Raw genomic sequence first — 72089 nt, forward strand, 5'->3', positions numbered from 1 at the left:
TTAATAAAAATGATAAATATTTAGATTTTTGAGATCAGCATGCCTCTTTATTATTCAATTTCATTTAGGCTTTGCCGAATTTCTATGCGTGTGAGATTTTTTAATGTATTTATTGTTTAATACCAAAATAAGCTTTGGTGTAATATGTTGTTGATCGTATTGTAATATTTTATTTTTCATTATTTATTCATTGAAAGGGATAATGAAATAATGAGTCAATATTATTGTTTTATTATTATTATTAACATTGCGACACATCAAATTATAGCAAACTAAAAATATTTATATTTAGTTTGCAATAAAATGAGGTTTCTCCGACTCGATTTATTTATTTAGCGGTTTGGCATCGAAATTGCATTTTGCAAGTGATAGGTCGCCCTCCATTATTAACATTAATAAAGTACTAATAATACAATTAATAAAATTGTAATTACTAATCAAAAACAAAATGAAACACATTTTTTAATATAGTAAACAAATGAGCAAAAAATGCTCAATGGTACAACATGCACACCAAACTAATTAAAGCAACCAAACACTCCTGAAAAACACGCAATTACCGACATATTTTACCGACAGAATATAAATCCATCGGTAATCACAATTAAAATACACATATATGGTAAAATTAGTCCAATTTAAGCAATTGAACTAGTTTTTAAATCATAATCAATCAAAGATTAATTAACTAATTCCCAGCTGGTGGTGGAGAAAGAAAAGGAATGGAGGGAACTGTAGTTGGAATTGAGGGCATGCTTGGCAATGGAGGCAAGGTGAACTTTGGGATTGTAGGCATGGTTGGAAAATTAGAAGGAAAAGGAGGCAAATTTGGAATTGGAAATGTGGGTATATTTGGTAGATTTGGTAAATTATTAGGTATATTTGGTACTTGAAGAAGATTTCGAGCAGCTAAGCTGACATTTATGCTTGAAAATGCTAATGCGATTAGTAAGAAAGCTAAGATGAAGAAATTTTTGGAAGAGGACATCATCATTAAGTTGATATATTTGTTGGTTCTGAATGAGTAATTAAAATTGGGCTAGTGTTTGAAATATATATAGTAGGAAATTAAGCTAGGGCATGGGATTTATTTAAAACCTTATAGTATTTTTGGTAGGTGATGTAGTTTACCTTCAAATCTAAATTTCAGCATGTTGTCAAAATTTGATGTGGTTGAGTTGAAATTGAAGAAGGTAGAAGATTTTGTTTAACTTTGGTGATCCAACCAAGTTTAATTACAACTAATAATTCATTTAGTACATTAGACCCAATAATCTATATGTAATACTGAAATCAGTGATCATCGTCTCAAAATTGTTTTTAGTTGAGTTATATATAGACCTGGTAATAAAAAAAATCAAACCTTTACTATTTGTTGCAATTTAAATTAAACTTTTCAATTTTTATAATAATAGTAAAAAAAAAATTTATATTTTTTTATAATTATAGCTAAATTGGTGGCCAAATTTGCAATAATAAAAATACAATTTGGCTATTATTACAATAAAAAAAATACAATTTGGCTATTATTGTAATAAAAAAAAGAAAATTTGGCTATTATTATAAAAAATTAAAAAATTTAGTTTAAATTGTAATAAATTATAAAGGTTTGAATTTTTTTATCACTATTAAACTTTATATATAAATATATATTAAACGAACTTCTTTTTGATACATTTTTTTTCACCAAGATTCAATTTAAATTACGACGACATTTTCTTGTTCATCAATACAACTTTCAGTAGTTCTAATAAAAAAATACAACAATTTGGAAAGAATTAATGGGCTAGTTTATCGAACTGCATCTACACAAAATTTAGGATCACCAACTCTAAATACTTTGCTCTTTCTTCTTTTTAAAAACTTATTCTTATCTTCATCTTTTAAAGGATGGGAGGAGGTGATTATTCGGTTTCGATCGAAAATCACCTCCTCTCGGATCATAAATGCTAAATAATTTTTAAATTTACTCTTTATTTCGATAATAGCTCTCCGATATGTAGTTCTCCAACATGGATCTTATCATTTTCTTGATTAAATTTTTATGATTTTATGATTTTATATTTATTTATTGTTTGTCTTTTTAGATCTATCAAGAATTTATTGTGATAGTTCGGGCTTTATTGTCAATTTCTTGTAATCTAAGATTTTAAAAGATTATCTATCTAATTTCGTAGAATCCTATTGATAAAAATGACTGGAAATATTAAACTTTAACAGATTTAGCGGATTGAAAGTGTAGTCGGAAGTGTTTTATAATAAAGGACCTCATACACAACGGGACTTTATTCATCGTTTGTGGTAAAAGTTGGGAAACTTAGGGAGATTCCACGACATAAGTTTTTTTCATTTTCGATTAATTTTGCTTGATTTTTTTAGTTATTTATTAAATCTTTGATAAAGTAGAATTAAAAAGATCATACTATTTAATTTTATTATATTACTTTTTGGATTGTACTTTAATCTTTTTTTACTAGAATCTACGTTTTGGAAGGAAAAAAGTCTATACAAAATTTATTAGGCTTAATCACCAAAAAATGCCAAACCTATACGTCTTCTGTTAATTATAGCCAAACCTTTAAAAATCAACAGATTTAGTCAAACCTTATATGTTTTGTTTCTTTTTTAGCCATTTTTGAATCGAACTAATTTTTCTGACACCGTGTCGTCCACATCACCGCCAACTAAGCAATTTGCTGGCATGGCAGCTGAAATATTTAAATAAGATTTGGCTATAACTGAAACAAAATGCATAGGTTTGATATTTTTTGGTGAATAAAACTAATTTTAAAATTAAATAATTAAATGATTAATTATATTATAATAGAATTCATATATATTTAAAAAATAATATTTTTATTAACGCTAATTAATATTAATTTATTTTTTTACTAAATTTAAATAATTCTAATAATTTTTTTTACATATTTGATGGATATATAATTAATTGAAATTCTATTAAAAATAAAAAATGTCATATTCATTTTAGATTTTTTTTTAAATTTTAGTCGTCGGTTCTTTGACACCGCCGCCGTTTGAGACCCAATTGTTCGTCTTCCGACGAACAATCTGAGAGTAATCTACACAACAAACATACGACAGTGTTCATAATTTAACTATACACACAGAAACTATAAAATATGCACTGAATAGACCGCTTATTTAAAGGACGAGTGTAATTATTTTCTCAGTTTTTTTCTTTAAAAAGTGAAGCTCATTGTGATATAATCAATATATATCATGATGTTTATAAGCATAAACGCATATGTCATTTTACTCGGCATATCCAAAAACTTACCTTAATTTACACATAATATTTTATTTATTACCTAAACCCAGTCATAACAAGATCTCAACAACATTAAAAATAATAAATCAAGTTCAAAATCATCATTTTTATTAAACCCTTTCACCAAATTTAATTTAACATTAATTCCTAAGTAATACATTAATTCATTTTTTAATTACATAAAATTAATTAGGTTTAATAAAAAATTAAAATTAATTTTAATTAGTTTTAAATAGGAAATATTAATTATTTTTAAATATATATAAATTTCATAAATTTCATAAATGATATAATTAATTTATTAATTATTAAATTAAAAATTGGCTTGAATTTAGAATAAGATTTATTCATCCAAAAAATACCAAACCTATTTTTTTGTCAATTATAGCCAAATCTTATTTAAATATTTCAGCTGTCATGCCAGCCAATTGCTTAGTTGACGGTGACGTGGACGACACGGTGTCAGAAAAACCAGTGCTATTCAAAAATGGCTAAAAGAAACAGAACATATAAGATTTGGCTAAATCTGGTGATTTTTAAAGGTTTGGCTATGATTGACATAAAACGTATAGATTTGGCATTTTTTGGTCATTAAGCCAATTTATTGCCCTTAAAGAACTACATTTTTCTGCAACTATTTATATGCGTGTCAACTGTAGAACATTCTATAGGTGTAACCAGAATTTGATAATAAAACAGATTTAATCCTCATATTTTATTGCAAGTTCTATTTTACTTATTTAGATAGTTTTTTTTTTACCTTTTTAAATGATATAGTATATTAATACTTCATTATGAGTGGACAATTAAAGTGATAAAACGTAACTCAGATCACTAATAAAAATAAATATGTATTATTTAATAATTTAAAATTATTATTGTAGCAATCACATCAAAAAAACTTATAATCCTAAGATTCCTTAAATGTCGATTATCAGAGAAACAATGAATGGATATGCGGATATGCAAAACTATGATTGTGCCTATTGGCTATTGCAGGTAGGAAAAATTATATTAGTGGTATGCGAAAAATATTTTATTTTAATGTTTGAAATTTATTTATTTTATATTAGTATTTTAATTCTTTAAAAGTGTATCAAAATAACACTTATGTATAACTATTTTTTGATAACAGGACTAGTAATGAAATGAATAATAATTTTTAAATTTATTATTATAATATGTTATTTCAATTTTATATAGATAATTGTATCATTTGCATAAAATATCGTAACTTTTTTATTAAAATAACAAAAAGAACTAAGTGAAATTGAAATTTACTTTTATTTATTTAGTTCACTAGTGATTAGCAAAATGCTAAAATTACTCGTTTGATATATTTTTGGATCATAAGAGTTAATAATCACTACAACAAAAATGATCTACTGTGACATCAAAAAAATATAACTTAATGTTAAAAAAACGTCATTAAAAGTTTATACCAATATTTTTCACAAACGTCATTAAAGTGTTACATTAGCCGGTGTCGTTAGGTGTTTAAGTGACATTTAAGCTAAATGTTTGTAGCCATTTATAGTAACATTTTAATATATTTATTGTGACATATATTGAACATTGTTATAATACATAATATAGCAATATTTATAAAGTGTTGCCATATTAATTCATTGGTATTTTTTTTTGCCAATTGGTATGTGCTATAATAGTTTTTGCAACATTTAACATTATTTTTAAAATATATTTGATCACTATATTATCATACAATTTTTCACTTCTTAATTTATTATAATAATTATTGATCACACAAAAAAATAAAACCAATTAATTGGTTAAATATTTGAAATAAAAAATGAACAATGTTTTATTTATTTTTAATATACATACATTTCCAAAAAAATTAAAAAAAAAACTACAACGAAAAGGCAAATAAAATATACATCAAATCAAACTCTAAATTCAATAGGAGTTGTTTATCTCCACTATCTTCCTCCCTTAAAACATGGACCACTCTCGATTGCAGTTTAATTACAGTTATTCTTCAGTTGTTTTCTTATCAACTTCTTCATCTCTTCAATCTTAATATCCAAAAAAGAAAATACAAAGTAATAAAAGTAAAAAAAAAATACATTTCGTCATTTCAATAGAACTAAATTTCTAGAAAACAAAAATATTAAACTCAGATATGCTTATTACCTGACAAAAAAAATAAAAGAAACTCTAAGAAATGATGAATGCTCGTCGTACATTATCAAATTGATTGTTGTTGTAATGTTCATTACTCCAATAACACTAAACCGTGTTATCAAAATCGCCGCCCACAAGAAAATTTAAAAAAATTGATTGATAAACCAAAGAAATAAGATAACCTAATATGCAGCACTAATTTAAAGAAGTACCCACCTGACTCATCTGCCAATTCATACATTATGCTTTCAATTCACATAACCCAGAAAAAAAATGCTTACCTTCATATACTTTTGCACAATCTGAAGCCCTTTTTAAGGATTTGAATTCGAAAAAATAAAATAAAATAGAGCTGATAAAAATCAAAATAAAAACAACAAAAAGATGGAATCAAATAAACAACATAAAAGAGAAACAATATACAATGTAAAAATTTATAGATGGTGATGAGTTTTATTGATAAAAAATTGTGATAATATATAGAGATTATTTAAAGATAAAGGAAGTGGCGAAAAATTAGGATGTAAATTCAGTTAAAATTTTCAAATTTCAAATTAAAGTTGAAAGTGATAAGTTTTTCAACTTTAAAATCTAAAGAAGTTATCAGAATAATTACATATTTTTAGTGTCAATTATTAGAATATTACTTTAACTATATTTTATTATTTAAAGCAATGTTTGTCAAATATGTTACTGTAATAGTGTCGTAATAGATTGTTTTTGTTGTAGTGAATACACTGAAATAGTAGATTTTAAGATTGATTAGACAATACTAATTTAATTTTTCCTTAATTATATCCATCCAGCAGCCAAAAGAAATCATTGAACTTCAATAATTTTAGGAGCTTGAGATACATTTGAAGGAAATGCATAAAATGCGAACCACTTGCCGTTCAAACATAGAAATTCTCAAAAATTTACTAATTCTCAAGTTATAAAGTCCGTATCTAGCAACAAAATCACATTTTTTCAGCACTGAAATTTAACAATGACACACCATAGCAAATATTTAGTCATAGCTTTTATTTGTACTTTGTCAATTTCAAACATTAATGTCAGTTTAGCCGCTCGTTCTCTTTCGCAGTTTTCGTACTCCGCTTCGTTTGCTTTTCCAGCCACGCCTGGTGTCGCTTCCTTGCCTACGGCGCCCGCCGTTCCTTCAACTCCTACGCTCCCCGTATACACCATCCCGCCGCCTTCAAATGTTCCTGGCGTTCCATTCCCTCCTCCACCACCTTTAGAAGTTCGCGGCATCCCTTCAACACCCAACGGCTTAACTACCACTTTACCTCCGCCTTTAATTGTGCCCCGCGTCGCATCTCCTCCACCACCTTTAGAATTTCCTGGCATCCCTTCAACACCTGGCGGCTTAATTAATACCTTACCTCCGCCTTTAAATTGGCCCGGCATCCCATCTCCTCCACCACCTTTAGAAGTTCTCGGCATTCCTTCAGCACCCAACGGGTTAACTACCACTTTACCTCCGCCTTTAAATTGGCCCGGCATCCCATCTCCTCCACCACCTTTAGAAGTTCTTGGCATCCCTTCAACACCCGGCAGCTTAATTAACACCCCGCCTATATATGTGCCCGGCCTCTCACCCCCTCCACCACCTTTACAAGTTCCCGGCATTCCTTTAACACCCAACAGCTTGATTAACTTGCGTCCTCCTTCAAGTGTGCCCGACGTCTCTATAAATACCTTCCCACCACCATCAAATGTGCAGGGCGTCCCGTCAAGTCCCCTTGGCCCCGTGCCTGCAGCGTCAACTGTGCCCGCCTTTCCGACAATATCAGATGTCCCAAGTACCCCGTCGACCTCCTATAATTCCCCACCTACGACTCCTTAAAACCGAACCAATATTTTTTTTACTATTAGCCAAGTATGGTGGTGTTTGTTTTTCAAAAAAAGGAACTTTTAGGATGAGTTGCTCGATAAATGTATAGGAATATTATTATTTTTAGACTTATGTTCCATGATTTTCTTGATCAAATAGAAAACATATGTATATAGAAGGAAGTTTGCTTGTTGTAGGTGCTTGTTATAGGATTTTTATTTTCATGTGTATTTTTCAAATAAATATACTATTATGTCTCCTAGTCCTAGCGGTGGAATCATAATTTTTTTCCAGCACTGATTAAATGTTACTTACGTGAACTATTTAGTCCATTTTTGACTTTCTAAAAGTGGATTTCTCTTTAACACTGATTTTACTATAAATCTTAATCTTAAAAAAAAATCAAATTTAACTATAGCTCGAATAAAAATCTATCTCAGATTGTGAATGGTTCCGCCACTAATCTCTCCCCAATCTCAACTGGGTGATACCCAATAAGGTAAAATATTTTTATTTAATGAATAAATTTGTATTAAAAAGCCACAAAAAATAAAAAAACCGCTACTAAGCTTTCACATAAAATGTGACACACGAGGCGGTACACTAAAGATTAGGCTATGACCAACAAAACAAGCAACGAGTCACTGGTTTGCAAATAAAATACCGTGTAAATATTAGTTAGCTAGATATTTTAGAGCTAATCAAACTCTAACTTTTGTACTTGTATTATATACACACTAATACATGATATTAAACTCTTAAAGTACTGAATTATAGAGCTAATCTTTTTTTTAGTTCCGGAACTTATTATTTTGTCTACCCATTCGTAACTAAGAGGCCGTTTGGTTCGCCACAAAAAGGGGAAAATGGGAATGAGAATGATTCTCATTGTCTGTGTTTATTTTGTCAAATTATACTAGAGAATGGGAATGTGACTACCTCTTTAATGGGAATCACCCATTCCCCCCTACCCAATGAAAATGGACTTTTGAGAATGGAAATCAAAATGTAACAAAATATTTTAATAATAAATAATAAATATATAATTATTAAAAAACTAGTTTTAAATATTTATTTTAAAAAATATACTTAAAATAATAAAAAAAAAAAATTTTAATATTTTTTCTAAAAATAAATTTTTTAATTTTTTTAAAATAAGTTTTTTTACTTTTTTTAATTTTTTTCAAAATAGTTTTTTAAATTTTTTTAAAATATTTTTTTAATTTTTTAAAATAAATTTTTAAATTTTTAAATTTTTTATATATAAAAATATTTAAAATATTAAACTTTACCCATTCCCATTCCCATTCCCACACTAATTTTGAACCAAACAAAAAATGAAAACAATCATTCCCATTCCTTCTCATTCCCATTCCCATCTCGATTTCGATTCCCAACCTTGAACCAAACGGTCCCTAAGTGAAAGTTCAATATTGCGATCGCGATACGATGGTAAACAAGCTGTTCTATAAAATCTGCTCTCTACATTTTCCGCCTTTTGCGATTGATTTAAGCAAGAGCGCTAATACTGTAATCCTAATTTTTTCTTTCACAGCATGTGCCAAGACACTTTTTGAAGAGGTATCTTAGAGGAGCTCGTGGGTATGTTAAAGTGGCAATGTCTGACGGACGAGTTTGGACAATCTGCCTCCGTAAAATTAGTCACAAACGTGCAGCATTTGGGAAGGGATGGCAAGCATTTTGCAGAGAAAACAATCTGAAGGCAGAAGATGTTTGTGTTTTTGAGCTGATAACAGAAAAATGTGATGCTGAAAGCTTCTATTTCTCGTGCAGTTTGTTGAAGGAATGAAATCTCTCAGAGTTTAATATTCCACTAATGCACTCTTCAATATCAAAATTATCAGTTATATTTTTATTAAGGCTTAATGCCTTAAATAAACTTCGACCTTTTATCTCCTCTTCAATCCTACTCCACCGTTGAAAATTTGTCAATTTTATCCCATTTTGCATTTTTTCATGTCAATTGTACCCTAAACATAAAATTAACCTTTATTTACTTGACAAAAGTTCAAAATAATTCTTCAAAAATGGTCAATTTAATATAAAAAATTAATCTAATGCAGAAATGATCAATTTAGAGAATTTTTGCTAAATAAAAAATGTGTCAATTTTATGCTTTAGGGGACAATTGAAATGAAAAAATATAAAATAGAGTAAAATTGACTGAGTTGCAACGTCGGAGTAGGATTGAAAAGGGATGAAAGGTCAGGTGTTTTTTTAAGACATTGGCGTTTTATTAATTATATCCAAAACATAAAATAAAAATCGTAATTATTTTGAGTAAAATATAATTTCGAATAATTATATCCTAAGTATTTGGTCACAATACTTTTAGACATGCAAACTCAATGGAATAAATTCATCCATTGGCAAATTTTCATCATTAGTCTGTTTTCCATAATAATCAAGAGCTTCATGAACAAAATGACCTAACAAGATATATAACAAGTTTGAATTGTATTAATCTAGAAAACTTATGACCAAATTCAACCATTTTAATTTGATGGAGGAAGAGTGTAGTCAAACAAAATTTCCAGTATTATAGAAACAAAATTTCCCTTAACAATTTTTTTATAGCTATAAAAGGTAAACACCAAGCAATTGTTTAACTCACCAATATTCACATTGAATAACTTTTCAATTTTTGTATCTTGTTCAAAATATCATCTAATTAAGCAATTACTTGACAATTTATATGATGGGTTCTTGCAAGTATTTCCTCTTAACATTATTTTGTATAATGTCATTTTCAAAACTGAACCCTAGCTCGGCAGCTAGAAATCTCTTCCAATTTCCATCCCCCACTTTTAACACATTTTTTCCAAAGCCGATCGGAATGTCATCACCGCCAATATCTTTCTTAGATCCCGGGCTGCCTACGACACCATATGTGCCGTCCGTAGGCAGCAACTCGAACCCTTTCGGATCCATGCCAACCATGCCTATGGGATCCTTCGTGCAAGGCGATCCCTCAACGCCCGGAAAGAATACTGCTGCCTCTCAATCTCAACCCATAAAATCCTCTCGTAATTAATCAGCTTTCTCATTGCTACCTCAATTAATAATTTATATAGAAAATAATAAAATTTCTTATAGCCTAAAGTGTAACAGCCTTTTAGGCTGTAACGGCATACTACTTTTTTATCCATTAAATTGATTGATTGATTAATTATTTTTAATTAATTAATCAATTTAGTTTTTATTAATTATTATTTTATTTTATTATTATATAATTTAAATGTTATAAAAATTGAGCAAACTTATTATTATTTTTATTGTTAAATGTTAGTTAAACTGAGTAATAAATAAAATATAACATCAAAATGAAGATATTGTTATTATTTATCATAAAGTGTAAAAAGTAATGATCTATTACTTAATAAAAAAACTAAAGTTTCAAAAATAAAATGATATCTTTTGATACTTTGATAACTATAGATATATTTTCAAATTTTAATTTTAATAAAACAATACAAATGATAGTTTTATTGTTTATATAGTATAAGTTTTACTCTTATAAACTATTAACACAATATGATAAAAATTAAATTATAAATTAAAAGTATCCTTTATGTTTTTAAATTTATTTATTAATAAAAAAAGAATTATAAATAAATAACTAAATTGACGAGTAATTTATTGACCATTGGACTGGTTAATTAATCAAGTAGAGAAGACGTCCAGCGTGGATGCTTAAGAAGCTACCACAACCTATATTTTAAGAAATGTGTGTTTTTAAATTTGTGTTGTATAAAAAATACTCTATATTTCCACTTATCATAATTTAATTTAATGTTAGTAGTGAATTTATATTTATTTTAATTCAACAACTAAATGTAGAATGAATTGTTTTTGTATAATGATAAGTTTAGGTCTACTAATTTTAGAAACAATTATTAATGTTTTATGTAGTGGAATATCCATGCCATGCACTGATTCATGAGTTATACAATAGAGGATAACTAGATGGACGAAAATAATGTATCACAAATAACTCAAAAGTCTGATTAAAATGAAAATAAAGAAAAACAAACAAAATAAAAATAAAACCACTCATATGTTTTCTCTATAGAGAAAATACAAAAAAACATAATAATTAGTAAATATGAAACATATTGAAACTGGAGGATTTGACTTAGTTCCCAGCTGGTGGTGGGGAGAGCGAAGGAAGAGTAGGAATGGTAGTTGGGATAGTGGGGATTGAAGGCATGCTTGGCAATGGAGGCAAGCTGAACCTCGGAAGAGTCGGCATGGTCGGAATAGGAAGGGGCGGAAGTGTCGTGGGCAATGTCGGCAGTGTAGGCATCGGAAGATTTGGAATACTTGGCAAGGACGGCAACGCATTAGGGTTTGGCAAATTTGGCAACGAGGGCAAATTCGGCATTTGTAGAAGATTACGAGCAGCTAGTCCGACGTCTATGCCGGAAAATGCCAAAGCGATGAAGAAAAAGAAAGCCATATTCCTGAATGAAGGCATGTTGTATTTTTGAACTATGAATAGAAAAAAGTATGTATTGTTGTTAACTTGGTGTGTTTGGAATGAGAAAAACTACGAATAGGGTTGGGATTATATAGTGGATTTTGGGTAGATTATGTAGGTGGGGAAAATAGAGAAATAAAATTAGATATCTATTTATGTTTAGTTTACCTTCACATCTAATTTCTTAGAGTCATTATTTGTCAAAGATGTAGTTGTGGTTTAGCTAACATAATAAATGAAGTCACTTTTTTCTGATATGTTTTCAAATAAATTACTAATCTTTCTTTTTTTTGGATGAATTTTTAATCGTCTCATTCCATCTCATTCTCAATTATTTTAATATGTAGATATTGACTAAATATTCTATACCCGAAACTGACCATTCACATAAAGAGTAAAGCAAAATTTTAAAGACACAATTACGATCAAATTTACAAAAGAAAATATTGAATAAAAAAAATTAACAGTTTACAAGCAATTTAATATTTTTACTTAACTACCAATTAAAAAAATTAAAATGATATATATTCTAAATAATAATTATATAATAAAATTTATTATTTTATGCGGAATCGAAATTTTTAGAAATTGGATACAAAAACTGGATAGTGGTATTTTTGTAATTTTATCTGAATTTGAAGTGTGCGATTTAGGCAATTTATGGACCTAGTTTCATTAGTAGCATGCCAAAATTGCTATTTTTATTTTTAATTAATTATTTTTAATTTTAATTATGCCTAGGATTTTTTTAATTCCATATTAGGATGCCATTGTTTTTTTATATTTATATGTAGGTTGAAGATTCAGATTTTGAATGTCAAAGAACGGCTAATGCTTTTTCTTTTTTAATTTTAAAATTCACTTGAATGAACGATTATTTGGATCTCTAATTCTTAAAATCCATTCGAATCAATAGATGAGAAAGCTACAGTTTGGTATTAATTTTTCAATCAGCATATATATAAATCTCTCTTTTTTTTATAAGTCCATCCGGTTTTCAGGGCTTTGTCCTGACTAATCTGGATCCGACCCGCATCGTGAACCTGGCATGATGACTGAGTCTTCCAGCGGGGATTTTCTGCATTCACAAAACTCGAATCCGAGATCTTATTTAAGCGATACCAAACCGCTTAGCACTTGAACCAACTCCTATTGGTTAAAAATCTCTTGTTTACGCAGCGTCAAACTCTATCTAATACCATCATTTGAAAAGGGCAAAATGAGTTTAATTATATAACAATAATCAGAGATAATCGTTGATCTAACATAAATTAAACTCATTTTGATCTAACATAAATCTCTATCTAACATAAATCTTCAGAGATATCGAAAGTCCAATAAAAAATACTAATATATATCCAACCTCAACTAATATGCCACTACAAGAAACTTGATTTTTGAAAACGTGAGTTGTCGTTGTGAAAACCTAAAATATGGTTGTTAAATTTTTTTAACAATGACAAACGTGGTTGTGCGTGTTAGCGTAATGTAATGTTTTTTATAACGACTTTTTTAAATAATGGTCGTTGCTATAGGTTTTACAAAATCTATAAGATTGGTTGTTAAAAGTTATTAATAACTATAAAACGTCGTTATCAAAACATTATAATATTAATTATTATTTTAATATGTTATATAATTTTATAATTTTATAATTTTTATATTTTAAAATACAATTATTATTAAAATTTAATATTTTTTATTTTTTGATTGATATATTACAACAAAAGTAAAAATTATTTTTATAGTGAAGGGTGGGTTTCTTTTATAGTGAGAATGCGTCATTCTCATTTCACTTATTTTCAATGTGGGATTTTAACTATTCCTTCTTTCTTTTAACAACGAAATTATTTGTCGTTATGAAATGCTAATATTTAAAAACGACACATATTAAATCGTTGGTAAAGCAAATAATTTACAATGACATGATTAGTCGTTGTAAAATAATTATCTTTAAAAAACGATATAAATTAAGTCGTTGCTAAAAGTATAATTTTTAATAACGATTTTATTAGGCGTTGTAAAATAATTATATTTAGAAACGGCATTAAAATAATCGTTATAAAAGGTATATGTATTGTAACTATTTTAATAGTCGTTGTAATGGACCGTTGCTAAAACTCACTTTTCTTGTAGTGTGCTGTCGACTTTAAGTTGAAACAGATAAGAAGGTGAACTAACAAGGAATTAACTAATTAAACTTATGAGATTCTATTAATTTTTTTCATCATCAGAATCTCTAAACATACTCATCAATGGCATCATTCATCTCCTTCATTCTTGCTATCTTTGTATTCTCATTTGCAAGCATGCATGTAACTTTAGCTGCACGCAATCTTCTGCAAATGCCAACATTGCCAAATTTACCAAACCCTACTGCATTTCCACCATTACCAAGTTTTCCAAATCTTCCACAGCCCACTTTGCCAAACTTGCATCATGACTTTGCTTGAGGGATTTGTTTTATGTGTTTCACTTGTTTTAGAATTTTTATCTTTTTTTTTTAATTTTGATGTTTTATTTTGTGATTGTGTTATTGTATTATTTATATCAATATCGATGATGTCATGTAAGATGACTTGATTTAAACTGAAATAATATTATAGATGTTTATATATTTGTTTTTCCATGTACTCTGATAAAATAAATTTACAGAGCCACAACTATGAGAAATTGATAAATCTATCAAGTGGAGAAATTTGATAGTTTGGCCGACAATTTCTTATTTGGAGTCAAATATTATATCTAAAAAAGTACATAAAAAGATATAGATTTTAATTAATAACAATAGTATACAATTCAAAATCAAGTTATTTATTGATTAATTAATCCATTTTTGGAGGAATTGTTTTTTGAAAACATCATTCAATTTTGATTTTTATTTTTTTGATAAAACATATTTGTATTAGCACTTGGCCTAATGTTAAAATTTGATAGATAATTTAAGACAAACAAATGTATTAAAAAGATTAATTTCCATACACTATAAATAATAAGTGCAAAAATGATAATTAATTATACAAATAATAATTAACTCTAGATAATTTAAAACAAGAAAGTAAAAATGATGCCTATAAATTTGGACGGATGGTTCAAATTATAAGAGTTTTTACATAATTTCTTATCTAGCTGTGGAATGATTTATCATAAAATAAATTAAAATATTAAATCTACTTGATTTTTTTTTCTGCTTTATATATATAATTGACTCAAATAAAAATTACCGAACGAAACTAGCATACATATGTGTATATATACACACTCGTGGTTTTGGCAATTTAATTTTTATCTCCTTTATGTAAAATGATGATACAGGACAACACATATTTTGATAAATTTCTTAATTAGTAAGAAATTGCAATAAATTAATGAATCTTATTTTATTCTTATCATTTCATGTTTAGATGGTTTTATTTTTAGTCAATGAGAACAAATTACATCTTTAATCAGTTACAATATTAATATACATTAGTATAAATTAAGTTTTACAAATAAATTATAAGAAAAAGTAAAATATAAAAGTCATAAGGACATGAAAATCATACAAAACATAAAATTACATATAAGAAACAGAATAATTAACTTTAAACAATGAAAGTTTATTACAAATGAAAAGATAAATTTGTTGCAATAACATAGAAACTAAAAAACGGAAAATAAAAAAATGGCAAAACAATAATTTTACAACAATAAATCATAAATGTAACGAGAACATATGACTCAAAACAATTACTACAAATAAAATAAAATAAAAATACACACACAAACGCAAACACTCTCTCTATAGAGATGTGACGAAGGATCGAACCATCAAGGCCGACATTTAGTTCCCGGCTGGTGGTGGAGAGAGGAAAGGAATGGAAGGAATGGTAGTTGGGATCGAAGGCATGTTTGGCAATGGAGGCAAAGTGAACTTGGGAAGAGTCGGCATGGCCGGAAAATTACTCGGAAGGGGCGGAAGTGTCGTCGGCAATGTTGGCAATGTAGGTTGTGGAAGATTTGGAATACTTGGCAATGACGGCAATGCATTAGGGTTTGGCAAATTTGGTATCGAGGGTAAATTCGGCATTTGAAGAAGATTACGAGCAGCTAGTCCAATGTCTATGCTGGAAAATGCCAAAGCCATGAAGAAAACAAATACTAGATTCTTGAAAAAAGCCATGTTTTCAGAATTCTGATAGATATATATGTTTAAGCAAGAAGGGTATATATGTCTTTTGGTAATTGTTTTGGGAATGCGATGAGAATAACAAAAACTGGAGTTGAGGTTATATAGGAGATGAAATTTTATGTTAGGTGTGATCTAGGTGAGGATATTGGAGAAATTCCACGATAATTAGTTTAACTGAACATCTAAAATTTTTAGTTATTATATAAGCAAGATAAATTTATGTATTTAGAAATTTTTAATCAAAATAATGAATATAGTTAAAGAAAGTTATGACAATTTGATCCATACATTTTGTAATTTGTGATGAATATTTCTAATCCTCAATTTACATTTATATTTGAAATTTTTTACAGTCGATGATTTTGATATTGATTTCATGAATGATTATATTACACAATCGATATTTTAATTTAGTTTAAAAACAGTTATTATGAAAACAAGGTGAATTTAAAATAGGTTATCAGTCAAAAAAATTAATTTAAAATTGAATATATTTATTATAAATCGTTAAGTTAGCAAATTAAACGATCACAAGTTTTTTTAAATGTATTAATTATAATAAAAATAGTTAGCAAAAATAAAAATGCAGGTACTCAATTTAATAAAATTTAAGCTAACCGTAGCAACTGCGCGTGTGAAATACACACACTTTCTGGCATGACATATGGACCTAACGTACAAAATAAGAAACGTAGGAATTCAATGTCGAAAAGTAAAGTACTTAAATTTAAAATTTCCTAAAAATTACTATATGGATTTCAAAAAAAGAAATTAAAAATTAAATCAATGTCACTAAGTTGGATTGTTTAAATTACTAAATTAATCTCAGGCAGCAATTTTTTTTTTTTATGAATAAAAATCATAATCCTAAAAAATTAACTATTCGATAACCCACCAACTAGAACACATATCTGATCTAACATCAATCTTCAAACTTTCAGAGTTGTACACAACTATACAACATTTCTCCCCTTTAGTTGAAGATTGATATAAGAAGATGACCTAACAAATATGAGTTCAGAACACACAATATTATATAGTTAGTTGCAACTCAACTGATATTATATCGCATATAATTACATCATATCCAAGCTTATTGTTGATATATTTGACAAAAGTTGAAAAATTAATGATAAATATAGTAAGATTTTTAAAATTATGGTATATTTGGCAAGATTTGGAAAAATAAAAAAATCATTTAGGCTATAATTTATGACGGTTCTAAATTATAAAAATTAGATAAGTTTTAGATTTAATACTCCAAAAATCTAAAAAAAAATCCAAATTCTTCCAATTTTAAATAAAATATGGGATTGGGATTCCCTCAAATTTATTACTTGAGGGGTCATGTTCATGATTTACACCGTTCATTATAAAATGAACAGTGTAGATTAATTTAATTAAAATTATACTTTTTTGATTTACACCGTTCATTTTGAAATGAACGGTGTAGATCGTAGATATGATCCCCTCAAGTTCAAGAACTTGAGGGAATCTCAATCCTAAAATATGTATTCTCGTCCATTTAGCTACGGTCAACAATAATTTAAGCGTAAAATCATTATCACTAGTTATTAAATTTAAATTAAGAAATAAAGTTCTTAAAATTTCACTTTATTTTTATAGTTTTACATGTATGACTTTTAAAATTTTGTTCTCCAATATTGCATCTCGCATACCAGTTAAGTGATTTTTGAATTAAAACTGACCTAGCAAAATTTAAGTTACATTTATAAAAGTCATTTTTAATTCTTCAACAATAAAAGATCCCTGACCCATCAAATAAAACAGAAAATTGGAACCATAGGGTAGTCATTTCAACCTTAAATACTCAACCATATAGTTTGAATAGGAAATTACTAACTAAAAACGACATGACATTGATTTAGACGACATAACAAAACTCAAATTGTTTAAATTTAATTAAATTTTAAGAAAGACAACCATGCTAATTTGTTGCTCTTAACAAAAAATGGGTAATGAAACTATTTTTTTACTTATGTCGTCAGACAATTGACTATATATATGACTCAAGTTATCAAAGCTAAGCATCGAATAATTAATTATTTCACTTTTTAATTACAAATCTTCAACGATAATCGTATAAAAAAACAGTCAAATTGTGACGGAAATGGCTCGTTGCAATAATTTTCTCTTAGCAATCTTGATTGCTTTGTCATTATCAAGCTTGGATGTTAGTTCAGCTGCTCGTAACATTTTGCAAATTCCTTTTATGCCTACTCTACCAACATTGCCTATCTCACAACCATCTTTGCCGGATATCGGAATTCCTAGCCTCGAATCATTGCTTAACGGAAAGGTACCCGCGATCCCAATATTCCAAACCGGCTTACCTACATTCGGTGTGCCCTCACTTCCGACTATCCCCACCCTATTCCCTGTATTATCAAATAAACCCGGAGTGCCCTCTTTCTCTACAACCCTACCTCCCATTCCCTCTCGCTCTTGAATTACTTAGTAATTAATTGCTTTCATTCATATTCATATACCTAGATTTATGTTCCTTATTTATTTTTAATAGATGGTGATGTTTATCTTCATATAGAAAATTCATTTGTTGGTGATTTACTAGCTATACAAGCTCCATGTTGTTATAAAATGTGTTGGGAAGATTAAGAGGTTTATTTTAATATTTGACTTTTTCGGATCAATAAAATTTCGTGTTATTTTTATTTTGGTTATAAAATTGTCTGTGTGGTCTGGATTTAATTTTAAAAGGGTTATTTTTCTATCTTTATGGAATATAAAAAGTAGTATCATTTTTTCTACCTTTGTGTAACAAAAATAGTATTTGTATAATAGCAATTTCAATAAGGAACAAAAAAAAAGGAAATCTTACAAACATGAAATTAATCAGACAAACGTAAAATTACAAGCATGAAACAAATAAAATAAATAAAAACAAACCAATTTTATTACAACTCAAAGAGAAAAATATAACAATAAATGATAACAAAGAAAAAAAAAGACACAAACTCTCTCAGGATCGAATATTTTTAGTTCCCAGCTGGTGGTGGGGAGACCAAAGGAATTGAAGGAATAGTAGTGGGGATTGAAGGCATGCTTGGCAATGGAGGCAGAGTGAACCTCGGAAGAGTCGGCATGGCCGGAAAATTACTAGGAAGTGGCGGCAGTGTCGTCGGCAATGTTGGCAATGTAGGCTGGGGAAGATTTGGAATACTTGGCAAAGTAGGGATTGGCAAATTTGGCATCGAGGGTAAATTCGGCATTTGTAAAAGATTACGAGCAGCTAGTCCGACGTCTATGTTTACAAATGCCAGAGCCATGAAGAAAACAAATACTAGATTCTTGAAAAAAATCATGTTTTAAGAATTTTGATAAGGGTATATATGTCTTTTGGTAATTGTTAAACGTTTGGAATGTGATGATAATAACAAAACATTTAACAGGTTATATGGGAGCTGAAATTTTATGGTGGGTCTGTGTAGGTGGGAATGGAGAAAATTCCAAAATAATTAGCTGAACAAATCATCTAATTTCTAATTGTTATTATTATAAGTTGTCAATCATGCATTTTGCGTTATTATTATGATTATTTATAAATTCTTTTTAAACCTTTATACAGCTTATTTAGTGTTATTTACCATTTTAACCCTATATCTATTTATACAGATATAATTTCTTAATATCAATAATATTATAATTATTAGGTAATAATTTTAATTATACAAATTTGAACGATTGAAAAAAATTATATTAAAATGTATTTAATAAAACAATTAAAATTTGACCGGTTAAAATTATCAAAGGAAATTTCAAATTCACTGTTTATAAATTTTAATAATTATTATGTTTAATGATTAATGTTTAATTTTTGCTTTTATCAGCACCTCTGGTTGTTGATCTAACCCTCAAAAATTCAATATTAGATAACCCACAAACCAGATCTCACATCAATCTTCATACTTTCACAGTTATCAAAACACAACTATATATACGAACATTCTCCACTTTTTTTAGTTAAACATTAATAAGAAGTTGACCTAACAAGTACTTAATTAACTCAAATATGAATTCCTTTCAAAAAAAGAACTCAAATATGAATTGAGAACACATTATTATTGTTAATCGCAAGTCAATTAGTCCTAAAACAAATTACGCTTCTAAACTTTAAAATATAGATAATATATCCAAAAAAATCTAAATATGCTCACATTCTTCCATTGTTAATCCGAAATTTAAATTTAGAAGGTCAGATAGTAATTTTATTTTAGGCAAGATATTTCAGTACCGATCTTTTAACTCTTTATTTTGCATTTTTTATTTTCAGTTGTATCTATAATTTTTAATTTAGAACGATTTTCTTATTCAACAGATGAAATAATTGGAAAATACTAAATTTGAAGAGAAACTCGTATTCTTTTTTATTTTAAAAAAAGGCATAATCACTCAAAAGCCTCTCACCTTTAGCCTCTTTTGCAAATATTATCCAGACGTAAGAATTTTTTCAATTTTACCATAATTTGCCCTTTTATGTTTCAATTGTATCATAAAACATTAAGTTGACCTCTTTTCACTTGAAAATAAGTTAAATATAATCCTCCATTTTTAGCCTATATTTCAATTAGACTCTAATATTATTAATAATATAAAAAATAAAAGATTATTTTAAACTTTATACAAGTGAAAATAGGTCAGTTTAATGTTTTGGGGTACAATTGAAATATAAAATGGCAAATTAAGGTAAAATTGGAAAAATTCTTATATCAGGATATATTTGCAAAAAGAGCTAAAGATAGGGGAGTTTTGAATGATTAAATTCTCAAAAAATTCAAATAAGCTGGTCATAATAACTTTTCCTTTTGTCTGGTCTGTTAAAAATGATGTGTTGTTCACTAAACATCCAGGTTCATCAACAAATCACTAATTTTTTTGGAACAAAAAAGAAAATAGAGAAACTTTTTCAACAACAAAAATTATTAAATCATGACATGAAAAAAAGGTTAAAACTAGAACAATAATAGAATAGAAACTTCCTTTTATATCCTCCGTCTAGCAGTTGACCTCCTTCAAAGAATGGGCGAAGTACGAAAAAGTTGGGAGAGCAACATTGCCATGCTCTCCCGCATAAAGAAATTAACAGTCTTTGTGCTTTTGGAGAAGAAATTTAGTTTTACATCTAACTTACTTGTCAATTCCTTAATTTTTTAATATATGAGATAAACTGGTTTTTGTCAAATGTATCAACAACTTTAACAGCTTAGCCATCCACGCCCTCATAATTACCTCTACCTTCTACATATGAATTTGCATTAATGTTTACATTAGAGGCTATTTGAACAACTCACTCCCCCTCTACTTCCTATAGAACGACATTCTCAGTTTCCTTATAAGAGAAGGAATCCGAGAGAAATTCATCACCAGTGAATAAATCCTGATAAATCGACATGGTTGTGGTTTCATCTCGAATTGGAGCAGAAGCAAAAAGAAAACAGGAGCAGAAAATTACGTAGAGCAGAAGGAGATATATAGAAAGAGAGCAAACCACCATTTCATATGAGTCGTTTTGCTTGAGTTAATAAAAAACTAACAAGTTATGAACTTAGCAACAAACAATGATATTTTATATTGTAAACATTATATACATTTCGATTCATTTAAGTAAAACATTTAATTTCCTCCAATATTTGTTATTTAGTTGGAAAAAACTGAAATTTTTATTTATTAAAAGATCTGGTGGAAATTTTATTGACAAATGCCACAACATAAATTTGCACTTATACAAGAGACAGAAGATAAAGTTATATAGTAGGAGGCATTATTGCTTTATGAAAAAATGTTAATAATATGACTAGGTAGTTTGCAATATGAAAATAATAGTGTAGTTATTTGTGTGATGCCTTATCATTCATATCTACACACACTCAAGTTTTTCATTTGCATGCATTTTCTACTTGGTTTTTGTTTAAATAGTTTTTTTTTTCTATTAGCTTTAATTTTTTATTAATTTCTTTCAATCAATAAGCTCTCATTACTTGCTCACCAATCAATATACCATTAAATATTAGTGATTAATTAAATATTAGCATGAAATTAATAATAAAAAGTATATGAACAATAAAAGATTGTTAACTAAAATTTATTTGAATTATTTATACATATTACTCGCAATATTTTAGATTCAAAACTTAGTTAAACATGATAAATTTAAAAAAAAAACAAAAAATAAAGAATTGCATAATAAAAAAAATGGAGAAGAAATCAAACTTGATTTTTACTTGAACAACTCGCTTCAATAAATTATTTAAAATTAAAATTGTACTTGTATAAATTATAAATTAAGCTAAAAATTACTAAAATAAAACGCATAACTAAACTAATAAATAAAAGAATAAGATTAATTAATTTAATATTATGAACTGAATGACCGAATAGTTTTGACTTAAACTCTATTTAACGAGGTTTGAGAAGTTTGATTTTTTTTAATCAAAATTAAATTTAAATTGGAATCGATTTTCTTAAAATCTTGTTCATTGCTAAAAAGATTTATCTTATTTAAAAAAAACAAAATCAAGAATTTTAAAAACAAATTAACTTTAAATTTCTTAGAATGTACCTTATTAGAGAATTTCTTTTTCAAAATAAATAGGATAATTCATAATTTAATTAGAGTAGAACCCCCATGATTTTAACACACTTTGGAGGCATATCCTTTTTCAGACAATCAATTCGATGAACTGACGACTGCACAACCATCAACTTTAAAAATTTATAATGTTTTATAAAATTTTCAAATGACTTGATTTTTTATTTCATTGAAAAGTTTAACATATCTATTTTAATTTTTATGCAGAACATAAATTTACTAGAATTTTATAAGAATTAAAAAAAAAATCACATAATAAAAAAAGATTAAATATGTTAGTAAGCAAATGCATGTGTGCAAATTGACAATCTCCAAAATATTATAAATTGAGTTTAGACACTTTTAAATAATTTGATTCTTAATACATGGGAAAGATGAGTATGTTTAGTTTTAAGATAAAAAACACTTTTTTATTTGAGGTTTTTGAGAGCGATAAAAATATTAATTAATGAAAGATCAAATCTTAATAACCTACAAAAAAAACTAATTAAAATAATACACACTTCTCGGTCTATGCATTTTTTGCACAAATAACCTACAAAACGTTTTCAAGTATATTATCTCAATAAACAATAAAATAAGTCACAATAATATTTGAAAGGCCAAATGATCAAAAAATACCAAATCTTTTATGAAAGTTTCATAAAAGTTCAAACCTTTCAATTTTATCCAATTTGTCCTAATACACATGATTTCGTTTAAATTATATCCAACTACACAATTTTACTTATGTGGCGCTGATGTGTGGCATGCTACATCAATGCCACGTAAGCGTCACATGAGTAAAATTACATAACTAGACATAATTGAAACAAAATAATGTGTTTCGGGACAAATTGGATAAACTTCAAATGTTTGGACTTTTATGAAACTTTTATAAAAAATTTGGCTTTTTTTTTGTCATTTAGCCTATTTAGAATTATTTATACAAATTCCATTTATCAACCACCCACCATGATGTAGGGATCCTTCATCTTTAAAGTCCAATTTATAATTTTAATCAATTTAAAAAGTTAATAAAATTTTAGTAACTTTACTTTTATATCCTCACATTACATTAAATGCATCACAACTTTTTAAAAATATGCTTTCTAAATGCATTAATTGAAGAGGGTAAAAAAAATAGTGTGAAAAGTATTCTATAAATAAAATTTGTCAATTATAATGAGACGTCTAAAATAGAAAATGTGCCCAATTAGAATAGGAAGGAGGGAGTATAAGAGAAACCATAATATCACAAGTTACACTTTTACAATTAATCCAAAAAAATTATATAATATTTTAATTTTTTTAATTTTTTAGTATACAAATTGATTCCACTACATAAAATTTATTGATCCGCTTATGCTCATTTCGTCCTTAAAGATTTCAATTTTACACTTTCACTAGGACTAATAAAATAGTTAATTATAGTTATAAGTTATCATAGTATTCTTAAAATGTACTTAAATCTTTTGAAAATGTACGATTATGTGTTAATGATTTAAAAAATAAAAAGTCGCTATATTTATGTAAATGATATAAGAGTATAAAAGTATATAAATAATCTTGTCAAGAACTAATTTTAAAGGCTTAATTTCTTAAAAAACCCCCACCTTGCATTTTTTTTCCGTTTATACCCTGACCTTGTAAAAACACCATTTGTACCCAATTTTGAGTTTTTATGTTTAATCTCTACCCAAAAGCATTAAATTGTACTCTTTTCATTTGAAAAAAAGTTTAAAACAGTCCTTCATTTTTAACTTATATACAAATTAGATACTAATGTTATTAATAGTACAAATATACCATCTTTTTCAAAAAAAATTAAAAATAATAATAATTTTTTTTAATTTTTTTAAAAAATATTTCGAATTTTTTTAAATTTTTTTTAATTTTTTTAAAAATATTTCTGACAAAAAAAATTAAAAATAATCATAATTTTTTTTAATTTTTTATTATTTTATCAAATTAAAAAAATTAATTAATTATTTGGATGTATTTGATTATTTTTTAAGTTTAAGGATTTATTTGTATATTTTAAAATAGAAAAAAGTATATTTTAAACTCTTTTCAAAATGAAAAAAGTACAATTTAATACTTTTGGGTAGAGATGAAACATAAAAACCCAAAATTGGGTACAAATGGTGTTTTTACAAGGTCAGGGTATAAACGAAGAAAAAGTGCAAGGTGGAGGTTTTTTAAGGAATTAAGCCAATTTTAAAAGGTTTGTATTTTATCTTTATGGGATACAAAAAGCATGAACTTTTTCTATCTTTAAGTAACAAAGAGAGTACTTGTATATATTAGCAATTTCAATATGGAACAAAGAAAAGAAAATCTTACAAACATGAAATTAATCATACAAACTAAAATTACAAACCTGAACCAAGTAACATAAATGAAAACAAACCAACTTTAGTACAACTCAAAGAGAAAAATATAACTATAAATCATATCAAATAAAAAAAAGAAACACAAATATTATAAACATTCAATCATATTTAGTTCCCAGCTGGTGGTGGGGAGAGCAAAGGAATGGAAGGAATAGTAGTGGGGATTGAAGGCATGCTTGGCAACGGAGGCAGAGTGAACTTCGGAAGAGTCGGCATGGCCGGAAAATTACTAGGAAGTGGCGGCAATGTTGGCAATGTAGGCTGTGGAAGATTTGGAAAACTTGGCAAAGTAGGGATTGGCAAATTTGGCACCGAGGGCAAATTCGGCATTTGTAAAAGATTACGAGCAGCTAGTCCAACGTCTATGCTTACAAATGCCAAAGCCATGAAGAAAATAAATACTAGATTCTTGGAAAAAGCCATGTTTTCAGAATTCTGATAGAAATGTTTAAGTAAGAAGGATATATATGTCTTTTGGTAATTGTTAAATGTTTGGAATGTGATAATAATAACAAAACGTTTAACAGGTTATATAGGAGCTGAAATTTTATGGTGGGTCTGTGTAGGTGGGGAAATTGGAAAAAATTCCACAATAATTAGTTGAACTGAACATCTAATTTAATTGTTATTATTATAAATTGTCAATCATGCATTTTGCGGTAATATTATGATTATTTATAAATTCTTTTTAACCTTTATACAGCTTATTGTTATTTACCATTTTAACCCTATATCTATTTATGCAGATATAATAACTTAATATCAATAATATTATAATTATTAGGCAATAATTTAATTATACAGATTTTAAGGATTGAAAAAATTACATTAAAATGTATTTGATGAAAAAGTTTAAATTTGATCGGTTAAAATTATCAAAGGATATTTTAAATTCATTGTTTATAAATTTTAATAATTATTATATTTAGCATTTAATTTTGTCATTTTTTTTTTGGATAAATAATTTTGTCATTTTTAATATTTGCTTTTATCAACACCTCTGGTTGTTGCTTTAACCCTAAAAAATTCAATATTAGATAACCCTCAAACTAGGTCTCACATCAATCTTCAGACTTTCACTGTTATCAAACCACAACTATACGAACCTTCTCCACTTTTTTAGTCAAAGATATATAGGAAGTTAACCTAATAAGTACTTTACTCAAATATGAATTGAGAACATATTATTATTGTTAATTGCAACTCAATTAGTATTAAAATATAGATAATAGGTCCAAAAAAAATCTAAATATGGTTACATTTTTCCACTTCAATCCGAAATTTAAACTTTAAATTTTATTCTAGGCAAGATATTTCAAAAATCGGTACCGATTTTTTAGACCTTTATTAATTATCTTAGCCTTGTAAAATAGCTAATTTTGCTCTAAGCGTAATTTTTAATTTGAGACGATTTTCTTACTCAACGGAAGAAATCATTTTAAAATACTAAATTTGAAGGTAAACTTATATTCTTTTTCACACAAAGTTTTTTAAATAAATTGGTCGCAATAACATTTTCTTTGTCTGGTTTGTTAAAAAAGATTGGTTGTTCACTAAACATCCAGTTCATAAGCAAACCACTAATTTTCTGGAAAAAGAAAAGTTAAAAGTGCCATAAAAATGGAAAACCACATATAAAGAATAAACTAGAACAATATTAGAATATAAACTCTTTTTCCTATCCTCTCCTTTCTAGCACTTGACCTCCTTCAAAGCATGGCCGAAGTACAAAAATGTTGGGTGAGCAACATTGGCCATGTAGTAAACAAGAACTAGAGATCCACCATAAGCCATGCTCTCCCCGTATAAAAATAATTGGCAGTCTTAGAGCTTTGAGAGAAGAAACTTTTACATCTTGCTTGCTTGTCAATAATGAACTTTTTGATATATCAGATTAACTGCTTTTTGTCAAATGTGTCGACAACTCTAACAGCTTAGCCATGAATGCGCTCATAATTATAACCTCCGCCTTCTACATATGGATTGCACCTTGAAAACCCTAACAGAGTGTATGCTTCCAGCTCCATCAAGACTGCTCTGTGTGTGCATATCTACTGCTACATCCTGCTATTGTGCAATTGCCTTGTCATCATTTCCAGTTGTATTACAGTTGTATTACAGCTGTGTTCAGCTGGATAATAGCTGGATTGGAGATATGTTGTCTATAAATAGAGTACTAGTTTTAGCTTTATTTTTCTAGTTTTTGTAATCACAAAACTCATCAATATAATCAAAGTTTCTGTTCTCTGATTTCTGTTATGGTATCAAAGCGGGTCCGAGCCCAGGGCCGCCGGAGTTGCCGCCGCGTTATTAGTTGCAGTTTGTGAGCATCGCTATCGGTGACTCAGTTGAAGTTTGTGAGCATTATCGGTGACTCGTTTTATGTTTGTGAGCATCACTATCGGTGACTCAATCTCGATTTCAGCCTATGTTCAATTTCAGTTCATCGCTATCGGTGCTGAAAAATTTCAATCTCTGTTTCGGTTGTTGATCATCGCTATCGATGTGTCAACTTTTATCTCTGTGTTGAATCGTTGCTATCAACGTTTTCAATTTCAACTTCAGGTTCCTATTCTATTATTCAGTTTACTGCTATCGATTACTCTCAATTTCAGGTTCTTATCATTGTTATCAATGATTTTCTTTCAATTTCAAGTTTTTTTTATCAATTCTGATAAGCTTCCGTTCGTCATTATCGCTTCAATTTCAATTAATTCCTCATCTGTTCTCTAGTAACATATTTGTTATATGTTCTTCTACTAAATGCCTCTCAAAAGGTTTCAATTCCTCTTAATTTCTCACATTAATCCATGTGTTTTACAAATTCGTGGTGTTGATTTCAATTCAAAACAGTTGTGACCATCATTCTTCTATCTTAGCAAATTTCTCAAGATTTCATTGAGTTCTATATCATAACGGTAGCTGTATTGATTTTATTTGTGAGGAGTTTTTTTGTGAATAATTGAGGTTTGGCTGAATATATGTTTGAGTGGATCTGTTCTTTCATTTCTGGAGACAAATATATTTGTCAATTATGCTCATCACATGTTCGACAATATGCCTCAACCAAAATCAGATTCACTCGAGTGGAGTAACATGATTTTGTTTATGTTCATTGGTGATTTCAAGCTTCAAATGTCAGATTTCAGTTCAGAGAGTCTTTGACCACAGGATTTCACAAAGTAATCAGACTCGGATGATATGAATCATTATTGTTTTTGGATTAAATGTTTTGATGCTGCCTGCAATGGATCAGTTTTGTGAGGATAGAAGCCTATGGGACTGAATGCTCGTTTTTCACTTCAGATTATCACCTTGGAGTATTTGATTTGGTACATAAATTAGTACTAACAAATATGGATAATAGGTGCTTGAAGACTGATTAATGCAATGGATATAATGATGCTTTTTGCAAGTTGCTTCGTGCTGCTTGCTACTGATTCTATAGAATTGTTGCCATATCAAGCTAGACATATCAAATACATGTCTAGCTTGAGGGGGGGTAACAGAGTGTATGCTTCCAGCTCCATCAAGACTGCTCCGTGTGTGCATATCTACTGCTACATCCTGCTATTGTGCAATTGCCTTGTCATCATTTCCTGTGTTCAGCTAGATAATAGCTGGATTGGAGATATGTTGTCTATAAATAGAGTACTAGTTTTAGCTTTATTTTTTTAGTTTTTGTAATCACAAAACTCATCAATATAATCAAAGTTTTTGTTCTCTGATTTCTGTTAAACCCCACTTCACCTCTAATTCTTATAAAATGACATTCTCAATTTCCTCATAAGCGAAAGAATTTGGAAAACATTCGATCACCAGTGAATAATTAACCGTGACCGTCATAATCGCCAAGTGTTTCTCTCAAATCAGAGCCGAAGCAAAAAGTAGGCATAAATAGAAAATAGAAGCTAAAGAGAGAGCAAATCACCCTTTCATATGAGCAGTTTCGTACCAACATGTTGTTATTGCTTGAGTTGATGTAACAATTTTTAAACTTGACTACAAACTATGATATTTTACATTGTAACATGATATGCATTTCGATTTATTAAAATAAAATATTTAATTTCCTCCAATATTTTTTAATTAGTTGCAAAAAAAACTGTAATTTTTATTTATTAAAAGATTTGGTGGAAATTTTATTCACAAATGCCACAACATAAATTTGTATACAAGAGACAGAAGATAAAGTTATATAGTAGGAGGCATTATTGCTTTATGAAAAAATGTTAATAATATGACTAGGTAGTTTGCAATATGAAAATAATAGCGTGGTTATTTGTGTGATGCCTTATCATTCATATCTACACACACTCAAGTTTTTCATTTGCATGCATTTGCTACTTGGTTTTTGTTTAAATAGTTTTTTTTTTCTATTAGCTTTAATCTTCATTATTTGTTTCAATCAATAAGCTCTAATGACTTGCTCACTATATATACCATTAAATAATTAGTAACTAATTAACTATTAGCATTAAATTTTATAATAAAAATTATATGAATAATAAAAGACTGTTAATTAAAAATTTAATTTATTTTTTTATCCGCGATATGCTTAGCGGGAGTTAGCGGGGTTAAAAAAAATTTAATTATTTATACATATTACTCACAATATCTTAGATTAAAAATTTAGTTAAAGATGGTAAATTTAAACAAACAAAATAAAAAAATATATATTTTAAAAAATGGATAAGAAATCAAACTTGATTTTTACTTGAACAATTCACTTCAATAAATTCTTCAAAATTAAAATTGTACTTGTATAAATTATAAATTAAGCTAAAAACTACTAAAATAAAAGGCAAAACTAAACTAATAATTTAATGGTATATTATATATAAAATCACCACCTTTACACGAAATTGCAAAAATAACACGACCTTTAAAACGTGGCAATTCAAGGCACCACCTTTCATTTTTTTTCAAAAATAGCACGGGCACATTTTTAGTGGCGTTTTTGCTGACGTGGCATGACACGTGGCACTCTCATTAGGTGTCCAAATCAGCAAAATTTTATCTAAAAATATACCCGTGTTATATTTGAAAAGAAATACAAGGTGATGCCCTGAATTGCCACGTTTTAAAGGTCGTGTTATTTTTGCAATTTCGTGTAAAGGTGGTGATTTTATATGCAATTAACCCAAAATAGATTAATTAATTTATATTATGAATTGAATGAATGAATAGTTTTACTTGAACTTTATTTAACGAGGTTTGAGAAGTTTGATTTTTTTTATCAAAATTAAGTATGAAGTAGAATTGATTTTCTTAAAATCTTGTTTATTGATAAAAAAAATTATCTTATGTTGAAAAAAAGTATCCAAAATCATAAAAAAAAATTAACTTTAAATTTCTTAGAATGTACCTGATTAGAGAATTTCTTCTTCAAAACAATATAAGATAAATCATAATTTAATTAGAGTTGAACCCCATGATATTATTTTTCCGACAATCAATTCGATGAGCTGAAGACAAAATGTGATGTGCGCAAATTAACATTCTTCAAAATATTATAAGTTGAGTTCGACAATTCTTATTATAATTTGATTCTTAATGAGTGGAAAAGATGACTATGTTTATTTTAATTAAAATAAAAAACACTTTTTTTATTTCAGCTCTTTGAGAGTGATAAAAATATTAATTATTGAGTAAGGATCAAATTTTAATAACCTATCAAAAAATATTAATTAAAATAAAAAACACTTTCTCGGTCCATGCATTTTTTCACAAATAACCAATAAAACCTTTTTCAAGTATATTATCTCAATAAACAATAAGATAAGTCACGTTGTATTTGAAATTATGTATACAAATTCCATTTATCAACCACCCACCATGATCTAGGGATCTTTCATCTTTAAACTCTAATTTAAAATCATAATTAATTTAAAATTAATATAAAAACTTAATTTAATTTAAATAAATTAATTAGATATATAATTAATATTTTAAATTCTATTAAAAAATGAATAAACATAAAATTGTCATCCCGACATTCAACTGCAGTCTTTTTGACCCATCGCATCCCTCCGACCCGCCGCGTCTCTCCGATGAACACCAGGACTGTCGTCTTCAAGACGAATTTTGTGATCCGTCTTTCTCATGAGGAAGACAAACCAGATATGGTTAGTCATAAGAAAGACGAATGATCGGTCGTAGGGCGGCGCCGGCGGTTCGTTAGAGGCGTTCAAATGTCAGAATAAATATAAAAAATTAATACCATTAAATTTATATTAAATAAAAGAATTATTACGATTTTTGAAATTTATGAAGAAGGGGGATTTTTTGTTCTATTTATAACATCAAAGACTATTTAGAATATGAACTAAACATGAAAAGTTATTTATTAGAAAAATTGAATGAGAAAAGGTCAATTTGATATTTAAGGTCAAGGGTGTCAAAATGGATTGTCGAGTGTTGGGGATTTTACTCACCAACTTGTAATAGAGTGGACTATAAGTCCGGGTTGTCGAACCCACAGGGATGAGAGGTTTAATGAGAATGAAATATGATTTTGAACTCCAATTCGGATAGCAAACGAGTGATTGGTTTTTCGATTAACAACTACGGAAATTAAACTTAAGCAATCAACTATTCAACTATAAAAGCAAACAACAATCAACAACTAAATGATAAGAGGATTGAAGACAATAAGATTAAAGTGTTTGAGGGTTGATACTAGCTAATTAACATTGCAACAAACGGAAATGAACATCATGGCATTCAACAAGAACCGAGTTGTTTCTAAAGCATCGTTCCCGCTCTCTCGAGCCTCAAAGAACAACAAAACCACCTATCGAGCAACCAATTAAAGCTTAACTCACTCTCGTGATACTAAACCTAATCAATTAAACAACAAGCAATGATTAATCCAACTCAACGGCTACCTAATCCCTAACCCGCTCTCACGGTGTTATGACTTAGACTTCTAATCACATATGTCTATCTATTTAACCATCTCTCAATGCATTAAACAAACACTAATCATGCTTTAGGAGATCAATCTAAAACAAGCATTAAGAACAATGATTAAAACATGTTATTCAAGCCATACATACAAATCCATTCAAAGCAACATTTAAGAGTTCATATCAACCCCCAAACATGGGGGTTTAGCCAAACATGCTAAACATCACTAATAACTACTAAGCAAATGAAAATCATATTGAATAAATACTTACTTGGAAGAATTGAATCAACAATAAAGACTTGTATTAATAGATAACTCTTGTTCAACACAAATCATAAAGCTCCAACACCACAACAATGGTGGAAAAGATGGAGGCACAAAACCCTAAAACTATTCTACTCCTAACTAAAAGAGACAACTACAAAGAGAACTAAATGATGTAAAATGTTGTCTATCAATCTTCTACCTAATTTGGAGATAATGTTGTTTTTATAGTACCCACAAAAGAGGAAAGGAAAACATCAACTACAAATGTGTTGGGCCCAAAATGGCAAAGAGAATCAAGCCTTGTTGTGTTTGAAATCAGAAATCCCCCTTTTTTCAAGCCTAAGCTCGAACCAAGACACTTAGAATGGAGGAGTGTCTCGGTTCGAGACACTATAATCTGCCTCCAGACACATTTGTCTCGAATCGAGACACATATCACACTTTGGTGTCTTGGTTCGAGACACCCTTTGCTCTGCAGAACCGCGATCTTCGAAACTTCATAACTTGGTGTAAAAATGTCCGATTGAGTCGATTCTTGAACCGTTGGAAAGCTTGGGATGTCTACTTTAACTTTCATGAAGAATACAAATTCATTTGAAGCTTCTAGCGGGTTCCAATTTGCCAATTAGTGCAGCAGGGTCGGCTTTTCAGACTTGTAAATGGGCTTTCGCCTGTTTTCCGTCGACTTTTCCATCTTTTGTACCAAAATGCTTCTGCAAATCTCCCAAGTACCTGAAATACTAAAACATGTAATAAGGCACTCGGAATACTATAAAACCATGACAAATCATAATAAAAGCATACGGAAACGACACTCTAAATAGGAGTAAAATACTCCTATCAAACCTCCTCACACTAAATCCTTGCTTGTCCCCAAGCAAGAAATGAATCTTACTAAAGCTACAAGATTAGCGACCTTAACGAATTGAACAAATGTCACAACCATACTCCCGACCGATGAAAACGTGAAGGCAAAACATCCAATGCCAATAACTAAAAGGCATGCAAACAAATGATGTATTCAATTATAGCGACGTGTTCCTATGATATTGAGGCTACAACCGTGTCAATGAAGCGCTACTCAAAACAATCATGCATTACAAGCATAGGCGGGACATGTGAATTAACTCAAAACATGGCAAGCATGGCATATCAATCATAGGCATTAAGCAACCATTTTCTCACAAGGTTTCACTCTAACGCTCAAGTGTTTCGGGTATGCAAATTAAGCACAGAAACATGCGGAAATCCACCATAGGCTTGCTCTTAGTCCGCTCTCCACTACTTAGTTCGGTAATTGACTACTCATCATAGGGACTTTTGAAAGGTTGTAACTTGGTTAAGGGTTTGGGTAGGAAATTTAGATACTTGGCTAAAATTTAACTTGAACAACAAAAATGCTTCAATCACTAACAATGATCTAAACTCTGAACTTTTTATAAGTGAACTACTTCCTTTTTCCATATGCCTTTATCTTCCTTTTTCTCCCTTTTTTTTTATTTTCATTTTCTTTTTCTATTTCTCAACTTTCTTTATTCTTTCTTTCTTTTGTTTTTCTTTTTTTTTCTTCAAGGCATTAACTTATATTTTTGTCACTTGTTCACTTTTCTTTCTAATACATCGAGCTAGTATCATATTTTTCTTAATTTTAAGTTTTTCAAGTTAAATCCGGGTGTTTAAAGAGGTAAATTGTTGAAAGGTTAAGTGTGTAGTTGTGTGGTTAGTCAAGAAAAGGTTTAGGCTCAAAATTGTGCTAACTAATGGAAACGGGGTAGGCTTTTAAGTTGTCTTTTGAATTGTGTGATCCTAATGCCATAGTCATCTAAGTTGTCAACACTCAACAATATAATCTCAAACGGACATCGAGCAAGTTCTAGAAATTCCGACACTTATACACAAAAACAATAGGCTCGAATATATTAATCAAAGAAGTGTCATGCATATAGTTACTTAATTCCTATGAAATCATGCCAATTATGTCCATTTTGTTTTTTTGAATTTAACACAAATTTGCCGAATTGAAACACATATCATGCATCCGCCTCATGTTCAACAATCGTGCTAGAGTTTGTCAAAATTTAACAAATGGTAGCACCCTAATATCATCAAAACAAGTCACACAAATTGACTTTCATTAGGCAAGCATACACTATTAATTGTTGACAAAAGATGCAAACATTCAACATTTTCATTAACCGGGGAGTACATTTGTTGGCAAAACTTCAAAAACGCTAAAATCACTAATCATGTTTATCACACTACAAGCCAAAGATTTAGTGATCAAAGGGAGACAACAAAAACTACCTAACAAGGCATTCTACTCCAATAAAAATCCATCAAACCAAAATTCGTACAAAAGCATTCAACAAGCTTGGAACTCGAATTTTTGGTTTGAGGCGACACAACACAACAAAAAAAAACGACATAAAAGCATAAACACATAAAAACAACCTAAAACAATCTAAACACAAACGAGATTCAATTTTCCAACCCTCCTCACACTATTTCTAAGCAATGCCCTCAATGCTAAGAAATAAAACATATATGAAAATTGCATGAGTTTGGGTTAGAGAATCAAATCTTTTTCAATCAACGCAAAATAACCTAAATGAAATACTAAAAATAAATAACAAAAGATAAATGACATGAAAAGAAATCGAACCTCTCGGGATTGCCTCCCGAGTGCGCTTTAGTTGGAGTCCAAAGCTAGACTCTTCTCGTAAGGTTGTTAAAAATACAACCTAACATGTGGAAGCCGTCTTGGTAGCATCTTCTCCCTCTTTTTCCTTGTTGGCTCCTTCAAATACAACTCCAATAATATAGAGTATGCTTGTACTCTATAACAAAGAACATGAGGAGTATGAAGCATCTTCATATATTTGATATTCTTTCCGTCATACTCGGAATCAAACCCCTCCAAGAATGGATCTTTATAATCAAAGGATTTGTTGAATTCCTCGTAGAGTACCGTAATACCAAATTTCTCCTCACTTTCATCATTTACGCTCTTGGGACAAGTAAGTGGCTTGGAAATTGGAGCTTCAAGTTCAACATCCTCACACTTTTCTCTTTCAATCTCTATGTGAACCTTTGTGGGAGGATGTTCTACTAAAGCATCATCATCTTTCAACTCTATGGCCATAGCATGTTGTGTAAAAACTTGTTGAGAAAAAGCCCCAACTTGTAATAGAGTGGACCTAAGTCCGAGTTATCGATCCCACAAGGAGTGAATTCAAGAGTGATTATCGATGAGAATGAACTTAGTTGCGATTCAATTCGTTTAGCAAGAGAGTAAGTGTTTTTCTTAATGAACCAATCAACCAACTACTAAAAACTTATGCTAATTTAGGAATTAACAAATTACTAATTTAAAGGAACGAGTAAACACTATAATAATTAACGGAATTCAAGTGATAAAGAGGTTTGGGAGCTAATAATCCTCCTAGGTCATGTAATCAAGGGTATCGGGTTTAGGGTTCTAAACGAGGGCCGAGCGTTCTAAGATCGCAACTCCCGCTCTCTCGAGCCTCTAAGAGCTACAAAACCACGACTAATCGAGCTTAACCTACTCTCGTAGCACTAAACGCAATTAGAGGCAATTAACAAATAAATCACAACTCATAGGCCACCTAATTACTAACCCACTCTCATGGTGTTACTAATTAAGTCTCTAATTAATCAAATCCAACTAATAAACCCTCTCTCAAGGTGAGAATTAATTTAAGAACAATACTTAGGTAGCTAATCTAAGCAAGCTTTAGGCTCCTTAATTAGAACAATCAACACAACCCCAAAACCCTAACCCAATCATACACAACTAAGATTCAAATTAACCCCCAAACATGGGGTTTAGCCAACCATGGTGAGGATAACAGAAATTACTAATTTATCAACAAACATTAAACATCTATTGCTATTCATAATGAGTAAAAGACAATTACCTTAAGTAGAGCTTGTGTGTAAATAATAGTATTCACTAGATAATGAAGCTTGAAATAATAATAAGACTTGTAGAAGAATAAAAATCATAAAGGAAACTAAAATCTGGAAATTACTTCATAAGAACAATAAGAACAATTGTAGATCTACAAAAGGAAATAAAAAGTACTATATTTGGATTGAGCTAAAAAGGTGTAGTATGTTTTACCCTAAAAACATAAAAGGCCTTATATAGCCAAGCCAAAAGAGGCTAAATGACAAATCTACTAGTACAAAGGTTTGACCAAAAGGGGAAAATGGGCCCACTAGCACACTGACCCACAAAGATTTTCTTCTCCAGGTTTCCTTCATGTCTCGATCGAGAAGCCTTTGTAAGGATGCTTCTCGATCGAGACCCTATTTTTAGGTAGCTCTCGGCTTCTCTTGGAGACCTTGGTCTCGATCGAGAAGCTTAGAACAGGGGCCTTCTCGATCGAGACCTGCATAAAAAGAGGCTTCTCGATTTGAAAACCTTTGTCTCGATAGAGACCTTAGTAAACCTTGGGTCTCTTTCAATCTTGCGTCCTAGCTTCCGTCTTCTAGATTTCTTTGATACTTCGCCCTTTATTGATCAAAAACCTTCATAATCGCTCCGATTACCTGAAATTGCACGCACACGTAATAAGGCATACAATTGCTTTAAAAACGCATATAAAACGTTCGAAGCGATGCTAAAAAGACTCGAACCGATAGGAGTATTCCACTCCTATCAGTTGGAGTAGCTTCAATTTCGGCTAGTAATCCTTCTTGGTTTGTCTCTTTCAAATCACTAGCTAACCGACCAACTTGTATCTCTAGGTTATGAAGATGTGTAGATTGAATTTCATGATGTACCTCCATTCTATCTAACAACTCCATGATCTTGTCGATTTTGCTAGATTCATCAAACATTTCATCTTGTTGAAAACCATGTGATTGTTGTGCTTCATTGCCAAAATTGGAATTGAGGTCCCATTGATTTTGATGTGGGTGATAGCTTGAGTCGAAGTTCAAGTTTTCATTGAAGTTCTCCCAATTGTTGCTCCAACCATAGTTCGGAGTGTTGTGCCACCTCGGATCATACATGTCGGAATAAGGGTCATTAGCTTGCCATTGATCACCAACATAATTGACATGGTCATTCCAATTTGAATAGAGTGTAGGACACTCGGCTCCGGTATGACTAAAATCCCCACAAATCTCACAATTTAGATTCCAAGCCATTACTCTTGCCCAAATATATTCACCATAAAAAAATAATATTGAAGATAAACCAACACAACACAAATTTCCTGCACAACTACAAACAAGAACACCAAGCGTAATTCACGAAAACACAAACTAACAAAAGAAAAGTAAAAACAGAAAATAAGGCTAACTCGACCGAATTTCAAAATACTTTCAATCAATTAAACACAACCTCATCCCCGGCAACGGCGCCAAAAACTTGTTGGGGATTTTACTCACCAACTTGTAATAGAGTGGACTATAAGTCCGGGTTGTCGAACCCACAGGGATGAGAGGTTTAATGAGAATGAAATATGATTTTGAACTCCAATTCGGATAGCAAACGAGTGATTGGTTTTTCGATTAACAACTACGGAAATTAAACTTAAGCAATCAACTATTCAACTATAAAAGCAAACAACAATCAACAACTAAATGATAAGAGGATTGAAGACAATAAGATTAAAGTGTTTGAGGGTTGATACTAGCTAATTAACATTGCAACAAACGGAAATGAACATCATGGCATTCAACAAGAACCGAGTTGTTTCTAAAGCATCGTTCCCGCTCTCTCGAGCCTCAAAGAACAACAAAACCACCTATCGAGCAACCAATTAAAGCTTAACTCACTCTCGTGATACTAAACCTAATCAATTAAACAACAAGCAATGATTAATCCAACTCAACGGCTACCTAATCCCTAACCCGCTCTCACGGTGTTATGACTTAGACTTCTAATCACATATGTCTATCTATTTAACCATCTCTCAATGCATTAAACAAACACTAATCATGCTTTAGGAGATCAATCTAAAACAAGCATTAAGAACAATGATTAAAACATGTTATTCAAGCCATACATACAAATCCATTCAAAGCAACATTTAAGAGTTCATATCAACCCCCAAACATGGGGGTTTAGCCAAACATGCTAAACATCACTAATAACTACTAAGCAAATGAAAATCATATTGAATAAATACTTACTTGGAAGAATTGAATCAACAATAAAGACTTGTATTAATAGATAACTCTTGTTCAACACAAATCATAAAGCTCCAACACCACAACAATGGTGGAAAAGATGGAGGCACAAAACCCTAAAACTATTCTACTCCTAACTAAAAGAGACAACTACAAAGAGAACTAAATGATGTAAAATGTTGTCTATCAATCTTCTACCTAATTTGGAGATAATGTTGTTTTTATAGTACCCACAAAAGAGGAAAGGAAAACATCAACTACAAATGTGTTGGGCCCAAAATGGCAAAGAGAATCAAGCCTTGTTGTGTTTGAAATCAGAAATCCCCCTTTTTTCAAGCCTAAGCTCGAACCAAGACACTTAGAATGGAGGAGTGTCTCGGTTCGAGACACTATAATCTGCCTCCAGACACATTTGTCTCGAATCGAGACACATATCACACTTTGGTGTCTTGGTTCGAGACACCCTTTGCTCTGCAGAACCGCGATCTTCGAAACTTCATAACTTGGTGTAAAAATGTCCGATTGAGTCGATTCTTGAACCGTTGGAAAGCTTGGGATGTCTACTTTAACTTTCATGAAGAATACAAATTCATTTGAAGCTTCTAGCTGGTTCCAATTTGCCAATTAGTGCAGCAGGGTCGGCTTTTCAGACTTGTAAATGGGCTTTCGCCTGTTTTCCGTCGACTTTTCCATCTTTTGTACCAAAATGCTTCTGCAAAGCTCCCAAGTACCTGAAATACTAAAACATGTAATAAGGCACTCGGAATACTATAAAACCATGACAAATCATAATAAAAGCATACGGAAACGACACTCTAAATAGGAGTAAAATACTCCTATCATCGAGTCATATTCGTGTCGTGTCCACTCACTCTATTGACACGATTAGAATCAACAAATTTAACTAATCATGTCAAAAAATTTAACCCTAACACAGCACGAATTTTAAATAAGTGATACGACACGATACCATTAACACGTTAAGATAAACGGGTAACACGATTAACACAATTACATGCCTAATACGGCCCACTTAATATTTAAGAGTTTTTTAGACCATATAAATGTAATTTTAACCTCAGATTTATCAATTAATTTTCAAATTGTAAAATTTTAATATAATTAATTTATTTTTGTATTAATATAATTAATTTAGTAATTTTATTATATATTTTTAAAAATAAAAACTATTGTATTTTATATTATTATAAATAATAAAATTTATAAACGGATTAGATGGGTTAGGTGGGTTAAATGGGTTCGCGAGTCAACCCGTGACATGACCCATTTATTTCGTGTTATAAACGGGTTGACACGTTTTCGACACGAACCCGCTAAACCTCAACCCGGATTCGCCAAACTTACGGGTTAAACGAATCATGTTATCGTATCATGATCCATTTTGACACCTCTACTTGAGGTACAATTGAATATAAAAAATATAAAATAAATTATAGATGATTTTATAAAATTAAAAAAAGACTAAAAAGTTGCTAGTTTGAAACATTTTATCTTTATTCTAGTATCACTATAACTGAATTTCCAATATATTTGACATGCTTTTTTGATATTAACTTAAGAAAGTGTATATATGAACGTAAAATTCCACTCTATTTTAATAATTTTACACATAGGACTTCAAAAATTACTAATTTCTAGAAATTTTGCAAAATTTAAGTTAGGTTTAGAAAGTCAAAAAATATATTTTTTTAAATAATTTAGACCTACATTTTATCCAGGTCAAACTTGATATGAATAATAGCCTCATACAAATTATCATGTCACATTCAAATATTACAGGAACTAGTTCTCCAAGAATACAAATTCTTCAACAATACATTGATCCCTAACCAATCTAATAAAACAGAAAAATTGGGACCATAAGTTAGTCATTTCAACCTTAAATACGTAACAAATAGTTTGAATATGAAATTAGTAACTTAAAACGACGTTGATTTAAACTACATAATAAAATTCAAATTGCTTCAATAAAATTAATTAAAAATAACAAAAAAGACAACTATATTAATCTGTTACTCTTAACAAAAAATTGGGTAGTCAAACAATTTTTTTAATTATGTCATGAGACAAGTGACTATATATATGACTCAAGTTATGGAAACTAAACATCGAATAATTAATTATTTCACCTTTTAATTAACAATCTTCAGCAACTATCATAAAAAAAAAACAGTCAAATTATAACGGAAATGGCTCGTTATAATAACATCCTCATATTAATGCTTATTGCTTTGTCATTTTCATGGCTCGATGTTAGTTTAGCTGCTCGCAACATTTTGCAAATTCCTTTCATGCCTAGTTTACCAACATTGCCAATCTCACAACCGTCTTTGCCGGATATCGGAATTCCTAGCCTACAATCAATGCTTGACGGAAAGTTACCGGCGATTCCAATGTTCGGAACCGGCTTGCCTACGTTTAGTGTGCCCTCACTTCCGACTATCCCCACCCTATTCCCTGCATTGTCTAATAAACCCGAAGTTCACTCTGTCCCTTCAACCCTACCTCCCATCCCCTCTCTCTCTTGAATTGCTTACAAATTAATTGCCTTAATTCATATTCATATACCTACATTTATATTTTATTTATTTAATTTTAATAAGTAGTGATGTATATCTTCAGATTGAAAATTCATTTGTTACTGATTTACTAGTTATACAAGATCAATGTGATTATAAAAAATGATGGAAAGATCCAGAGGTTTATTTTTAGTATTTAATTTTTGGGATCACCAAACTTTTGTGTTATTTTATTTTGACGGAATATTTTAATTTATATCAATATTAGCCAATGAATAAGTAGCAAGAAGTTTTTTAGCAATTTTCAGTCTAATTAGTCCATATGGTAAGCATAACTTTTCATGTCATGGAAAAATAAAACAAAAATTTATTGTCCGTAAAATTTAATACACATTATTAATGTAAGGAAAATGCGATATGGCAAGTTACATTTTGCAATTAATCCTGAAAGATTTATATTATTTTTTTATAATTTAAATTTTTATAGTATATATATTAACCTCACTATATAAAATATATGTATCCATGTAATGATTAAAAAGGTACACTTTCGTAAGAATTAATAAAATAGTTAATTATAGTTAGGGTGTCTAATATTTTTAAAATATACAGTGAAGGATTATTTACTGTTGATTCACAAAACCAAAAGTTAATCCATGTAGTTATGTATACTACCACATAATGTGCAAATGGCAACAATCGCTTAGCAAAGGTTTTAAAATTATTACAATAATACATATAAGATAATAAAAAATTACAGTTTTTTATTAGAGTAACAAAACAATTACAGTTAGAAACTATTGCAGAAAAATTAATAAAATTAATTCTGAAATTTATGATATAGGGAAACTAATGTATAAATGGTTTAAGAAAATGTAAAAGTTTTATTGGATGTTAAAACACCTTTAAACTGTTATCTAATAGTATCAAATATAAAATACTTGTTTTTCCAAAAAAGAAAATACATATTACAATTCTTTTAAATACTTTTATAGTCTTATGGAATACAAAAAGTATCAACTTTTCCTACTTTTATGTAACAAAGAGAATATTGTTTATTAGCAATTTCGTTAAAGAAAAAGAAAAGAAAATCTTGCAAAAATGAAATTAATCATGCAAAGGTAAAATTACAAACACGAAACAAGTAATGCAAATGAAAACAAATCAAGTTTATTACAACTCAAAGAGAAAACTATAACTACAAATAACGTCCAAGAAATCACCAAAGGACACAAGCGCTCTCTCTCCCTGCAGAGATGCAACACAGGATCGAACTTTGAGTAAAAAATATATTTGATCTAATAAAATTATTTTAAATATTTTTGAGCAACTTCCGGATGCGATGGATGATATCACCCTTAATGCTTGGGATTACATAAAGAGCACCTTTCAATCTGTTAGTCATGAGGAGGATCAGATTATCTTCAAGCCAGCTGACAAGCATTCTTTCTCTATAAATGCTACCTGGAAGGCTTTAAATCCAGTCCTGCCTACTGTAAGTTGGTATTCTCTTATCTGGAGTCAGCCTAACATCCCAAGAAATAGTTTCATAACCTGGTTAGCTATTAAAAATGGCTTGATTACTAAGGATAAGCTTTTTAGATGGGGTGTCTCCCCTAATTCTGCCTGTGCTTTCTGTAACAATGCTATGGAAACAGTCAGTCACTTGTTTTTTGCTTGCTCTTTCTCTAAAGATGTGTGGAATTCTGTCCTTAATGCTTGCAGTATTAATAGATCTGCTCTGGATTGGAATAGAGAAGTCAGTTGGTTCTCCAGGAAATTTAAGGGAAGGAATGTCAGGAATAAAATGTGCCGTATTGCTTTATGTTCTGCTGTCTATTTTATTTGGCAGGAAAGAAATAGAGTGGTGTTCAAAAATGCAAGCCCGAAAGTTGAAGACGTTATTAACAGAATTAAATATGCAGTTTGTGGTAGACTTAGTATAGCTGCAGATTCAAGTGTAATAGCTAGATGGTTGTAGCCTCCTGTTTTAAGGGGCAGTACTGAGTGGCGTTTTAGCCTTTTTATAAAATTTCTTGCTGATCAAAAAAAAAAAAATATTTTTGAGCAATTTAAACTCCTACACTTAATTATTCCAATATTACAGAAAAAATATTAAATTTCAAATCATTAAAAATAGTCACTAAATTATCGAATTATTTTGCAGGGAGGTGTCTTAAAAGGTCATTAAATTTATCGTAAATTACAAAACAGGTACTGAGTTATACAGTTTTATTAAAAATGAAATTGAATTATACACCTTTTTGTAATTATGACATGCCACGTAGGATAAAACGTAAAAAGTTTAGTGTGATTTGCCTCAAGTGACATTCCATGAAATAATTTGATAAGTTAGTGACATTTTTTTAACGATTGGAACTCTTTCTGTAATATTGAAATAACTCAATGATGTAGAAAGTTAAATATCCGTTAGATTTACAAAAACTCAAAAAAAAAAAATTACCGTAAAGCCTTATTTTTATAGTTAGATCCTTAATTAATATCACTAACTATTAGATTATTCAAATTAATCTAAGGCAGCAAGCAGTTGTTGCTTTAACCCTCTAGAATTTAATTTTATTAGATAACCCACCAAGTGAACACATTCTCCACTTCTAGTTGAAGATAGATCAGGTGACCTAACAAGACTGAGATATTCAGTTCGAGCTCAATCTGAGTTAATTTGCTAAAATAAAATTGTCATGAATTAAATCATATATTAAATTTAATTTTTAAAAAATAAAGGTAAATCATAGGCAGAAGATATAAAATACACTCTTAAATTTTTGATGAAAGAATATTTATGCTCCTAAGCTCTAATTCGGTCCTTAGCTTATAAAATTCAGTACAAATCATCCCTTCAGACTAATTCTATTTATTTTTCTGTTAGGGAAGCATAAGTTATAGTGATTTTTATAAGTTTAAGGACCGAGTTGTATAATTAAAATTTAAAGATATAAATATAGTTTCACTGAACATTTAAGAACATATTTATACCATTTACCACATTTTAGGCCAGATAATCCATAAAATCTAAATATTTTCACATTCTTGTAGATTTTAATCAAATTTGTTTAATTTGCGTGTTTTACCTCAATTTGGATATTATTGCAACCAAAAAATACAATTAGGATATTATTGCAAAAATTAAATGGTTTACATAAAATTGCAACAAGTCGTAAAGGTTTGAGTTTTTTTTACCATTAGGCCTTTAAACAATCAACACTATTTTAGCCCAATATCTATAATTGTTCAAATATGATACTCCCTCCGTCCCACTTTAGAAGTCCCATTTGACTTTACACACAGATTAAGAAAACATTAATTATTTTTGTCTTTTCATGTTTTTTCATGTTTTGCCCCTATTAATGATAGTGGAATTTTCCATATAACTCTTTTAAGATAACTAAAATAAGGGTGAAATGGGGTATTCAATGAAAAAATATTCTAAAAATAGTAATGGGACTTTTTAAATGGAACATCCCAAAATAGAATATGGGACTTCTTAAACGGGACGGAGGGAGTATATGTTTTTACTAATAAATAAAAAAAAAGGGGAAGTTTAGGTATTTACTCCATATTTGCACTTTATACCTCAACACGGAAAAATTACAGAAAATACCTCATATGTTTTTTCCAGATTTATGTTTTTACTCTGGATATTAAAATATTTATGATTTTACTCTGTTATCATCTGGTTATCATAAACACTTCTGTAATTTATTTATTTTCGTAGGTTATCATACAATTATCATAACCTTACAATACTTCATTATCATCTACTTATCATATTGCAGTGTTATGATAACGATATGATAATGCAGTGATACTGACATGATAATCAGACATTGTTTTATTATAATATAATCATAGATATTAGGCTTAATTCCTTAAAAAAAAAAACCCACCTTGTACTTTTTTTTCGTTTATACCTGACCTTGTAAAAACATCATTTATATCCAATTTTGGGTTTTTATGTTTCATCCCTGCCCAAAAGCATTAAATTGTACTTTTTTTATTTGGAAAAGAGTTTAAAACATATTTTTTTCTATTTTAAAATATACAAATAAATCCTTAAACTTAAAAAATAATCAAATATGTCCAAATAATTAATTAATTTTTTTAATTTGATAAAATAATAAAAAATTAAAAAATTTATTATTATTTTTAATTTTTTGTCGGAAATATTTTTTACAAAAATTAAAAAAATTAAAAAAAATTCTGAAATATTTTTAAAAAAAATTAAAAAAAATTATTATTATTTTTAATTTTTTGAAGAAGATGGTATTTTTGTACTATTAATAACATTAATAACTAATTAGTATATAAGTTAAAAATGAAGGATTGTTTTAAACTCTTTTTCAAATGAAAAGAGTACAATTTAATGCTTTTGGGTAGAGATGAAACATAAAAACTCAAAATTGGGTACAAATGGTGTTTTTACAAGGTCGGGGTATAAAACGAAAAAAAAATAAGGTGGGGGTTTTTTAAGAAATTAAGCCTAGATATTATCTAACATTATCATCTAGGTACCATAAATATTATCATCTCGGTATCATATGATAATATTATGATAATGACATGATAATATTATGATAACGATATGATAATTAAACATTATTTTCTCAAGAAAATCATTTTTTTTCTTGCAGTGTTATGATAACAACATGATAATATAGTAATACTCATATGATAATCAGCTTTTTTAAAAAAAAAAACATTTTTTCTGCAGTGTTATGATAATATTATGATAATGCAGTGATACTCATATGATAATCAAATGCTGTTTTTTGTGCAGAAAATCGTTTTTTTTCATCATCAAATCGTTTTTCATGCAGATTTTTAGATCTAAAATTGAAAAAATCAAAGAGTAATTTATTTAGATATGAAAGTTAATGATGGAGTCTGCCTTCTGAACCGGTGAGTGAACCTGCAAAACAGGGTAGAAGCTAACCGGACGGTGGTTGTCCGATTAACTCTCCGATGCTAAAGTCAGTTTAGAGCTTTGAGCAGCGTTTTGAGTATATGAATGTAATTGTGATTCTAGGCATACCTCGTACTCCTTTTATAGTAGTCGAATATACCTAGTAGAGTTGTATTAGGCAGGTGAATCCTACTTTGTAGGGATTCGGCCGTATCGTAGATATTCTCCTGATTTGTCGGGATCTACCTTAATCTGATAAGAGTCCTATTTAGGAACGTCTTCCTAAATAGTCTTATCTTCCTAAAGTAGAGCTTATCTTTCCATATGTAGTGTTTGTGTCCGAATAGGACAATATTTCCATACTTAGTCGTTTACCCGAATCCCGGACCTGACGCGCTTTCGGCGGATCATATGGGATTCGGTCTTTATGTCACCGATTCTAAAGAGATTCGGCATTTCCTTCATATCTTTCAGTCTTCAGGGGGAGTCCGGTGTCGCCTGAGAGCGGATCTCCTGCAACTCGGCTCCATTGTACTTACAGTAGGATTCGGTATCCATCATTAGCCCCCCCGCAAGTGAGCTGAAGTAGTTTGGCATTTATGCCTTAGTGGATTTTAGCTCTTTTGGAGCTGAGTTCTTTTATACGGACGAGTCGTTTTGTATTCCGGGCGAGTCGTTTCATATGTTTGTGGGCGACGTTTCATCTTTAGTGAGATTCTGAGTTGCCACGTGTTGTCCATCAGTAGAGGGTTATGACTGGATGAAGGACAAGTGTCTTCGTGCGCTATTAGTTGGTCCTTATTTGTAATTATGGGATCTCGTCTTTTCAGTTTCTTTGGTTTAGGCTATATAATTGTTCATTTTCTTCAATTTTCTTTTTCTTTAACCTTTGCTTTCTCTGCAACTGCTTAAACCTTCGATTTCTTCAAGCTTTCTGTGGGTTTTCTTCTTCTGCTGTCAAGATTCCTCGTTTTCAAGTTGCTCCTTATCTTTCTTTTGATCCTGCGTATTTGCTTGCGAGGTATTTTACCTTTTCTCTAATTTAATTTCTTGGTAGTTTTTCAGTTTTCATTTTATTCCTTCTGTTCTTCTTGTTCTTCGTCTTGTTCTTCTTCTTTTCCTTTCTTTTGATCTTTTAGAGTTTTAATTTCATCATCATTCCGTGTTTCCCCCCCATTTTAAAAATTTTAAAATGTCAGAAGTAACTGAGGGGGCGAAGGGTGCTCGTGACGAGCTAGAATATACCCGGAGCTCCTTGTCAAGAGAGCAGATACTTGGTTATGCCGAGGAATTTAGCTTTCCCGAGTCGTATGTTATTCTGAGGCCGGCAAAATCGTATCGGGCGAATCATAGCACCGATTCGCCTTCCAAGATAGTAATTTTTCATGAACAGCTTTTAGCGGGTCTTAGGTTTCCCTTAGAGTCTTTAATCGTAGAGGTCTGTCATAATTTAGGTGTTCCTTTGGGTCAACTGCATCCGAACGCGATTCGCCTTCTTTGTTCTTTTATGGAATCGTGTAGGGTTCGGATGCAGGAGCCTTCGCTTGCTCTTTTTAATTATTTTTATGTTTTCTCCCGCCGAAAGGGTGAGGAATTTATTTTTGCTGGTGGTCGACCGAATCGATCTCTTTTTAGTCTTCCTTCTTCTTTGAAGGGTTGGACCCCTAAGTTTTTCTTGGTTCAGCACTCTTCTTTCTCCTCTTTTTCGCGGAGTTTTACTTCTAGTAAGGTTTCGCTTACTAATGTACCTGATTTGGATGATGGGGAGAAGGACTTCGCCCTGTCTTTGCTGTCGGATTGTCGTTTTGATAAGCCCAAGTACAGCGTTCTTTTAGAACAGTATTTGAGTCGCCGTGAAATACTTTTGGCGGGTCTTCCTTTAGAAGGTATTATTCTAATCTTTTGTTGTTATGTTTTTGTTTTGTAGGATGTCGACTTCTCTTGAACATTTGCTTGACAATTTTCATGTCGATATGACTGTAGATATGGGCGAGGTGACTAGCGGCGTTCCTAATCCCTCTACAATCGCCGTGCCGGATCCGACGCCTGATTCGGTGAATCCTGATCTTGATCCTGCTTCTGGCGATCAAGTTCCTGCTGCGACTTCCGAGTCGCCTCTGCTTCCTTCGAAGGAGTCAGGTCCTTCTCTGAAGGGGTTGCCTACCGCCGGCCAGAAGCGTCCTGCTGAGGACCAGGCTGGAGCTTCTACCAAGCGTCCCAAGAAGAAGAAATCTTCTGGGGTGTCTATTGAGGAGGCACCTCGGTTTGCTGCTTGGGCGGACGCGCAAAATCCGCCTCGTCTTTCAAACGTCGCCATTCTTCATGCTTGCATGGAGAATATTATGATAAAAGAGGACATTGAGTCCATTGATCGCGAACATGGCGATAATTTGGCTGAGTTCGCCTGTCTCGGCGGTTTTTCGGTATGCTTCTCTTTTTTATATTATGATTTGCTTCTCCTTTTTCCTTTTGTTTTTCTTATTTGTTGTTTTCTTTCGCAGGTGGTCCAGTCCATCGCTGTTTTGGAGCGCCGCCGAAGGGATGCGGTGGATCAATTGAAGAAGCTCCAGAGAGATTCCGAATCCTGGCTCTCCGAGAAACAAAAGATGGAGGAGGAGGCTGGCGAGGCGACTGGTCTGATCCAACAGCTGAGGTCCTCCGTATCTACCAAGACTCGGGAGATTTCCGCTTTAGAGGCTCGGATTCGAACTTTGTCCGAGGAAGTCGAGTCTCTACAGTCTTCTTCAGGTGCTCTCACTAAGGAGAGGGATGATCTGAAGAAAGAAGAGGGGCGTCTCCGCCGGCGATTGGGTGACTCTGGGAGCTTTTATTCCCAAGTCATGACTCAATACCGGTTGGCGATCGGGGCAAAGCTGCGGGAGCAGAATCCTGGCGTCGATCTTTCTGGAGTCAATCAGTTGGATCCTGCTTCTTTGGCGAAGGAGGTGAAGGCGAAGCTTGATAAGCAGAAGCAAGACGCTTTGAATAAGGCTTAGTTTTTATTTTCTCCTTTTTGTATTTTTTGTTTTTTAGTATTTTTTGCTTTCGCCTTTTTTTTTTGTATTGGATCGTGGGCGGATCCTTTGTAATTTTGCTTCTGTGAATATAATGATCTTTTGACCATTGCTTTTCTTTAGTTGTAGAGTAAATCTAAACTCGTTTGTTATTTTGAGAAGTTAATCTAAACTTCTGCTGGTGTAATTTATTTGTAGGTCCGAATGGATCCTTTTATTTATTTGACTCGGACGAGTCTAAATTATTTTTTAACTAAGATTCAAACGACTCTTGTTAAATTGTATTTATTAGGTCTCGAGCGAGCCTATAAAATTTTACTTCTTATCGCCAAATCGCCTTTTTATTTCAAAAATGGAAATAAGTACATGCCATGAATTAATCTATTGATAATACTTTCTCAGGTGCTCTATATTCAAATATCTGGGTACCATGGATCCAGTTATTGTCTTTAGTCTATATGCGCCTTTGCCAGTAGCTTCTTCGATAATATAGGGGCCTTCCCAATTAGCCTGCATTTTCTTCACTCCTGCGTTTCCTCTGCCAACTTCCGCGTTTCGTAAGACTAGATCGCCTCTTTGAAATTCTCTAGAATTCATTCTTTTGTTATGGTATCTTGCAGCTTGCTTCTTGTATGTAGCGGCTCGGGCTGCCGCTTCATCCCTTCTTTCCTCTAGTAGGTCTAGACATAGCCTTGTTCTAGCCTCGTTAGTTTCTTCTTCTAGATAGTTTACTCTGATGCTGGGTATGCCAATTTCTACTGGAATTACCGCTTCAGTACCGTAGGCGAGCCTAAAAGGTGTTTCGCCAGTTCCTTTTCTAGGAGTTGTTCTGTATGCCCATAGAACGCTGTATAATTCTTCTGCCCAGTTCTCCTTATACTGAGAAAGTCTCTTTTTTATTCCTTGTGCTATGGTTCGGTTGGTGACTTCTGTCATTCCGTTTGTCTGAGGGTGCGCCACCGAAGTAAATTTCAAATTGATCATCAGTCCTTTGCAAAATGCCTTGAACCGCTTGCAATTGAATTGTTTGCCGTTGTCTGCTATTACAGTGTGGGGTATGCCGAATCGGCATATTACTTCGTTCTTGAAGAATTCCTCTACTTTGGCTGCAGTGATGGTTGCGACAGGCGCTACCTCTACCCATTTTGTGAAGTGCTCTATTGCGACAATCAGGAATTTCACTTGGTGTTTTCCCGTTTCAAACGGTCCAACTATGTCAATCCCCCATGTGGCGAACGGCCACGGGCTTTCCATTGATCCTTGAGGTACTGCTGGCACACGGCTGATGTTGTCGTGTCTTTGGCATTTATCACGTTTCTTGACTAGTGTTTTCGCGTCTTCTTTGATGGTCGGCCAGTAGTATCCTTGGAGTATTGTTTTTCTCGCTATGGTGACTGCTCCTTCGTGTGCTCCGCATATTCCTTCGTGGATTTCTTTTAAGATGGATTCTCCTGTCTGAGGCGAGACGCACCTAGACCATGGATGAGTCAAAGAGGTTCGGTAGAGAACTCCGTTATAAAAAGAGTAGTTGGCAGATTTTCTGATGGTGCGAATGGCTTCGACTTTGTCTGTTGGTAACTCGCCGCGGTCTAAATATTTGATCAATGGGGTCATCCAGGAGTCGGCCTCCTCGATTGCCATGACTTCTGCTTTTCTGGTGCTTGGCGATTCGAGAATTTCCTTTAACTGCATTTTAGCGAATAGATCTCCGAGTTCTGACGCTGATTTGGCGATGGCGTCGGCTTCGGTGTTTTCCTCTCTTGGGATTTGAATGATTTCCCATTGTCCTCCTTGTGCCTCCAGCTGTTGGAGCTGTGTTTTGACTTGACTCAGGTATTCGATCATCCCTGTTTCTTTGGCTTGATATTCTCCCTTGACCTGATTTACCACCAGTTGGGAGTCGCTATAGATCTTTAGGATTTCCGTTCTTATTTCTAATGCGAGGCCGAGGCCTGCGATTAGGGCTTCATACTCAGCTACATTGTTGCTGGCGGCGAATTGGATGTTTACTCCATATTCGATTCTGATTTTTTTGGGTCCTTTGAGGATGGCTCCTGCTCCGGCTCCTTTTTCATTCGACGCTCCGTCTACGTGGAGTTCCCATACCAAGGCTGGTTTGGGTTGGCCAGTCTCGGTTGGAGTTATTTCTGCTACGAAGTCCGCCAAAGCTTGTGCTTTCAGAGTCGGACGAGGTTCGTATCTTATGTCGTGTTCGCTGAGTTGGATGGACCAGTGGACTAATCTTCCGGAAATTTCTGGTCGTTGGATCGCCTTTCGCAATGGTTGATTTGTTCTTACCACAACGTTGTGACTTTGGAAGTAGTATCTCAGCTTTTTAGCTGTGGTCAATACGGCCAGTGCCATTTTTTCGATCTCGGGGTATCGTGTCTCCGCGCCCTTCAGGACTCGACTAATGTAGTAGATTGGCTTCATCTCATTATCTTCTTCCCTCACCAGCACTGTCCCGATGGTCTCGTGCGTGGTGCTGATGTATAGGTATAGTGTCTCCCCTTTCAGCGGTCTGCTTAGCAATGGAGGGGTGACGAGGAACTTCTTTATTTCTTCAAAGGCGTTCTCGCAGTCTTCATTCCATTCAAATTTTTGCGTTCCTTTGAGGGCTTTGAAGAAAGGCAAGCATCTTTTTGCGGAGCAAGACATGAATCTACCGAGTGCTGTGATTCGCCCGTTGAGTTTTTGAACTTCATTTATGCTTCTTGGTGCCTTCATGTCCATAATTGCTTTGATCTTCTCGGGGTTCGCCTCTATTCCTCTTTGAGATATCATGAATCCCAGGAATTTCCCGCCTTGTACGCCGAACGTGCATTTGTCGGGGTTCAGCTTCATTCCAAACTTATTCAGTATGTTGAATGTTTCTTCAAGATCTCTTGCATGGGTTTCTTCCTTCTCGCTCTTGATGATTAGGTCGTCTACATACACCTGGACTCGCTTTCCTATCTCGTCTTTGAACATGAAATTCATAAGTCTTTGGTATGTTGCTCCAGCATTTTTCAAGCCGAAAGGCATTGCCGTGTAGCAGTAAGTTCCTCCCTCCGTGATGAATGAAGTTTTTTCCTGGTCTTGCTCCTTCATCTGAATTTGGTGGTAGCCTTGAGCTGCGTCGGCTAGGCTATACATCGCGTGTCCGGCAGTAGAGTTCACGAGTTGATCGATATCTGGGAGAGGGTAGCTATCTTTAGGACACGCTTTGTTTAGATCGGTGTAATCCACACACATTCTGTTTTTCCCGTTGGCTTTCTTTACGATAACTACGTTAGCTACCCATTCGGGGTAGTGGACTTCTCGTATGAATCCTGCTTTCTCCAGTTTTTCTACTTCTTCAGCGATTATTTTCTGTTTTTCTTCCGAGAACTTCCTTTTCTTTTGCTTCACTGGGTTCGCCGCTTCTGCTACATTTAGATCATGAGTAATGACTTGGGGGTCTATTCCGACTATTTCTGATGCGTTTGCAGCGAAGGTTTTGACGTTGTTTTTCAGCATGGCCGTGATTTCGCTTTCGATCTTTGGGTTCATGTTTGCGCCGAGATTTACTCTTTTTTCCTTGTCGAGTTGGAGTTTCTTTGTTTCGCCTTCGGGTGCTGTTTCTTTTTCTTCGATGTCGTGATTAAGGATTTCTTCTATTGCCATTACTTCGCCTGATTCTTTTATTGCTTGTTCGTAGCACTTTTTCGCCTCGGCTCGGTTTCCTTGTATCGTGATAATTCCTTGTTTCGTCGGTATCTTCATGGTTAGCGCCTTTATGCTCGTCACGGCGGCTGAGTCGTGGAGGAAAGGTCTCCCCAGTATCGCGTTGTATGGCAGGTCGATTTCCACGACGCTAAACCGTGTAGGTAATTCCTCGCTTTTCCTTGTCCTTCCTAGCTTGACATCGAGTGTAATTGTTCCGTTGGGCTTAATTGGCAAGCCCCCAAATCCTACCACAGGCGTGGCGTTTCGTTTTAGTTCCGCTAGGTCTCCTCCTAGGCTTTCGTAGGCCTTTTTTGTTATTAGGTTTATTGCGCTTCCTTCATCGATCAGGATTCTCTCAACGTTCCAGTGTTCGATAATCATGGCCACTACCAGAGCTTCGTTGTGCTCTTCAGCTATTCTCCCGAAGTCCTCTCCGTCAAAAGTTACTGGAGGAGGAGTTGAGAGTTCTGTTGCTTTTCGTTTTCTCTGTGTCGTTTGATCCTTCAGGTTTACTCTTTCAGAAGTCATCTTCTTCAATGAGATTTGTATTTGAGTTCAGAAAAGCTCCTTCTTTTGAAGTTTAGTTAAGCCTTTCCCACAGACGGCGCCAATTGATGGAGTCTGCCTTCTGAACCGGTGAGTGAACCTGCAAAACAGGGTAGAAGCTAACCGGACGGTGGTTGTCCGATTAACTCTCCGATGCTAAAGTCAGTTTAGAGCTTTGAGCAGCGTTTTGAGTATATGAATGTAATTGTGATTCTAGGCATACCTCGTACTCCTTTTATAGTAGTCGAATATACCTAGTAGAGTTGTATTAGGCAGGTGAATCCTACTTTGTAGGGATTCGGCCGTATCGTAGATATTCTCCTGATTTGTCGGGATCTACCTTAATCTGATAAGAGTCCTATTTAGGAACGTCTTCCTAAATAGTCTTATCTTCCTAAAGTAGAGCTTATCTTTCCATATGTAGTGTTTGTGTCCGAATAGGACAATATTTCCATACTTAGTCGTTTACCCGAATCCCGGACCTGACGCGCTTTCGGCGGATCATATGGGATTCGGTCTTTATGTCACCGATTCTAAAGAGATTCGGCATTTCCTTCATATCTTTCAGTCTTCAGGGGGAGTCCGGTGTCGCCTGAGAGCGGATCTCCTGCAACTCGGCTCCATTATACTTACAGTAGGATTCGGTATCCATCAGTTAATATAAATCGTATTAATCACCATGAATTTAAAAAAAAACTAAAATCAAATATGAAAAGAACGGCAGAGCGACATGAGTCATGGCGGAGCGACGATGACCGATAAAGGAACGGCGAAGAAGAAGAGAAGAAAAAAGAAGAAAAAAAATGGCGAAGAAAACCAAACAGAGAAGAAGAAGAAGAAGAAGACAAAAAAAATAGGAGAGAAAAAAATAACAGTTGTCATTAGTTGTTACTTGAGAGCAAAGAAAATATGACTAAAGTAAAATAATAATAAAACTTAGGTATAATTATAATATAAACATGTGTTAGAGTAAAAAAAATAAAAAAATAAAAACATGAAGTATTTTTTTATTGAGGTAGAAAATTAAATTATTTTAGAAAATGAAGTATTTATCCTAATTTTTTCAAAAGATTATACATGGATCAGGTCCAACTTATTGTGAATAATACTCTTACAAAATAGGAATATTCATATGTTACATTCAAATATCAAAGAAACAAGTTCTCCAACTATACATATTCTTCAACAATACATCATTGACCATAAAAAAATGGAACCATTAAGTAGTCATTTCAACCTAAAATACGAAACCGAAAAGTTTGAATAGGAAATCAATAACTAAAAACGATCACATTGAATTAGACCGCATAACAGAATTCAAATTGTGTCAATTTAATTAGAAAATAAGACAACCATGTTAATTTGTTGCTTTAAACAGAAAATGGGTAATCAAACAATTTTTATTAATTCTTTCATGAGACAATGGACTATATATATGACTCAAGTTATCAAAGGTAAAGATCAATTTATTAATTACTTCACCATTTAATTATCGATCTTCAATAACGATCGTAAAAAAAAAACAGTCAATTTGTGACGGAAATGGCTTGTTGCAATAACTTTCTCATAGCAGTCTTCATTGCTTTGTCGTGTTCATGGCTCGATGTTAGTTTAGCTGCCCGCAACATTTTGCAAATACCTTTTATGCCTAGTATTTTACCAACACTTCCAATGTCGCAACCACCATTGTCTGATACCGGATTTCCTAGCCTATTACCCACTGGAAAAGCATCGGATATGCCGAACTCCATGCGAACTACCTTGCCTATGATTGGTGTGCCCTCGCTACCGACTATCTCTGTTCGAGCCACCTATCCTAGGTACGGTGTGCCCTCACTGCCGACTATCCCCATGCCAACCACCTTGCCTACCGTCCGTGCTCCGTCTCTTCCGACTATCCCCATGCCAACCACCTTGCCTGCCGTCGGTGCTCCGTCTCTTCCGACTATCCCCACCCAATTCCCTACAATGTCAAACAACCCTGATTCGCCCTCTTTCCCAACCCTACCTCTCATTCCGTCTCTCCCTTGAATTATTTAATAATGTGTTACCTAAATTTATAATTCACTATTTACATTTATGCTCTTATTATTTAATTTTGATAAATGTGATCTATCTTCAGATTGCAAATTCGTTTGTTGGTGATTGACTAGCTATACAAGCACAATGTGCATTATAAAATGTGTTTTGGGACGATCGAGAGGTTTATGATTAGTCTTTGTAATGGTCTTAGAGATTATTGTAATAGGCGATCTCATAATATATCTCGATATATTCTGGCGGGTACTGGATTTGATGGCTTATTGAACTTTCACTTAGTTAAAAAGTGGATACTGTATTTCCTTTTTATTACCAAAATTATTATTTTGTTTCATTACCCTCACAACGAAACTCTGATATCAATAGTTGTGAAATCTATGCGCACAGCAGGACGATTGAAACGATAACAATAATGCGAAATAACAAGGGATTTTGTAGAATATAATTTGAATAAGAATAATAAACGAAATCGAGAAGATAAGAAAGCAATCACACACAAAAACACAATATTTAACGAGGTTCGGCAAACACTTACATTCTCAGAGGACGCAGAAATAATTACATGTTTATATACTAGAGTTTTAGCGTAGAAATAATTATATGTTTGCCCATGCTTCTATCCGATGGGAATATAGTTCCATTGCCCCTAACAAACCAAAATACCAAGAAACTAAGTCCTATTAGAAATAGAGCAAAAAAAACCATGAAATCTAATTTTTGACACTTTTCAACAATTGAAAAATAAATGATTATATAAAGGTTTAGTGGTAAAAAAAAAAAACAGACCTTTACGACTTGTTGCAATTATATTCAAACCTTTTAATTTTTGCAATAATATCCAAATTGCATTATTTTGTTGCAATAATATCCAAATTGCACTTTTTATGTGAATTTTTTTTGAGTTTTTTGCCATTTTTGGGGACTTTTACCATATTATTATATATCAAAATATAATAATGGTCTAATATTTTAATTGAAAACAACAAGTTTAGCCATCAATTTGGCTATTATTGCTACAAAAAATGCAATTTAGATATTATTGCAACAACAAAAATGCAATTTGGATATTATTGCAAAAATTAAAAGATTTGGATATAATTGCAACAAGTCGTAAAGGTTTGAGTTTTTTGTACCATTTGGCCTTATATAAACTCCTAAATAAATAAAATGTACTTATACCTATTTATAAATAAATTATAAATATATAAGATTTATTCGAAATAAACACGCAATATAATAAATTTCTAATACTAGTTATAGTAATTTATAAAATATTCTAATAAAATGATGTGAAAGTTATGTGAACGAAATGCACTATAATGTTATTTTCTGGATAATTAACAAATGTCTGCTCCAGAATTTGAACCTGGCTATTAATAATGCGATATTTTATTTTTTTGATAAAATAATTTAACAATACTTAATTTTGTAAATAAATAGTGTGTCTGAAGCGGGAAAATTGGGATGAAAAAAAAAAAGGAATGCAAATCTGACAATTGTTGTTTTGGATAAAAACAAGCACTTAAATTAATGGAAAAATATATAAGAAATCATTCAAAGCAGAGGCGGATGCAGGTTAATGAGGGTGGGTCTTTTTCTTGGAAAATAAAAATTACCCATATATATGTTAATATATTTATTAAAACCTATTAATATATCATGTTTATATAATTTAATCAAAAACATTTACATAATGGTTTATCAAGTTAGATCATAATGATAAAATATTAACTTTTTTATTATTTAAACCATTTATCTTTTGAATAATATAATACACTAGTCGTAAGCCCGCGCATTTGCGCGAAATCAACTTAATATTTAATTTAAATAGCAAAATTTTAAATTTCATGTTATAATTACAAATCATGGTAAAGTTTTTATATTAATTTACAATTAATTCTATATTTTTTGCATTTTCTATTTTATATATTTGTTTGTCGAAGTTCATTCTTTTTGCTCTTTTGCTCTTTTATTTTTTTCTCGTAAATTTGCATACAATTACTTATTCTAATGAAATTCGAATTGGATATCAAATTTTTTAAATATTTATAATCATCATAAAATATACTTATGTGATCTCGTTCTCTTGTTATTGTTAATAAGACATTAATGTTTCTTTTTCTATCACAAAATTTGTGCTCGATTATCTATTACATACTTATTTCTTTTTTTAAGATTAATTTAGATTGCGAAACTATTTTTTTTATTTAGATCTCCTATATTTTAATATCACATCATATTAATAAATTATTTTACTTTATTTATATTTATATTTATTTCGTTGGTCCTCTCAATTATATTTATTAATGTTATTATATATTTTCCATAAATTAATATTATTTTTGAAATTTAACATGAAAATATAAAAATAGAAAAACAAATAAAACGGTGACAAATATTGAAATCTTTGAAATTGTATTCATTAGAAACTTCCAAAGTAAAAAAAATAACTTTTAATAGAATTTTTAATCATGAAAAATAAGAACTCTTTGGTGGCTATTAATAAGTTAGATTATTTTGAGAAAACAAACAACTATAATCAATAATTAAAAAAGTTACTAAACCTAATTTTAAAATAATATGCCGAAATTGAAATGCAGAATCCACCTTATCTAAATGATTAAATATATGCATTATATATATGAATGTATCTATCTTTCTTTTTTAATGAATGTATATGTCTACGCATAAACAACCTCCAATTGATTGTTCACAGTAATTGCCGAAACTTGTAATGCATAAACCATCCAATTATTCATCCATATCAACATTATGTACATCATTATCACTAATTATTTATCAATTAAAAAAATAAAAAAATTGATTGTTTATTGTATATTTTCGATAAAGCATGATACAATTGTATAGCTAATGTTAACATTATTAAAAAAATGAAATAATATTATTAGTACAATTTTCTGCTAAACTAATAAAATAACTATTTTTAATATAAAATTTTCATTAATTTAATAAATTATATAAATGATTTTTAGTTTATCATTACTGTCATATATGATATTTTTATGATAAATAATTAATTTAAAAATATTGTAATTTTTGTTTTGTACGAAAATAAAATAATTTAAATAATAGTTCAATTTTAATTTTATTTGGTTAGATATAATTCGTTATCTATTTGATTTATAAAATTCTCAACCTAATATATAATTGATTTTGGTTAGTGTAAATATCTACCAACGCCTATCAAAACAAAAGAAAATCAAGAATTTAACAAAGCAGATAAACCCATAAATAACGAAAGAAAATAAAGAAAATTTACCGGCTCTAACACCAAGAGCAGCAACATCTTGTCTACGGTCTTTCTTTTTCATGATAAACCTTGCTCCTATAAAAGCACTTTGATGATAACGTCAAAATAAACACGATTAAATTGTGTTTGAAGTTACATAATTGTACTTGTCTTATTTGGTTTTGCAATTTCTTCTTCTTCTTCTTCGTTTTATCATTCTATAACTCTTAATGTTAATGTTCATATATAAATTAAGAAGTTTACTGTAAGTTGAATATTATATAAATTAAGAAGTTTAGTATAAGTTAAATAGTTATTTAAAAATTGAATTTAAATAGGTGTGTTTAAAAAAATGATAACTGACCAAAATATTATATTTGGTGAGATTGAATAAGAGGAATCTGTTGGCCCTCTTAATTGCCCGCAGATTTGAGCAGAATTAATATAATATATAATATTAATTATATTTTTATTAAAAAAAAATACACTTTTATAGGTTTTTTGTGTTGCAATTTTATTCTTTTTTAAATTGACGTATTTTAGTATCTCATTCCGATGAAAATAATCTAAAAGGATCTCACAATTCATGGGAGATTTCAAAAATACAACCCAAAACAATAATGAAATATAAAATTCAAGCTCATTTTTCTATAGTTCTGTTAATTGTTTAATAATATTTTAAGTTAATTTAAATTAAATTCAACAACATAACTGCCTAGTTAATATTATTTAACATCTACTTTGATCAAATTAAAGCACTTATTTATTTGCGTGGTTATTATTTTTACTCTTTAATATTACCTAAAAATTGCTTCAAAATATGGAGGTCAACGTACTTCAATAAACATCAAATAATGTGAATCAGAAACTTTTCAACATGACAGAAAAAATTTAAAGCTTAGTTCAATTTCTATACATGTTTTCACTCTAATGAAAAATTAATGCATCATATATGAATATTATAAAATTGAAAAAATAATTTATATAATAAGAAAACAAAGTTGTGGCCAAATATTGAATGATAATGTTTACCATTAATTTGTTTCACTAAGGAACTTATTCAAAAATTAATTCTTTATATTAATTTTTAAGATAATAAAAAAAATGTGAAAAACTAAATATGAAAAGATGATATAATACCTCTAAATCTAAAGCTATAGCCAGCTTCCACTTTCTCGTAACATGCATCAACATCTGGTGATAGAAAAAAGTTAAATTTCAAATTGCAATTATCATAATACATTAAAAAAAATTGAGAACTTGACAAAGGAAATAAAACAAATCGTTTATATTATTAACTAAAAGAAAACACATTCCATGACAACAAAACAATTAATTACAAACAAATGAGCAAAAATAAAACCCTAGCAGCTAGAAATCACGGTGTAAAAAGAGAACGAATAGAAAAAAATTAGAGGAAGAATAATGTAAACATGACATTTATATTCTCATGAAATTATGATGTATTTATATTGATAAATTAGGTGGTTCGTATAGGTTAGGATATTAAAATATGATAAATTTATTTAAAATAAGTATTTTAAATTTTAAAAGAAGTGGGAACTAATGTGAGTTATCTATTAGTTTTAACTTTTAATTTAAAAATAAGTATTTTAAAAGAAGTGGGAACTAATGTGAGTTATCTATTAGTTTTAATTTTTAATTTAAAAATTAAATAAAATTGAAGTAGTTTTAAAAAAAGTGGGAACTAATGTGAGTTATCTATTAGTTTTAACTTTTAATTTAAAAATAAGTATTTTAAAAGAAATGGGAACTAATGTGAGTTATCTATTAGTTTTAATTTTTAATTTAAAAATTAAATAAAATTGAAGTAGTTTAAAAAAATTGGAAATTCTAAAATAGCTTTATTTGGTGAGAATCAATGAGAGGGCTCCGTTGGTCCTCTCAATTATATAATATATAGATTTTTCGTTAATTAAAACAAATAAAATTAAAAATTAAATAAAATTATTTTAAAATCTTATGTTGCCACATATGTCAAATTAAAATTATAAATCACTCTTTAAATTGATATACACATTACAAATAATTGAAAACCAACTACAATTCTTAAAAATTAAGTATAAAATTTATTAAATTATATCTAAATTATTTATTAGGTCATTTTTATATAATATAAAGTATAAACATATAGTACAATTATATATATTTGTTCTATTTATTTATTAATTACTACTAAATATTTAAAGTGTAGATTTTTTTTTTTAATTTATGTAGTTAATTATGTTAGGATATTGTATAAACAAAGTTTATATACAATTGAATAGAATAATTTTAATATTTTCATTATCATACTTCACACGGAAATTAATTTCTATCTGAAATAAAAATGAATAATGCTTCACTAAAGTATAAATTTAATAGTTTGAGTAACCGTATAATTATTGAGCATTTTAATAAAATAAAAATTAATTGAAAATAACTATTGAAAAATAAAATTTATTATTTTCAATTTTATTAATTCAAAATCTATAATTTTTAACATATATATATATACATATATATATATATATATATATATATATATATATATATATATATATATATATATATATATATATATATATATATATATATATATATATATATGTGTGTGTGTGTGGACCCCACCATCTCAAGTTTCTGGATCCGCCTGATTCAAAGGCAATAAAATTTATTTTAGGTAATTGTTGGAACTTGACTACTATTTGGTTGTATCCGTACAAAAATGGTAACAAATGATTATCTCTAAATAGATTTTGTTGACTAAGTTTTCAATTTGATAAAAAAAGTGCTTTCTAATTTTAAATCAGAAAATCAGCAATGAAGTATTTAAAGAATTAAGCATTTCGTAAATCAGCATAAACTTTTTTTGCACAATGTTGAAACATATCACAAGAATTTCAAATACTTATCATGAAATTTTACGAATTTTCATTTTAATTAAATGGACAATAAACTTTAATCTAAATAGATATGATCATCGGAATTTAAAACTCGAAAATTTTGTTTTTTTTGGATAAATATGAAATTTCTGTTTAATCTCATAAAGTAAGAATACCAATCATACTTCTTCATAATTGGCTGAATTGTAATTTTTACAACTGCAAATCCAGACCACATAGACATGATTTGATTCAGTTCGATTTTGAATATACCATTTTCAGTTAAGTTTTAGTGCAAATCGGACCGAAGATTGATCGATCTGACTAGTTCGGTTCGGTTTGATTTGAATTTTTTTAATTCAACTCAATTAGAAAAAAATTGATTTGATTCAGTTTAGTTTGAACCGCACGCGCATTCTAGTAATAGGAGTAAGCATATCGTTTTCTCCAAAATTACTTCACGATACCGAGTCAAAATGCATAAGAAAAATTTCATAATCAACAAGAATAATATGCAAATCATTTATCCAGCCAATCTTCATTGTATCTAGTCGTAGATTAAAAATTATGAACAAGAACAGCAATAATTCTTAATCATTTGTTATGTTTATACCATATATGTTAGCCCTAACAAGATTCTGAAAACTCCAAATCTAGTAATGTAATAACTCACCAATGTACTTGGATTTGTCACAAAAACACAGACAGCACAGACATTCAAAATCACCAAACTACAATCCTATAAATACTAATCCATTTTCACTCTGTCAAACAATCAAAATCATTCAAAATATCGTTTTTTCGTGTTTTTCTGAGCGTATCTAGCTATGTCGAAAAGAAGTAAAGGTCGGCAAAAGTTGGAGATGGTGAAAATATCGAGAGAGAGCAATCGTTTAGTAACGTTTTCGAAACGTAGGTACGGAGTTTTCAAGAAAGCTAGCGAACTTTCCACTCTTTGTGGAGCAGAGATTGCTATTGTAGTCTTTTCACCCGGAAAGAAAGTTTTTTCTTACGGTCATCCTTGTGTTGATGCTGTTGTTGATCGTTTTCTCTCGAGAAATTCCCCGCAATTTTGTGGAACTCTGCAACTTATTGAAGCTCATCGCAATGCTAGAGTTCGCGACCTCAATCTTCAACTTACTCAGGTATACATTAATACCCTGGATTCTTCTTTTAAATGTTAGTAGTAATTCCTATCAATCTTGAGTTTATGTTAAAATTATTATTTTCCTCTTTTTATAGCATTTCTGTATTAAATAACTAAATCGAGCAAATTTCAGTTAAATGAAATTAATATATCAAAAGGGACACTGTGATTTTTAAAAAAATTCAGGGAAAGTCGTAATTTTAACCTAACTTTAAAAGCATGATATTAGGCGTTTATATACAGTTCGAACCAAACCAAATTGAAATTTGCTTCTTTTTTTCAAAACCGAAATCTAATTAAATTTACACGGATATAATAAAATTCAAAGCAAACCGAGTCAATTTTTTTGGTTCGATTCGGTTTACACTAAAACTTAACTAAAAATCAAACCGAACCTAACCAAATTTTTTCGTTCAGTTTGATTATTTATAGTAACAATCCATTAAATCCTATCTATATAATACTAATGAATTCTACACTAGACTGTGAACCAATTGGAAATGGAGAAAAAGAGAGGAGAAGAGCTTGATCAAATGAGGAAAATAAGCCAAGCTCAGCACTGGTATGAATCTCCGATAGACCAACTCGACTCGGCTCAGCTCAAGCAACTAAAAACATCTCTAGAGATGCTAAAGCAGAATGTGAAAAAGCAAGCAGAGCAGCTTCTATTTCAAGCAGCAAATAATCATCAATTTTTTGCTCCAACAACTACCAATAGACCAGTTCCTCCTTTCGATCCGAAAAATGGCGGATTCGCCGCGAACATAGCGCCTTATCAGTATGCGAATCTTGCATATGGAAGAGGATTCTTCTGAAGTCTATTTATTATGTCTTTGATTTGGTTTGTTTGTATATATTTCTGGACTACAGCTTGTGTCATATAGACATACATAACCACATTCATTGTAATATAGCCACTCTAGCTATTTTTATTTTGATCTATAAACACATTTCTTTCCGCATTTTGGTCTCTAGGTGAAATAGCACACCGAAACATGTAATAAATATTCCCGGAAAAAAGGCGTAAACGATGAAATTTGGAACCAAAATCAACCCTTTGAAGATTAATATAGATCCGATAATTCTAAGTCGATCAAAATTTGTGACCCATCGAAAGCTAGTACATGACATTTCGGTCTCACATAAACATTAAATAGTATCCTATTTGTATAAGAAATTGACTCGGTTGACATTTTGCCTATTCAGACTAAAGTCTTTGCAATTTATAGTTAATAGTTCAAAGAAAAAACAAAAGGCGCAGACAAGAAGAAAAGAAAAAAAAAGAGGTCCCTATGTAGGAACTTGTGCGTTCTTAGGCTGACTATAAAATTATAACTCCGACAGTGTCGAAGATCATTCTAGATCATATATCCTAATTATTCTACTCAAATGGTTTAGCTGACATGACACTTCCTTATTAGTGTTTTTATGCATCAAACGGATTAGTATCTTAGATTGGGAGGATATGTAGCAAGGAGTAATGCTATATATAACCTAATATTTTTACCTTTTTGTACAATCTAACGTGACAATTAAAAATAGGATTGATTAAATTCTAGTTTTTGAGATATACACTTTTGAGTGGGAATTAGACGAATGAAACCTTGTTATGTAAGATGGGTTAAAAAAATTAGATTAAAAAGATGAGTTATAAAGCATTTTTTAATAGCAAGTAACGGTTATTTTTTTTAGTTTCTTCTCAGCTCTGTATATAAGCTCATTAGCTGACTTCTTGTTCTTTTTAATGAGAAATTATAGAACAGAGCTCTAGAGAAAGATCAAAACCTAGAGTTTCAAAATTTTCTCTATAAATAAACTGATCAAAAATAATTGGTTTCTTCTATTTTCATTTGATTGAAGAAGTAGAATGGAAGATAACAGCCACGTATATGGAAGTCGTAACCAAGAGAGATATGCGAACAACTATAATGGTGATCCATTGTACGCCGGTGAGTTCGCCATTAACAATCAACAATTATTTCAGCTGTAGCAGAGCTACGAAGATAGTTTTAGGTGCAAAAAATAAATTAGGATTTATCAATGGCAAATATACTATGCCTGATGAAGATTCTTATTCATACGAACAATGGATCAATGTTACTATTACCCCAGTTTGGTTTGACATACTACTTCTCCCATGAGTTTTAAAAAGTCAATTGTTTATCTCCTCATATTTAGTTAGCTGAAAACATAAAACTCATTAAAAAAAGTCGATTTTTAAAATTTACGGGGAAAATAATATTTCAGACCAAACCTCATACAGACAATAGTCATTAATCCTACTATTTATTCATATTCCTGATTTAATAAAATAATATAGGACTCCATCATGAAAAAGAATTATATTCCCTTGACACAATTGTTGAGAATTGAGATTAATATGGGACCTATAATTTTATTTTGGCCTAATTACTTAAAAAAACCCCACTTTGTATTATTCGTTTATATCCTGACCTAGAAAAAAGTTCATTTGTACCCTTTTTTGATTTTTCATTTTCGTCTCTACCCTAAAGAGCTAATTTGACCTCTTTTTATTTGAAAAAAATATTCAAAATGATCCTTCATATTTAGCTTATATTTTAATTAAACATTAATATTATTTATCATTTATAATGTTTTCATTCTTTAATTAATTTAATTGTCGAAAATTTAAATTTTACGGTAGAGATGAAAACGAAAAATTAAAAAAAAGGATACAAATGAACTTTTTCCTACATGAGGGTATAAACGAAAAAATATTATAAGGTCGGAGTTTTTTTAAATAATTAGGCCTTCTATTTTTACTATATTAACATTTTAAACTTCTAAATCTAAATATGTATTATATTAATTGAATAAATTATATATTTCATAGTAAAGAAAACTTTAAATACATCAAATGTAGAATAAGTATTTTCAGTTTTATAAAAATCGAGTCAAGTTCGAGGTCGAGTTTAAACAGTTCGGAATTCGGATATTGTTGGAGCTCGAATTCAAAAATTAAACTCATTCGAACTCCAATTTGGATTCGAGCATGTATAACACATTCGATTTCGAATTCAAACTCAGCTTAACTCGGCCTCGGCTTGTTTACACCCATAGAGGCAAATCTCTTCTAATAGCTTCAGGACAAGATTAAAAAAACTATCCATTACAGCACTGTAAGGATTTGAAGTTACCTAGAATTGGTTGCCATCAATAACATTTTAATGGGCAGCTAAAAGTTGTTGCAACATTTACTCTTCTAAACTTGAACCATTTAAATTTTCTTTAACATTTGGAATATAAATTTGAAATGTAATCAAGGAAATATTATGATTATGCAGTTAATGTACTTAACATAATGAGGAGTGAAAGTTAGTTATGAAACTTCTTCTTTAATTAACCTACATAACCAGTTACACTAAAGTTCATTTCTTTTAGGAAATTAAATAGAAAAAAAAATAATTGGTTAATGTTTATGTTAATTTGACCGTGTTTAGTTTTATCAAAACAGTATATTAATTACTACTACTATGGCATTAGACAAAAACATAAGTTCTGTTATTTTTGCCACCAATGACACCCATATATATACTACTCCACAACAACAATTTAACACTATTAATAACAAGGATTTAGGACAGTGGTCCTCCACTGTACCACCTTCATGAAAACACAACTAAAAATCCACCTCAATATTTGTTCATGGCACCAATAATTGTCGGAATCCGCCCGTAATTCATCGGTATCTGTATGTTTGAGCCCTTATTCATCACTAAATCTGTCGCTAAATGAAACATTAATAATGAAGTTTATGTCTGATGGAAAAATCCGCCGAGAATACGACATATCATATAATAGTACTTTTATATCACCTAAAGGACTCAGGCGGGGCGGATTCTCGTAGCTAAATGCCGTCTTCGAGTACTCCAAAACAATGGCGATTTGAAAGGCTCTTTGTTAGTTAAAGGGCAGTTCCGATGTGATTATTGAGTCCGACATCTTAAAAGTTATTAGTGATATCAAGAAGCTGTTGAAAGGAAGCGGATATATTCATGAGGAGATTTGCAAATGAGGCAGCGAATTTTATGCAAATTATGCTTATTATTTGAGATCATCAAAAATGGTTTTTAAACAATCATGAATTAATTATAAATAAACTATTTTGAATTTGAATTAGTATACTTATTAATATTAAAAAAAATTAAAGTAATCCAAAATATACCAAAACTACATTGATTGCAAATTTAGTCCATCGTTGGCTATATAAAGCTCATCATATACATCAACAAAATTATTCAAAACCCTAATTTGCTCATCTATCTTCTAGACATGGCTTCTAATTCTATCCATTATCTAATGGTCATAGCTTTCTTCTTCACTTCTCCATTTTTATGTACTAATCACAATTATATAGCTTCAGCTTCACGTCATCTTCTAAATAAAGAAAATTCCAAATTTCAAGCTTTGCCTCCTCTGCCTCGGCCTAAATTGCCCCCATTACCGCCATTTCCAACTTCCACACCACCCACTTCGCAGGCCCCGGAAGCGTCACCGGTTCCGGAATCATCTACATTACCTCCTTCCGAATCTACACCGACTCCGACACTGCCGCCAAATTCAGCTCCGAAAATTATCTTGCCTCCCTCTAAACCACCCAAAACATCAGCTCCAAAAGCTTTCTTGGCACCCACGGAACCGCCAAAACCATCTCCGACAACCGTGGGAGTAGCACCACCAGTATTGCCACCAAAATCAGCTCCGAAATTCATAGTCGCTCCCTCCGAATCGCCGACATTGCCACCACCAGAAACCTCAACATCTCCAGCTCCAGAAGCTTTCTTGGCACCTACGGAACCACCGAAACCTTCTCCGACAACCGTGGAAGTCGAACCACCGGTATTGCCACCACCATCAGCTAAACCTGAGCCCAATTATCCAAATCCTTATTATTTCCCTAAATTTCCAAAGTTCAAATTTCATCCAGTTTATCCTTGGATTCCCAAATCTCCAATTGGAAATTCTACAACACACGGCTCTCCTTCAAAGCATTAGTTCTTGCTATTTTAAATTTGCTGCCAATAATATTTATTAAATTTGGGATTTTGTTGCGAAATGTTATGCATGTAATTGCTTGCAAATCCATGTTTGTACAATAATTCTTGTATGTCACTCTGGTAATGCATGATGTTGAAATTATCCACTAATTCATTTTTGGATAGGCTTAATTGTTAAGTAATCCCCACTTTTCGCGAGTCTTTCAATTTTAGCACATTTTTAATAAAATTAACAACATTTTAATTAAATTCTTAAAAGTAGCACGCCGATACAAAATTAGAAGCAAAATTAATATTTAAAGAAAATTGGATAAGTAGTTTATTCAAACATTTATTTTATAGTTGACGAATATATATAATATAAGAACAATAAACTGTTTTTATATGTGTCCGAATATTGTTGCATCATGTGTTCTGCAAAAGTCTTATTTTATTTTGTTTTTATCAATTTGAACTGAGTTGACTCGGATAAAAAGTGAAATCTGTCAAATGCAATTTGATGAATTCTTTTGGGCAGTTTTATTGTCAAAGAGCCATTAATAAAGAATTAAAAATATCAGTTTACTAAATCAATTTGTGAATGTATATTAATAGAATTTCAATAAACTGAATAATTGTCTCATTAACCCAAAAAGAAGCTGATTGTTACAATTATATAAAACTCACACTTGACACGTGTTGAATTTCTATTTGATATTCTGGAAACGGCTATATAGTTAGCTGTTATATATGCACATAACTAGCTAATTAACTAACCAACCTATAACAGAATCTGTTATTTCTTCTAACTTGTTTACCTAACATAATTTTATAACTTAATTTATCAACTAACTAACAAAATACTAATATGATATTACAGATTAATGAAGAGTGAATCTGCTCTAATACCCCCCCCCCCCCCCCCCCTATATACCCAGCTTGTCAAGAAAAGTTAGAAAAGCAGCAGGAGGGAGTGTCTTGGTGAAAAAATCAGCTAACTGTTGAGATGAAGAAATTGGAAACAATTTTATCAATTCAACTTGAAGTTTCTGTCTGACAAGATGACAGTCTATTTCTATGTGCTTCGTACGTTCATGAAATATTGGATTATGAGCAATGTGACATGTTGATTGATTGTCACAGTATTCTGAAGCTGGAGTAGACTGCAGAATTTGGAAGTCATTCAATAAATAAATGATCTACTGAACTTCATAGCTAACATTAGCTAATGTCCTATACTCTTCCTCTGAGCTGGACTTGGAGACTGTTGCATGTTTCTTTGTTTTCCAAGAGACCAGAGAATTACCAATATAGACACAAAATCCAGTTATTGACCTTCTGGTGTTTGGACAAGTGGACCAGTCTGAATCTGAAAAATGCCTTAACTTTCAGATCATTGTTTGAAGGAAAAAAAAGACCCTGGCCTGGTGCCTTTTGAGATATCTAAGAATCCTTCTTATTGCTGCATAGTGAGCTTCTAATGGACAGTCCAAAAACTGAGAAAGCTGTTGAACTTGATAGGATATGTCTGGTCTTGTGTTACACAAATAGATCAACTTCCCTACCAGCCTTTTGTATTCAGTTACATCTGAATATGGTGTATTGGTGTTTTTGATCAATTTTGTTGCACAAATCATTGGTGTTGAGGCAGGTTTAGCTCCAAGATATCCAGTCTCTTTTAATAAATCCAAAACATACTTTCTTTGACATAGGTTGATTCCTACTTTTGATCTTGCTACCTCAAGACCTAGAAAAAAACTTTAGAACCAAGGTCTTTGATTTTAAAAACATCATTAAAATATGTTTTCACAGACTGAATCTGCTCTAAGTTATTTCCTGTCAAAATTACATCATCCACATATACTAATAAAGCAGTAAAGGAAGTACTCCCCCCGTCCCATTCTAATTGAGAAAATTTCAATTGCACATTATTTAAGAAATTTTAGTAATATTACTTTTATATCCTTACATTACATTAAATGCATCACAACTTTTTAAAAATATGCTTTCTAAATGCATTAATTGAAGAGGGTATAAAGAGAAAAGTAGTGTAAAAAATACTCTATAAATAGAAAGTGTCATTTAGAATGGGACATCCAAAAAGGAAATAGTGTTCAATTAGAATGGGACGGAGGGAGTATCATTTTTCTTTATAAATAAAGAAGAATCAAAAGCTGCATGAATAAAACCTTGTGATAATCATGCATCAGTTAGTTTAATGTTCCACTCCTACTTGCTTGTTTTAAACCATATAAAGACTTAGTAAGTTTGCACACCAGATTTGGTTTTGGACAGATAAGACCTTGCTTAGCTTTCTCTTTTGACGCGTACAACCTCTTCATCTTTGAGTTATAGGAAAATAATGCATTTTTTGTACGGCACGTTAGTTTTCCTTCTTTTGGAATTACCTGTGGTTCTTGGTTCTAACTTTGCATTCGGTTAACCCCGCGTCCTCTCCTCAATGTATTATACAGTTATGAAAGCACCAATCAATTACCTCAACCGGCAGCCCTAAACCTTTAACCAGCTTTTTTATGTTATACAAATTCGTTGGCATCTTGTTGTCCTTCAGCTGTAATTCTTGCATGAACCCGCCCATGTCATTAATTAAACCTTCTGAAACATGATGTCGACATTTAAATTCCAGAATCTTAACAGTTGTTGATAAAGGTGAGTGTATGTCATTTTCGGGACATACGGGTTCTTCGACAGCACACATCATGTCGTAGAACTTTTGAACTTCTTCATTTGGAGGCTCTTTGTAATACCCCGTGTTTTTCCGGCTAGTTCCGATGAACTTTCCAATATACCTTGGATTTGTTTGAGTTGGTTTGACTTCTCGAAAACATGGTTTGAAGGTTCATGACCTCTTGAATGATGTTTTATGATGTTTTGAGTGTGGTTTGGGTCATCGGATCGATTCTGAGCTTAAAGTCAAATTTCACATTTTTTCCTTCTTGGGCAGAAAAGTTAGCGGTCGCCAACTTTAGTTAGCGGTCGCCAACTACTTTGCGGTCGCGAACTATAGTTCGCGGTCGCCAACTTGCACTGTACAGTTCGCCGTTTTTCTATAAATACCACCTTATTCGACCTAAATCAATTTTGAACTTTTCTTAAAACCCTATTGCGGCTGTCACTCTCAGATTATCATCTCCTATTGATTCCTCAATTTATTTTCTTCAATTGTAAGTATTTTAATCAACTATTTCAACATTTAATCCCTTAAAACTCATTCAATCGATTTCTTATTAATTGTTCTCTATTATATGTTGCTATAGGCTGAATTGAGTTATTATTTTTCTGGGTTTTCTCTATTGGATCATTATTAATCTATTTCAAGAGGTTAGTGGTTCTAATCCTTTGCTTTGAATTGTAGAGATTGTTAGATATTGGTTTACTTTATTACTTTGGGTGATATAGCATGTTGTATATTCTGTTTTGACTTGATTGAAATCTGCGATTTCATACTTTGGGTTTTGTTGTTGTTAATTGTTGATGTTCTTACTTGATTAGCTTGGAATCATTGTTTAGACTAAGGGCTATGTGATTTGGTATGTGGTTATGAATTAAATTATGTTTCTCTTTCTATAAAAATCTGGAAATACGTATATAAATTGGTAATAGGTGGCTAGTTAAGAATCTTACATTGGGTGACTTGAGATCATTGGCTAGACTTAAGTGTGGTACTAAATTGTAGGTTTCTATAAGTAATCCGATGTTTTAAAGGCATATAAATGTGGCTGGAAATTATCTTTTCAAAAGGGTTATTTTGATAGTTCTAATACGTTGGGCTAATTGATTGAATTGGAAATTGTTGGACAAATCGTTTATAAGTTAAGATAAGTTACCATTGTTTTGATAGTGGATTAAAAAGGTAATTTCAAATCTGAATTGGTTAGTTTATAAGTGTTCATAATCATTGTTGTATCTATTTAAAGTGATTTAACACGTTGTGTTTATTTGGGTAATCTTTTGCCAAGTGTTGGCTTAAGTGTTGGCATGTTGTTACAATTGGATTGTTAGTGATGTTAAGTGTTGAGTTCCTTTGTTTCAAGTAATATTATTGTAAAGATATTCCGGATTTTTAAATTCGGTTTATACATTGGTTTTGGGTGGGTTAGACTTTGGTCGCCTGGCATGTGGGAAGAAATTGAGCATAGTGATGACTCAGTTGACTCACTACCTTGGAATCACTTATTTGAAATAAAGTTGATTTGGGTTTTTGCCCACTCCGGTTTATGTTTTAAAGGTCGGGAACTTAACTTAACATGACTTGTTCTTGGCTAAACGATGGATTGTGTTATTTCTTTTAAAAGACTATACTTTTCATTCAAGTTATTCAGAATGTAAACTTGGGTTTTATTTTGATTTAACTTTGGGTTGGGTTTGACTATGGTCGCCCAACAAGTGGGAAGAAGCTTGGAAGTTTTGATAACTCGGCTGACTCACTGGTATGGATTTAAACTTGGGTTATTTAAAAACTGTTTTCTGAATTATTCAAATTGTGTTTTGAAATGGAAACTTATATGGTTTGGTTTCTATAACTTGGGTTATAGTTTTAGTACGTTTTAATCTTATGTGTTTGATTATACGTTGGCGTGTTGTTATATGTGCTAGTCCTACATGGTGTCTAGTACTCCCTAGAGTTAGGGTATGTTTTTAATTATTATTTATACATTGTCTAGACTCGTAGACCGTTCGTGCTTCGGAGACGAACCATGATTAGATTGCTTGCCAGGTTATCACGTGGATTAGCAAGCAGTGA

At 30.9% G+C, this 72089-nt stretch overlaps 10 protein-coding genes across 10 annotated transcripts; 7 read left to right on the plus strand and 3 right to left on the minus strand.

The window, feature by feature from the left end:
- Window positions 1-6422: 6422 nt before the first annotated feature.
- LOC126660073 (uncharacterized) lies at window positions 6423-7283 on the plus strand. The gene has a single exon (XM_056104084.1). It carries the CDS (start codon window positions 6423-6425, stop codon window positions 7281-7283), a length of 861 nt encoding a protein of 286 aa, XP_055960059.1.
- Window positions 7284-11270: 3987 nt separating this feature from the next.
- On the plus strand, window positions 11271-11841 carry LOC126660074 (uncharacterized). Its single transcript, XM_050353408.1, has one exon. The coding sequence runs from the start codon at window positions 11471-11473 to the stop codon at window positions 11780-11782; it is 312 nt and encodes a 103-aa protein (XP_050209365.1). The 5' UTR covers window positions 11271-11470; the 3' UTR covers window positions 11783-11841.
- Window positions 11842-15595: 3754 nt separating this feature from the next.
- Window positions 15596-15934, minus strand: LOC126661486 (protein PELPK1-like). The gene has a single exon (XM_050355340.1). The coding sequence runs from the start codon at window positions 15932-15934 to the stop codon at window positions 15596-15598; it is 339 nt and encodes a 112-aa protein (XP_050211297.1).
- A 3026-nt stretch (window positions 15935-18960) lies between these two features.
- Window positions 18961-19251, minus strand: LOC126661487 (protein PELPK1-like). Its single transcript, XM_050355341.1, has one exon. The coding sequence runs from the start codon at window positions 19249-19251 to the stop codon at window positions 18961-18963; it is 291 nt and encodes a 96-aa protein (XP_050211298.1).
- A 5803-nt stretch (window positions 19252-25054) lies between these two features.
- Window positions 25055-25369, minus strand: LOC126661488 (protein PELPK1-like). The gene has a single exon (XM_050355342.1). It carries the CDS (start codon window positions 25367-25369, stop codon window positions 25055-25057), a length of 315 nt encoding a protein of 104 aa, XP_050211299.1.
- A 15135-nt stretch (window positions 25370-40504) lies between these two features.
- Window positions 40505-40843, plus strand: LOC126661490 (protein PELPK2-like). Its single transcript, XM_050355343.1, has one exon. The coding sequence runs from the start codon at window positions 40505-40507 to the stop codon at window positions 40841-40843; it is 339 nt and encodes a 112-aa protein (XP_050211300.1).
- Window positions 40844-42176: 1333 nt separating this feature from the next.
- LOC126661491 (uncharacterized) lies at window positions 42177-42815 on the plus strand. Its single transcript, XM_050355344.1, has 2 exons — window positions 42177-42593; window positions 42687-42815. Exons 1-2 carry the CDS (start codon window positions 42177-42179, stop codon window positions 42813-42815), a joined length of 546 nt encoding a protein of 181 aa, XP_050211301.1.
- A 3829-nt stretch (window positions 42816-46644) lies between these two features.
- LOC126661492 (uncharacterized) lies at window positions 46645-48824 on the plus strand. Its single transcript, XM_050355345.2, has 2 exons — window positions 46645-48181; window positions 48260-48824. Exons 1-2 carry the CDS (start codon window positions 47669-47671, stop codon window positions 48752-48754), a joined length of 1008 nt encoding a protein of 335 aa, XP_050211302.2. The 5' UTR covers window positions 46645-47668; the 3' UTR covers window positions 48755-48824.
- Window positions 48825-62007: 13183 nt separating this feature from the next.
- LOC126661493 (agamous-like MADS-box protein AGL62) lies at window positions 62008-62440 on the plus strand. The gene is made up of 2 exons (XM_050355347.1): window positions 62008-62325; window positions 62423-62440. Exons 1-2 carry the CDS (start codon window positions 62008-62010, stop codon window positions 62438-62440), a joined length of 336 nt encoding a protein of 111 aa, XP_050211304.1.
- Window positions 62441-62805: 365 nt separating this feature from the next.
- LOC126659577 (uncharacterized) lies at window positions 62806-63218 on the plus strand. The gene has a single exon (XM_050352875.2). It carries the CDS (start codon window positions 62828-62830, stop codon window positions 63140-63142), a length of 315 nt encoding a protein of 104 aa, XP_050208832.1. The 5' UTR covers window positions 62806-62827; the 3' UTR covers window positions 63143-63218.
- Window positions 63219-72089: the final 8871 nt, after the last annotated feature.

This window comes from Mercurialis annua, linkage group LG8 (assembly GCF_937616625.2).
Source record: "Mercurialis annua linkage group LG8, ddMerAnnu1.2, whole genome shotgun sequence".
Taxonomy (NCBI): Eukaryota; Viridiplantae; Streptophyta; class Magnoliopsida; order Malpighiales; family Euphorbiaceae; genus Mercurialis; species Mercurialis annua.

What these genes read in the sequence shown, in the direction of transcription:
- LOC126661491 (XM_050355344.1), top strand. Translation starts at nt 42,177, where the DNA reads ATGGATGATATCACCCTTAATGCTTGGGATTACATAAAGAGCACCTTT. An exon ending in CTCTGGATTGGAATAGAGAA is followed by an intron (nt 42,594 to 42,686) that starts GTCAGTTGGTTC and finishes TTTATTTGGCAG; the next exon opens with GAAAGAAATAGAGTGGTGTT.
- LOC126661493 (XM_050355347.1), top strand. Translation starts at nt 62,008, where the DNA reads ATGTCGAAAAGAAGTAAAGGTCGGCAAAAGTTGGAGATGGTGAAAATA.
- LOC126660074 (XM_050353408.1), top strand. Translation starts at nt 11,471, where the DNA reads ATGGTAGTTGGGATAGTGGGGATTGAAGGCATGCTTGGCAATGGAGGC.
- LOC126661492 (XM_050355345.2), top strand. Translation starts at nt 47,669, where the DNA reads ATGTTTTTGTTTTGTAGGATGTCGACTTCTCTTGAACATTTGCTTGAC. An exon ending in CCTGTCTCGGCGGTTTTTCG is followed by an intron (nt 48,182 to 48,259) that starts GTATGCTTCTCT and finishes TTTCTTTCGCAG; the next exon opens with GTGGTCCAGTCCATCGCTGT.
- LOC126661488 (XM_050355342.1), bottom strand. Translation starts at nt 25,369, where the DNA reads ATGGCTTTTTCCAAGAATCTAGTATTTATTTTCTTCATGGCTTTGGCA.
- LOC126661490 (XM_050355343.1), top strand. Translation starts at nt 40,505, where the DNA reads ATGGCTCGTTATAATAACATCCTCATATTAATGCTTATTGCTTTGTCA.
- LOC126661487 (XM_050355341.1), bottom strand. Translation starts at nt 19,251, where the DNA reads ATGGCTCTGGCATTTGTAAACATAGACGTCGGACTAGCTGCTCGTAAT.
- LOC126660073 (XM_056104084.1), top strand. Translation starts at nt 6,423, where the DNA reads ATGACACACCATAGCAAATATTTAGTCATAGCTTTTATTTGTACTTTG.
- LOC126659577 (XM_050352875.2), top strand. Translation starts at nt 62,828, where the DNA reads ATGGAGAAAAAGAGAGGAGAAGAGCTTGATCAAATGAGGAAAATAAGC.
- LOC126661486 (XM_050355340.1), bottom strand. Translation starts at nt 15,934, where the DNA reads ATGGCTTTTTTCAAGAATCTAGTATTTGTTTTCTTCATGGCTTTGGCA.